The 72,089-nt window shown below is 44.2% G+C and overlaps 1 protein-coding gene across 1 annotated transcript; it reads left to right on the top strand.

Annotated features, from left to right (window-relative positions):
* Nucleotides 1-18,990: 18,990 nt before the first annotated feature.
* Nucleotides 18,991-70,436, top strand: LOC147635113 (uncharacterized). The gene is made up of 7 exons (XM_086804410.1): nt 18,991-19,069; nt 64,096-64,185; nt 64,410-64,517; nt 68,735-68,801; nt 69,178-69,294; nt 69,670-69,812; nt 69,898-70,436. The coding sequence occupies exons 1-7, from the start codon at nt 19,011-19,013 to the stop codon at nt 69,935-69,937; spliced, it is 624 nt and encodes a 207-aa protein (XP_086660536.1). The 5' UTR covers nt 18,991-19,010; the 3' UTR covers nt 69,938-70,436.
* The last annotated feature ends 1,653 nt before the right edge of the window (nt 70,437-72,089 follow it).

Below are 72,089 nucleotides of genomic sequence, written 5' to 3'. Positions count from 1 at the left end.
GGCCAACTGAAACCAGATTCTTTGTTATGTTCGGTACATGAAGTACATCTGCAAGGTACTTCACTTTGCCATCCTGCATAGACAATGGCACATCTCCAACATGGGCAATTGGATGAGCAGTGTCATCCCCTGTTTCCACAAAACCTGGTCTTTCCGGGTTTATCTCCTTGAACCACTCCCCATGACTCATCATGTGGTTCGAAGCGCCTGAATCCACATACCATACATTATCTTTTTGTGCTGCATCAACATTTTTAGACATGGCATTCACGACATGCTGCATAACAAACAACCTTTCATTATCCTCATTATTTCTGCATGAGGATGCATAGTTGTTTTGCTGCACTTTCCCATTTTGCATGTCAGCCTCCTTCTTATAACATTCTGTCTGCACATGTCCAGGCTTACCACAATAATAGCATTCACGTGCATCATTATATTGCCTTTGCCAATTTCCACGGCCTCTTTGACTCCCCCTGCCTCTGAATTTGCCTCTTCCACCTGCGTGTTGTTGTTGTTGTTGATTCTGGGACTGTTGTTGTTGCTGCTACTGCTGGCCATAATTCTGATTACCTATTCGGCCACCTCCTTGACCGCGTCCACGGCCTCCTCTACCTCGTCCTCTTCCTGAACTCGTGTAGAAGGCCTGTTGCTCTGAACTGTTTTTGCTTTGTGAAGACTGTTGGTCTTCACCCAAGCTCTTCTCTTTGATAATCAACATAGACACCAAATCTGTAAAGTTGGGAATGTTTTCCCGAGTCTGAATGGACGTCTTGAACGCCTTGTATTGTGGCCCGAGACCACGTAGACAGACTTCCACCTTATCATCATCATCTACTACTGACACACCAATAGATGCAAGGGATTCCACAATACCCTTTATCTTCAGCGCATAGTCATTCATAGACATGCTCTTTTTCTCCACAGTATGAAGTTCATTCTTCAACTGTATCTTACGTGCCTTGGTATTTGTTTCATAGAGCTTTACCAAGGTGTCCCACGCCTCCTTGGGGGACTTGGCATCCTGAATGTGCCCAATCATGGTGTCTTGTATACTAATGGAGAGCCAATACATAACCTTCCTGGCTCCTTGGTTCCAGTCTTTAAACTCTTTCACATCTGCAGCAGTCGGATTTATATCCGGTATCTCCGGTGCCTCTTCATGCTCACCTTCTATGTAGTCCCAATAGCCTTTTCCCATCAGAAAATTCGTCAACCTGAACCTCCAAGCATGGAAGTTATTCTTATCAAGCTTGTTACATCTCTGAGAAGTGAACGGCCATTCACTTCACAGAGGTACGTTGTACATTCTTTAGCCCATGCCTGTTCACTTCTTGTTGGAGAATCTTTCCAAATCTGTCTCATAAATGAGAGTATGTGCATTAAAGAGAGCATAAATGTGCATTAAAAGGACATAAATGTGGTACAACTGAATTGTCAAGAGAATATTTAAAGGTAGCTCTTAGAAGATACACCATTTTGACGCAGTTAAGACACCTTCTTGTTAGTCTAGGAGTGTATGTCCGTACCTTCACGGAACTGTAGACCTCTTTGCAGCACCCACAGTGTCTGCACAATCAATCTGTCTTCCTGCAGTTCTTAAAAACGGAGTTCTGCAGAGAATCGATGACTTACCCGCAGTGCTCAAAATCGCCTGCTTTCTGAAAAACGGAGGTCCAGACGAGGCCAAAACGCGTTTTCGGCCCAGAAAATGGAGTCCAATAGGACAATATAGTTGCCCTATGTCTTTACTCCCGCGAAGAAAACTCCTCACTCAGAGATCGTTTGCCGGTGCCTCGCGTAGAGCTCCCGACAAGGGTGTAGTCACCAACACAAATAGGGAAAAGTAGTTGAAGCTCTTACCCTCGTACCGCTTCCTGTGGTTCTCTTGCTTGCAGCTCAGCCCTTAGCACGAACCAGGCTCTGATACCATGAAAAGATGCAGGGGGGAAGAGAGCTTGAGCTCTTGCAAGCACACACACACACACTCACAAAACCCTAATAGAGAACACACAAGGTGAGAGGCTGAAATCTTCTTCTTCTCTACTCAACACTCAACACTCCATATACAAGATAAGAGTACACATAATATGAAAGGTACTCTTCTCCTTCATGAGATACACCCACACTTTCCTTGCGTGATCATCAATGATCATCAATGAATGTTACGTAGTACCTGCCATCCATAGAGATACACCCACACTTTCCTTGCGTGATCATCAATGAATGTTACGAATTGGATGAGCAGTGTCATCCCCTGTTTCCACAAAACCTGGTCTTTCCGGGTTTATCTCCTTGAACCACTCCCCATGACTCATCATGTGGTTCGAAGCGCCTGAATCCACATACCATACATTATCTTTTTGTGCTGCATCAACATTTTCAGACATGGCATTCACGACATGCTGCATAACAAACAACCTTTCATTATCCTCATTATTTCTGCATGAGGATGCATAGTTGTTTTGCTGCACTTTCCCATTTTGCATGTCAGCCTCCTTCTTATAACATTCTGCCTGCACATGTCCAGGCTTACCACAATAATAGCATTCACGTGCATCATTATATTGCCTTTGCCAATTTCCACGGCCTCTTTGACTCCCCCTGCCTCTGAATTTGCCTCTTCCACCTGCGTGTTGTTGTTGTTGTTGATTCTGGGACTGTTGTTGTTGCTGCTACTGCTGGCCATAATTCTGATTACCTATTCGGCCACCTCCTTGACCGCGTCCACGGCCTCCTCTACCTCGTCCTCTTCCTGAACTCGTGTAGAAGGCCTGTTGCTCTGAACTGTTTTTGCTTTGTGAAGACTGTTGGTCTTCACCCAAGCTCTTCTCTTTGATAATCAACATAGACACCAAATCTGTAAAGTTGGGAATGTTTTCCCGAGTCTGAATGGACGTCTTGAACGCCTTGTATTGTGGCCCGAGACCACGTAGACAGACTTCCACCTTGTCATCATCATCTACTACTGACACACCAATAGATGCAAGGGATTCCACAATACCCTTTATCTTCAGCGCATAGTCATTCATAGACATGCTCTTTTTCTCCACAGTATGAAGTTCATTCTTCAACTGTATCTTACGTGCCTTGGTATTTGTTTCATAGAGCTTTACCAAGGTGTCCCATGCCTCCTTGGGGGACTTGGCATCCTGAATGTGCCCAATCATGGTGTCTTGTATACTAATGGAGAGCCAATACATAACTTTCCTGGCTCCTTGGTTCCAGTCTTTAAACTCTTTCACATCTGCAGCAGTCGGATTTATATCCGGTATCTCCGGTGCCTCTTCATGCTCACCTTCTATGTAGTCCCAATAGCCTTTTCCCATCAGAAAATTCGTCAACCTGAACCTCCAAGCATGGAAGTTATTCTTATCAAGCTTGTTACATCTCTGAGAAGTGAACGGCCATTCACTTCACAGAGGTACGTTGTACATTCTTTAGCCCATGCCTGTTCACTTCTTGTTGGAGAATCTTTCCAAATCTGTCTCATAAATGAGAGTATGTGCATTAAAGAGAGCATAAATGTGCATTAAAAGGACATAAATGTGGTACAACTGAATTGTCAAGAGAATATTTAAAGGTAGCTCTTAGAAGATACACCATTTTGACGCAGTTAAGACACCTTCTTGTTAGTCTAGGAGTGTATGTCCGTACCTTCACGGAACTGTAGACCTCTTTGCAGCACCCACAGTGTCTGCACAATCAATCTGTCTTCCTGCAATTCTTAAAAACGGAGTTCTGCAGAGAATCGATGACTTACCCACAGTGCTCGAAATCGCCTGCTTTCTGAAAAACGGAGGTCCAGACGCGCCCAAAACGCGTTTTCGGCCCAGAAAATGGAGTCCGATAGGACAATATAGTTGCCCTATGTCTTTACTCCCGCGAAGAAAACTCCTCAATCAGAGATCGTTTGCCGGTGCCTCGCGTAGAGCTCCCGACAAGGGTGTTGTCACCAACACAAATAGGGAAGAGTAGTTGAAGCTCTTACCCTCGTACCGCTTCCTGTGGTTCTCTTGCTTGCAGCTCAGCCCTTAGCACGAACCAGGCTCTGATACCATGAAAAGATGCAGGGGGGAAGAGAGCTTGAGCTCTTGCAAGCACACACACACACTCACAAAACCCTAATAGAGAACACACAAGGTGAGAGGCTGAAATCTTCTTCTTCTCTACTCAACACTCAACACTCCATATACAAGATAAGAGTACACATAATATGAAAGGTACTCTTCTCCTTCATGAGATACACCCACACTTTCCTTGCGTGATCATCAATGATCATCAATGAATGTTACGTAGTACCTGCCATCCATAGAGATACACCCACACTTTCCTTGCGTGATCATCAATGAATGTTACGTAGTACCTGCCATCCATAGACATATTCTTTGCAGGACCCCATACATCTGAATGCACAACATCTAGTACATTCTTGCTCACATTTCTATCATGTGGAAATACATGATTTGTTTGGTTTCCAAATTGATATGCTTCACATACTTTCTGCATACCTTCAACCTTAAACTTTGGTAGCCCTATCACAATTTCTTTAGTCTGCATAGACTTCATTCTTTGCACATTTACATGCCCAATTCTCTTATGCCAAATGTCTGTATCTACAACAACTTCTGAACCATTTGTAAACATTGCAGCACTCACTTCAGGCATATTTACATTCAATGTAAACATTTTGCCTACTCTATTGCCTTTTGCAACTAACCTGCACTTATCTTTAAAGTCTTCTATATAAAAGCCATTAGGGTTAAACCGGACCTACAAACCTTGCTCAATCATCTGGCCGACTGAAACCAAATTCTTTATAATGTTCGAAACATGAAGTACATCTACATACATAGATACATTAGGAAAAAAGGGAGCTCATTTTGGGGCCTTTTACGGTTTGGAAAAATAAGCTCTCAACCAATCAACAGAGGGCCAACGTAACGTTGGAAATTCACAAAAATAAGAGAAAATAGATAAAAGAAACAATACTTTATGTAGGTACAAGCGTGCTACATTAATGTGGAGATTGGTTTTTTATTCTCACAAGATCTTTGGACATGAAGATAGAATCTAGTCTAACATTTTCTCTGACAAGGGCCTTCCCGCTTCCACCTTCCTTTGAACTTTGAAATGTTGTGCTGCCTTTCCTTCGAAAGGTCTACCATTCTACACCACTGCCTCATTGTGCAGCAGCCTCTTCTTTTCCAAAACTGCTTCCTTGATCCTGTTTGGCTTAGAGTAAGATGTTTCTTGTCAACTGTCTGTCTGCCCACTTTCTCTTTCTTGAAACTTCACTTTGTTATCTTGTTTACATTACTTTGCTGTTGTTACAGATTCACAAGGTCTCCATGGTGAATAAAAACTATGGCTGTTCTTGTGGAAGACGCTCTGTGGATGATAATGCTATGAAGGCAGAATTATACCACACATCATTACCCCGTCGACCTGCTTCTTCTATTTCTTCTCGGTAGAGAATTCAAGTACAGTCAAAACGGAAGGAACTTGGGAAAGGTTTAGTGTTTCGAAAGGAGCATGGGTGCTCATGCAACCTAGCAAAAGAAAGAGACCCCAAACAAAAAACATTTTCTTGGCGTCATGGAAGGGAAGAGTACGAGATTTTAAAATCACCAGAGGGAAGATATCGGTGAAAGAAGTTTTGATTAAGCATGTGTACATGCATAAAGAACTTGTCTTGCGAGTCCAAATGATCTTCCGCAACACAGGCCTAATTGTATATTTTTCTATTGTGGTTTTGTTCTTTATGAGGTGTATGGATTTTTAAGATGAAGCTTTCTTTCTTTGCTTATTGACATTCTTGTGTTATTTTATTTCAGATTTATACCCTTCATCGTATGAGACATGGCAAAACATCGACTGTATTCTGGGATTTATAGATGTTTTGCATAGATCGATAGGAGAACAACAATACCAAGGTCGATGTGCAACAGAGCTAGCTCAATCGGGTATATTTTTTACTGATCATTTTTATCAGTTGGCTGGACAATGCTAACACACATGGTGTGTTAAGAAAACAAGATCATCTGACTTATCCTAGTCTCATTAAGCAGCACTGCTATTAGTTTACTTTACCCTATTAATTCATATTGCTTTTTTGCAGGTGCTCAAAAGAAGAGAGAGTTCAATAAAATGCAAAGACATTGAAAATTTGAAAATTGAGATAACACAGACTCCATAAACAAAGGTATTATATTCAATAAAGTAAAATTTTGTACAGAAGTGTTTAATTGTATATGTAGAACATATTCTTGACAACCATTTTCTATTTATCTACAGCCTGATCCAGAGGTTTCTCTACATGGTCCAAGCTCTCCGTATCATCTTTTTTTGGAGAATCTGTTTTCTGCTACTCCATCCTGTCCTGTACAATCTCTTGGTGCTGCTCCATTGTCTCCTCTACTACCCCTGGAGAATCTGTTTGCTGTGCTGCTCCATCTTCTCCTCAATAACATCAGCAGCAGGTCCTTGTTCCTGTGGCTTCTCCTCATCATCACTAGGTCCTTGTTCCTGTGGCACCACATCAGCATCATCTGTGTCATCAAGGTGTATGACACCTTCTCGGACTTTAGAGCTCTCACCCAACTCGACAGTAGCTGGTACAATAGGTTGGGAGAGGCATACTTCAAAAACTTCCAAATTGTATCAGCTCTGAAACTATATATATAGTTCGAGCTGAAGCTATCTTCTCTCATCTGCAATGGCATATGATGATTTAGAACACTTTGTACCAATATCAATTATTTTGAAGCTAAATGAAAATTATTTTTTCTTACAAGGTCTGGCTGTCCTATCTCAAAATAGCTTGAAAGTATATATTTGGCACTGATCAGCACTCTCCAGCAGCCCCGCAACTACTTGAATCATCTTGTTGTGGTGTTTGTACAGTTGGAAAGATATGTTAGAAACTGTTAACATTTGAACAAAACAAAATTATTCAATAGGTTCAAAGGCATAGCATGAAATAGACATCAGTAGGGGAAACGACTTTCTACCTCTAAATTTATTGACTCTATTGAATCCAAAAGATTGACATTAGGAGGACAGTGATCCAATGCATCTAGAAACCTTCTAATACAACTGCAATACATATAATTCAGTTAGTGTGCATTAAAACAAAATAATAAAGTTTAAAGTTAAAAATAGCACACACACCACTTACAATTTCAGCTCTTTGTGTGTGTTTTTAAGAGAGTTGAATATAAAGCATTGCTTCTGTTGGATATCAATAGAAGCAAAGCTCCAGTGGTCACTGTGTAAGGAAAAAAGCATTAAGAAATCAAAGGCTACAAGAGTTCTCAATCTTAAAGAAGAATCCCAAAAGAAGCAGTCACCCACATACCTGTTATGGTATGGAAGTAGCAAAACATCGATAACATCAAAATTGCAGTGTCTGAACCAATTGAAAATATCCATGGGAGTTTCCTTTGCATCTCTTAACCTGGAGGAAATGGCAGGATCAATAATATGAACTGTATGTTGTACAGCGTGGTTAAGCCAGCTTCTCATCATGCTGCATTGGACCAAACAATAATTAGGGTAGGGTGTAAAGGAGGTACAAGAAGGATTGTTTTTGCAAACAAATGTAAAATAAAAGACACTTACTAGAGCATTGCAAGAATGATAGTATCTGAGCAATACTCATTCTTATGAGCCAATGCTGCCAAGCATGGTTTTGTCAAGTCAAAATTATTCACTGAAGTTTCATCCTCAATATGGACAACTATGTTAGGGCCCCAGCTCCTGCAACCTTCTCTGTATCTGCAGCTCCCTCTGTACAGTCTCCACATCTATAACAGATTTGGATTCTTTTATTTGCTGCTTCAGTTGACAGTGACCCTCATAAGTAGCTTTCCCTCTGGTGTTCTTTGAGTGGGTTACTTCAACAACCTTAACCTCATCTACCTTCAACTTTCTTGTAGGTGGAATTAATAATATGTCTCTCATCTTGATGTCCTGCCATACATTGCATCTTCAAAATATTTCTCCAAGTAATCCTCTGCCATTTCCTGTAAGGAAAGAATGGCAGTCTTGTTCCACCTGAAACCAAGGTGTCAACTATCACATATGTCTTTCACTAGTCTCTAAAAAGGTGCCTTGGGGATTGCAAAGCCTATAGCTTTCTATTGCTTCCTGATCTCCTTTAGCACACCTGCACCATGTTTCAATCTCTTGGCCTTTTGCTGGAGCAGGCTCATTGGCTTCCCCTTCCTGCCATGTGCAACTCTTCCCTTTGGAGGCACACTAAATTCCTTGATACCTACCCCAGCTGCTCTGCTGCAAGCCCTGGCCCCTTGCCAGCACTCCTTGCAGTTGACTTGGTTCTAGCCATCACTCTGACAAGCTGCACACAAAGCAATGGAAAGAGATTACAGCCATGGAGAACATGGAATGATACAAAAAGGCAATGACAGGGGTGGATGAAGCAACATTTATAAATTTGCAACAAAACGCGATTTCGACAGTTTGAAATTCCTAATAGCTTACTCTCGCGTTTTCCTGCAAATACTTGAAGTAACATGTTGGTACATTCCTACAGTGATTTCTCTGTCTTTACAACTAAATACAATACATTAGGAAAAAAGGAAGCTCATTTTGGGGCATTTTAGAAGAGAGAGAAAATAGGCTCTCAACCAATCAGGAGTGGGCCAACGTTACGTTGAAAATTCAACAAAAGAAGATGAAAATAAGAAAAATAAATAGTACTGTATGTTCATAGAAACGTGTCACATTAATAAGGTGATCCAATTTGAATCTTTAAAAAATTTATTTTTTGTGCAAAATTTAGTGATTTTGACATTGCAAACGTGTTCGGAACGGCCCAAAACCCCAAAAACGGCACTTGAAACGCTGGAATCGGACATCCGGAGGCCCGGAAACGGCCAAAAAAGGTCCCAAAAGTGAATTTGCAACAAAACGCGATTTCAGCTGTTTGAAATTTATAAACCCTTCTCCTCGCGTTTTCCTGCAAATTTATGAGGCAGCCTGCTGGAACATGCCTTCAGTCATTTCAACCAGCCCCATTCAAAAGTCTTTCTGCTTGTGGTATTTATTCTAATATCTAAGCTACATCACATCCCAAAAGTATGTGTTATACTATTAAACAAGAAGCTAAGGATATAGAGAGTCTTACTGACCTGGAAGCTATCTGTGGGTGTGCTGTGCTGTTGATGAGTATCCTGTGCTGGGGATGAACCTGTGCTGCTGGTCAGGATGCTGATGGTGCAGAGTAGGGAGGTAGGGAGGCAAGAGAGCTGAGAGGGGAGGGCCAAGACAGGAGAGATTAAACAAGAGGGAAAAGATTAGTGCAAAATACAAAAAAGGCAGCTACTAAATGATGGAGCCGTTTTTTCATACGTGTGGATGGGACCCAGATCTCTTGGAGTTTGAAACTTGGCACTGTGAATGGGACACTTTTTGCCTTGGAACTTGTGCCAATCATGATTTCATAATCAGTTCCATAACCACTCTTCCCTCCCCGTCTTTCATCCTTGCCAGCACCCTCCCATCATCCTTTTCCTTCCCTCTCTTATCCCTTCCTACCCAACACACTCCATCCAGACTGCAACCTGCCTGAAGACTACTACCACTGCCAGATCTCCAGGTTACCTAGGCTGTAGCTCAAGTTTGGGAGAGAGCAGAAGATTCACCAGTGCAACTCCAACAGCATGGAAAAGGAAAAGAAAGGTCAGAGTTCTATATCCTTTTCAATGTTTTTTAATATATATTTCTTCCATCCATAGAATTCTTGATGTCCAGATATCTGGGCAATTCCCATCCACCACATCCCATATCCCAAATTTCCACATCCTAGTTTTATATTTGCAACAAAATGCGATTTCGGCTGTTTGAAATTCCTAAAGCTTTCTCCTCGCGTTTTCCTGCAAATTCATGAGGCAGCCTGCTGGAACATGCCTTCAGTCATTTCAACCAGCCTAATTCAAAAAGTCTTCCTGCTTGTGGTATTTATCCTAATATCTAAGCTACATCACATCCCAAAAGTATGTGTGTTATACTATTAAACAAGAAGATAAGGATATAGAGAGTCTTACTGACCTGGAAGCTATCTATTTGATTGGAGATGGATATCAATAGAACCTAGAAGTTTGCAACAAAATGCGAGGAGAGTGCTTAACATTTTCCAAATAGCCCTATATCGCGTTTTCCTGCAAATTCCTATATTTCTTTTGGTCTTCATTTCTTCCTCATTGTTTTGCTTTCTTTGGCCCTGGGGAATTCTTCCTAGTATCATCTACTGTCCAGGAATCTTTGAGGTGATCCTAGCATTTGATTGGAGATGGATAGCAATAGAAATGGAAAATTTGCACAACAAAATGCGAGGAGAGTATTTGACATTTTCCAAATGGCCCTACATCGCGTTTTCTTGCAAATTCCTGTGTCCCTTTTGGTTTTCACTTCTTCCTCATTGTTTTGCTTTCTTTGGCCCTGGGGATTTCTTCCTTGATGATGAGAAAAGTTTTTGCTTTGGAACAGTTGATTCTCAAGCCCCTCCTTTCAAGAGAAAGTTGGACTTTTCTGCTGCTATACTTAGACCACAGCAATCACGAGGTGAGTCATGTGTGCTCATGAAGGGAGTTGTTTGGTGATATCCTATACATTCCCTGATTGCATATGTCAGCATATAGAATTCATGATATATAAATTTTGGTTCAGGCAAAAGGAAGAGACTGGAGCAGAAAGCTGAGTCTTCCCTCTCAAAACAAAAGGAATCAGAAGAGCACAAATCTCCAGATTTGCTCCTATTTGACTTTCTTCACAAATGCAAGGCTCAGAGGAACTTCCACATATACCATAGTATTTTCAAACAGGGAGTTCACTATGAGCTCTGTACTGGAGCATCACAGAGATTTTCTTTCAGATCATTGGGATACCTTCAAACAACTGACAGAGGCAGGAAGAATTGTGGAAGGTGAAAAGGTTTTTGTGCATATAAATCATATTGTCTCCATTGACAGGCTGAGGTACCATGTGAATAGAAGATTTGACAGCCTGCCTGAGAAATATAAATTCAACTGTAGCTTGCACACCAGAAAGTGTAGAGTGCTTGAGGAAACCATGGCATTCCTTATGTACATTGTCTTTAGTCAGTACTCTCTAGAAGAGCAAGGGCAGGAGGCTGAAGAACAAGACACATTTGAAGCAAAGGAAAAAGAGGATGTTCCTGTGGCAACAGAAATGGCAAAGTAAGAATTAGATATCACTCTCCAGGAAAAAGAGTCCAATCAAGATCAAGAAGAGAGTTCCGATTGGTAGGCCCTGGGAGTAATAGGATTTAGTCATCAAATATAGCACAAACATTATGTTGAAGTTGAACTGATTTGTATAAAGTCTTTGATCCTCTACCTTTCCCTTTTGCATTTGTCCCATCACCGTACAACACTTCAATACTCTTCCCACACTCAGTAGCTTCTAAAAGCGTTTGACACTCATCAGTACACACTCAGTACACACTTAGTAGCTTCTAAAAGCGTTTGACATCAGTACACACTCAGTACCTTATTGGTAAGGATCAATAGTGTGTCTAGCATAATTAAGTAGTATTGATTGAATTTTTTGTGTGTAGCTCATGGATGTATTGATGCTTGTTTAATATAGATCACATGTTTCACAAAAGAAATACTTTTGATGGAGTCTCAAAACATATAGGCATAACACCAAGAGTCACTTGTTCCACAAAATAAAAATCTATTGATTGAGTTTGAAAACATGTGGACATAACACCAATAAGTTACAAACTGCTATTCATGTTTACTTGTCCATTTATGGTTTCTAAATATCTTCGAATCCCTCCATTGTCTATGTCTCTCTGCTGCCATTGAATTGTCCAAAGTTTGTCTTCGTCTTTGCTTTTGGGCTAGAATAAAAGCAAGCTTGACTTTGGAGCTAGCAACTTTTCTTTTAGCATGCAGCCTCTGTAGTATGCCTCGGTAAAACCATTGGAAGACTTCCTTCAGACTATTTGCCTTTTGACTCCCTCCGTAGTGTTGTGTGTGTCTGAAAAATGCATTACGTGCCATGTAGTGAGACTTCTCCATGCCTTGGGTAGACCAAATTACTGGGCATCCATACTTTTTGACAAAATAGGGAAGGTGGTTGTAGATGATATGCTGTTTTCACAGAGACATAAGAATGCATAGTAAGTTATAAAAAAAAAGAGGATCACACTTAAGTAAAAGAAGAAGACAGAACTTTACCATGTAGTGAGTTATATTGCAGGCTGTCCATGCGTCTTTCATTGACTTCCCAAAATGTTTAATTGCCTCTTCAAAGTTCTTGTAATCACTTTTTGTCCATGTTACATTGTTACAGAACATGAAGAGTTGATCAAGAGACCTCCACACCTCTGCCTTCACATTTCGTGCTTCTCCATCTGCCTCATGATCTTTCACGGCATTATGGACTTGCTTCCACAATCCATAATTAATCCTTGAAACTGTTCTACATTGCCTTACTTGCTTACTACTGTGTTTGGGTCGAGACAAGAATCTTCTTGCCTTAACACCACCAATAGAGGGCTTGATTGGTACCTCCTTGCCATTGGTAGACTTTTTAAAATCCTTTGTGATATGAATATCACCTCCATGCAGACCTATATCAGATAACACTTTTTCCAATGCTTGAAGAGCATCCTTTCTATTTTTTTTGGGACGAAGTTTCCAAGCAAATCCAATATACAAAAATACCAATTTCTCAATAATTCGACATAGACCATGCAATGAGCATATGTGAACATTACATAGTGGAATGTCAAGAATGGCCTTGAAGTCAGGGTCAACTTTATCTCTATTAGGTGCTCTCTTCCACCATTTGGAATCCATTACTTGAGCTGATTCTTTGCAGTAAAGACAAGGAGACTTTGAGTTACCTCCTTTACTAACGTTATACATGCACTTAAGTGTTTTAAGATCCCCCGCCATGTGCCACTCTACTTGAAAATCACCTTTTCCTGCAACATGGAGATTCTCTCCTCGCACTTGTCTTTTATTTATTCTTGGTATTTCCGTGTGGTGAAACACCCAATCTAGTGTTTCATGGTCTTCTATCTTTACCTGCTGTGATTATAGAAAACAAAAGTCTTACTATAAAAGATTTGAAAACAATGACTAAAATCAAGTACGAAACAAAAAAATGATCATACCTGGAACGAGCCTAACCACCATATGTGTTTCTCTGACTGCACACTAAAATACTTCGAACTCGCTTCAGTCAATGATGTATCAAGTGCTCCATTCATCAATGTAATAGTAATCCTTTCCATTTTCTTTTCCTTTACAACCTCACACTCATCCAGTTTAATAACAAATTTCAAAATGCCTTTGCACTCCTCAAATGTTATTTCATAAAACTCGACCATTCTTCTTTGAAGTTGTTGTAGATCTATAAATATATTGTTCCAAGGGTCATACACAGTGGTTCCTTTACCACCATGAAATATTTCTTCAATATGCTTGTCAATCTCATAGTCTTTTTGTAACATGAATCGTGGAAGTGTGGCAGTATCCATGTAAATATTTTGAAAAAGTGCAATCATCAAGTTCAGTGATGGATTCTTTATGAGAGGCCTACACACGTCGTCAAAAGAGATGCGGAATCTTCGGGAAACAAAAAAAAACTAAGGAGATATTTAATGCAAAATCGTGTTAGTTAGACAAAAGATTATCTTATTCCTTTCTGAACTGACAGTTCTGTAGTCCTTACTGACAGTTCTGAGCCACGTTTCCGTATTTTACTATTTTTGAGGTCTTTAGGAGAGAAATAAATCAAAAAATAGTGAATTTCTTACAGGGCCCCAAAATGAGCTCCCTTTTTCCCTAATGATGGCACATCTCCAACATGGGAAATCGGATGAGCAGTGTCATCCCTTGTTTCAACAAAACCTCGTCTTTCAAGGCTCTTCATTTCCTTGAACCACTCACCACCATGACTTGTCATGTGGTTTGAAGCACTTGAATCAACATACCATACATCATCCTTACATGCTGCTACATCATTTCCAGACATAGCATTAACTACACGTTGAATAACAACAAACAACTTCTCATTATCCTCATTATTTCTGCTAGAGGATGCATAGTTGTTTTGTTGCACTTTTCCATTTCGCATGTCACTCTACTTCTTATAGTAATCTGCCTGCACATGTCCAAGCGTACCACAGTAAAAAGAGCCTCGTGTATCATTATGCTGCCTTTGCCAATTGCCACGACCTCGTTGACTCCTCCTGCCTCTAAACTGGCCTCTTCCACCTGTGTGTTGTTCACGAATCCTGGGACTATTGCTACTCTACTGACCATAATTTTGATTACCTGTTTGACCACCACCTTGGCCACATCCATGACCTCTACCTCATCCTCTACCTCTACTTGTGTAGAAGGCATGCTGCTTTGAACTGTTTTTGTGAAGACTGTTGATCTTCACCCAAATTCTTCTCTTCAATGATCAGCATCATTGACACCAAATCTATGAAGTTGGGTATGTTCTCCCGAGTCTGAATAGATGTCTTGAATACCTTGTATTGTGGCGCCTGAGACCATGTAGACACACTTCCACCTTATCATCATCATCAATAGAAACACCAATTCATGCAAGGGATTCCACAATTCCCTTGATCTTTAAGGCATAATCATTCACAGACATATTTTTCTTCTCCACACTATGAAGCTTATTCTTCAACTGAATCTTTCGTGCCTTGGTGTTAGTTTCATACAGCTTCACCAAGGTGTCCCATGCCCCCTTAGGTGACTTGGCATCCTATATATGCCCAATCATAGTGTCTTGTATGGTGATAGAAAGCCAATACATGACTTTTCTTGCTCCTTGATTCCAATCTTTGAACTATTTTACATATGCAATAGTTGCATTAATCTCCGGTATCTCTGGTACCTCCTCATGTTCACCTTCAATGTAGTCCCAATAACCTTTTCCCATTAGGAAATTTGTCAATCTAAACCTCCAAGCATGGAAGTTGTTCTTGTCAAGCTTCTTTGCAAAAATCTAGTTTATTTCATCATTCGACAGCTTGTCTACAACACAAATTTACCAAAAACAACACTCTTGTTTGACTTGCACAAACTGTTGTATTCTTTGCGGGGCGGTACTATACTGTACCCAAGCTATCACAACCAGTGACCTCAATTTGCATACATAAACCCAATGGAAACTTTAAGACCTCTTTGCAGTACACACAATGTCTACACAACCAATTGCCCTTCTTGTAGTTCCAAAAATAGAGTTCTGCAAAGAATCGAAACTTACCCATAGTGCCCGTCGCGTGAACGCCCATGCAAACTGAAAAACGGAGGTCCAGATACATGCAAAACGCGTTTTTGGCTCGAAAAACTTCGTCCAACAGACAATATAGTTGCCTTGTAGCTTTTGTCCCATAAAGCAATCTCCTCAACTGGAATTTGTTTGCCGGTGCCTCTCGAAGAGCTCCCGACAAGGGTGTAGTAGCCAACACAAAGGGAGAAAAGTAGATGAAGCTCTTAGCTTCGTACCGCTTCTTGTGCTTCTCTTGCTTGTCGCTCAGCCCTTAGTATGAACCAAGCTTTGATACCATGAAAATATGTAGGGGAGAAGAGAGCTTGAGATCTTGCAAGTGTTAAACAATCCTAAAATGGGATTGATCATGGTGAAATACATAGATTAAGCAACATAATTAAGGTGGATTATACCACACTAAAACTCCATGAGAGAGAGAGAGATTGCACACTCAACACTCAATTTTATTACATTCCATAAATGAACCATACAATGATATAGGCTTTCTAGCCTTATCCCACTTTACATGTCATCATCCATGTGGCATTCCTTTTACACATGATGCAGAAGAATCCACTATAGGTACATTATGATGGTGTTGTCCACCCGTGCGCTCTAGTATAGAGCTTAGATGGCGATCTAGACAGACTCTGGATAGAGGGAGTACTGAGAGTATAGGGAATATATGCTCACAAGCATTGGATGCCTTTGCTTGTGCCAACTATGTTCATTTATAGTGCTACAGGTAATGCGGTGGACGTGTCCAAGATGTGGGCGACTACGCTGCATCAATGCGACTCACCGCCTGCGTATTCATAACGTGTCCCCACTGACCACCGCCCACTAATGAGATGAACGTAGTTCCCGAGGGAATATCCCCAGACCCCAGCTAATGCTTGTACCCCTCATCATCTCCTAACCATCAATGGTCACAACTACGACCCCTTCCAGCATCTAAGCTGGGGTTTCCACTAAAGATATGTCACCAATGGCTTCTTCTCATAATGGGGACCGCACAAATGTACACCATGCATCAATGTGAGATACATGTTGAGAGGCGGGCATTAAACATATACTAACACCCTGTTGAGATGTCAAGCTGAACATGAGTTGACACTCATGAGGCGCCTGCATGACCGTTCGACATCTACATCACTGGCGGGTTTGGTAGTTAGCACCGACATATCTTCGCTAGAGATTCTACAACTGGACTACACCGACTAGTCCACAGCCACCCACTCCTCTTAGCGTGTTCACATTATGGACTGCTTGTATATACTCTATTATGTGTGTTAGTCACTTTATCTTCTTTGTAGACCTCTTTTGTTGTGTGAAGAAGAAGAACAATTTCCAGTCTCTCACCTTGTGCGTTCTCTTCTAGGATTTGTGTGAGTGTGTGTGTGCTTGCAAGAGCTCAAGCTCTCTTCTCCCCTGTATCTTTTCATGGTATTAGAGCTTGGTTCATGCTAAGGACTAAGCGACAAGCAAGAGAAGCACAAGAAGCGGTACGAGAGGAAGAGCTTCATCTACTCTTCCTCTTTTGTGTTGGCTACAAACAAACTCCGATTGAGGAGCTTTCTTTGCAGGAGCAAAGCTACACGACAACAATTTTCTGGCCGAAAATGCATTTCGGGCACATCTGGACCTCTGTTTTTCAGTTCGCATGCGTTCAAGGGCATTGCGGGGTAAGTTTTGATTCTCTGCGAAACTCTATTTTTTAGAACTACAAGAAGGGCGATTGGTTGTGCAGACACTATGTGTACTGCAAAGAGGTCTTAAAGTTGCCATTGGGTGTATGTATGCAAAGTGAGGTCTCCATTGCACACCAAATTGCACAAGCCTCTTCTCCCCTTCTTTTGGTCGTTTCTGCCTCTCCAGGTGTCCGATTTAAGTGATTCAAAAGTCGTTTTGGGGATTTTAGGCCGCTCTGGATGTAATGGTGATGTCAAAAACACCAAATTCTACATCAAAATACCATCAAAAGAAATGTATAGACTTAAGTGTCTACAAAGTTTAGCTTCGAAGTGCTTTTTCTTATCCAATGATGACGTAAGCCGTATTTAATAAAGTAACTCTACCTCATTTGAAAAAGATACCCGCATTGAATGTGTACTCAATCATTTTTTAAAAAGATACCCTCATTGAATGTGAATGTGACTATTTTTAAAAAAAATTCAATGAATTAGGCTATTTTTCAACGTTTCGTTTGCTTCTTCCTCATTGGTTGTGCTCTATTTTCTCTCTCCTCTAAAAGGCCCTCCAAATGACCTCTGGAATTTCCTAATGGAACATTCCCAACTTCACAGATTTGGTGTCAATGATGCTGATCATTGAAGAGAAGAATTTGGGTGAAGATCAACAGTCTTCATAAAACAAAAACGGTTCAGAGCAGCAGGCCTTCTACATGAGTTTAGGTACAGGACGAGGTAGAGGAGGTTGTGGACATGGTCAAGGTGGTGGCCGAACAGGTAATCAAAATTATGGTCAGTAGAAGCAGCAACAATCCTAGGATTTGCCAACAACACATAGGTGAAAGAGGCCAGTTTAGAGGCAGGGGGAGTCAAAGAGGTCGTGGTAATTGGCAAAGGCAGCATAATGATACACGAGGCTGTTTTTAATAACTCGGTAGCTTGGCAATGCCCAAGATTATTTGCACCTTCTTTGTCCCCTCATGAGTTTAATTCTATCCTTTTTGCAGAGTCATGGGATATGTGGACTAGAGATTTTCGACCCTTTTATACATAGGCTCAACAAACCCCTTTTTGAAAAATAGTGGGCATGGCCCAAGCATGCCATTCCATTATATATGAGCAAGTTATGTACCTATATCAATTAAATGTGTCATGTATGTTGTGAGTATGGCATCTTGTCAACTGAACATTTGCCTATGTCCATCTCATAAAGTATTATTGTAGGCATAATGAATGCAATGCACTTTCTTGAAAGGTATCTTTTCATGTCTCTCCATTGTGTGTGCATTTGAAGTCCCCTAAAAAAAGTAATATCTTTCCCTTGTGGTTGGGAAAACTCCTTTATCACCTTATAGAAGCCATGAATGGATGTTGTAGATATATCTTTCATGACTTCTTTGGGGGAAAGAAGCATACCATAAGAAGCATGTGTGGTGGCTACCTATACAACTTCACCCAATTCTAATTGACAAGTGCACCACTTGAAAGCATAATACTTAGATGTGATCTATGAAGCCCTTGTGAACTTTTGACCCCTCATGACATACATGAATCATTTGGATGCAACCCTGATCATGAGGTATAAGCTTCCATGAGTCTATGTGTAGAAGGCAATACAAAAACCCTTAAAATTTTTCATGAAATTGCCCGATAAAGGCTAAAGTGTGCCATTACAGCTCCATTGTTTTTTTTGCCCCATATATACATACATACATATATATATATATATATATATATGGCAAAAAAAAACAATATACATAAGACATGTCTAGGGTAGATTAGAACCGGGTGGTAGAGCCCGATGTATTGAGCTATCGCATTACTTCACAAACAACAAAAAAAAAAAACTATTAAAAAATAACTCCCACAAATTTATCTGTTAAATAAAGTCGACTTAAAAATGAAACATAAATGTGACATGCATGTGAAGAATTAGTTTACATGGTTGAAAGGGCTGACTAAAGGCTAAGGACCAAATACATAAGAACACGCGCGGAAGAGAGTCGCAGCAGACTCGTGAGCATGATGATCCTTTCAAGTGTGGCTACCACGTCTCTTCATGCCCAACCCATCTCCGGCAGGTAAAACTGTCCCAATCTTCTTGATTATGCCGCACTTGCTGTGGACGTTTAGTGATGTTTAGAGATTGTTTAGCACGTGCATTAGGAGAAGAATGCTGGGCTCTTGTATGAGGGGATACCCCATAAGCCCAGCACATCTTATACATTTCATCGTGTTTTGGCTGTTTTTAGCTCACATAAAAGCGCTTGCTATGAACTGAGGTCCCTTGACAACATGCATTATTCACACACTGTTGTTTTGGGAAGCTGATGAGGAATGCAAGCATGGGCTCATTATGGCATGTGCCCTTTTTTTTGATGCAAGACCGGCAAATGCATGCACATGCCATGATATGAAATTCCAGACAGGTGTGAAGAAGAAGGCCCAATTATGCGAGCCTTGGAAAGAGGCGAGAGAAAGAGAGGTTAGGATATAACTTGGGATCCACAGTTAAGATATGGACAATGCAATTAACATGGACAACAAGCAGAAATGAGCACAATGCTAATTAACTTGACAGTTCCACAGATTTTGTGTGGCTTTGAATGGCATCAATGATCTTGACATCTTTCCATGCAACATCTTGACCTTTTGTGATATGGACTCATGTAGTCAAACGGTAGATATCTGCATTCCAACTTTTCCAAAGTCACGTGCATCTGTCTGTGTCCCCCTTTGTGCTGAAATTTATTGCTTTTGGAGCAAAGTCATTCGCAACTCAAGAAGAATGTGTAGCAGATTTTGTAAAGCATCCACTTGGCATGTTCCAAATCATTTATGGCATTTGAGGCGAGAATTATAAGCATTCCCACATTTCTCGATTCACATGCATTTCTCATGATTGAGTATATTCACAGCTCATGCATGATTGAGTATGTTCTTAAGGCACACATAGGACCTCCCCAGCTGTGTAGCACAGTGGTTACAGTTTTGAAGCCTTCGGGGGCTGACCTGGGTTCGAGTCGTGCTGCCTACAGCCTGGTGTGGACATTGCGAAAGGGGGTGGGGGAGGGCTTGCTCACAAGTGTGCAAAATTCTCTTTAAAAAATGGCATAGGCAGTTTTTGTAGAACAATCACCTGTTCTACATGGTATAATTCCCACCATAGCTTGTGAGTACATGGAACCATGTAAAACAGCCAAGGACAGAATTTTCCATTTTGCAACTGTTAGATATCATCTCCTGTCTTTATTGAGACACCAGGGCCTTTGTTGTGGGTGTGCCCGCCCTTGTAGGTGTTGTTCTCATTTTTCCTCACTCCCCGTATTTTTCCCATATTTTTCCCTATTTTTCTTGGCTTGGGTGGATGCCCAGTGTTGGCAGGAGGGCCCATGAGCTGGCCGACTGATGCTTCAAGTCCACGACCCCACACATGCACTGGCCGACTGGCTGTCTTGGCTGGTCGTGGAGGATCAGGCCTGTCGGCTGCCCTTCTACAAGCTGACTGCAGCATTGGGGCCATATAAAATGGCCCCACAGCCCCTTGCCATTCTTGTATCATCATTCCAGGATCTTCTTTGTGTATATAGAGCAAAGTTACACGCCTCTATCACTCTCTCTCTTGTGCTGTTGTTTTTTGCATTGCGTTTGCTCTTGTGTTCCCAGATCTGGTCATCATCTCCACTGCACATTCTGACATGGTATCAGAGCCATAGGCTCTTGATAGTTCTTGGGATTTGTGTGAGCAAGAGGGGGACTGTTGTGTTGCTGATTGGTGGACTGTATGGGACTGTTTGGGAAGAGGAGAAGCAAGAGGACGGCGGGCTGATTTGCTGGACAGCCACTCGCAGGTGTAAGTTCTTCTTTGTTCCCACCCACCGACCCACCCTTCGTTAGAGGACATGGCCATAACGTTGCTGTCGCATTTGCCCTCGCAGTACGCAGCATTTTACTCATCTTTGATTACCAGTGGTGGCAGGCTCAGCACCATCACATGGGAGGAGCTTGTGCCGATGGTCTTGGACCAGGAGGAAAGATTCTCGAACCCTCCTCAGGGTGGAGGTTCAGAGGCCTTAAACGGCCAACGGTCGAAAGGCCGTAACTCGGGCAAAGGGGAGGCTTCATTGGAGAAGTCTTCTGAGAAGAAGTCCGACGTTGACCGCGAGAAACTAAAGGCAGAGAGGACCTGTAATGTTTGTTGCGAGAAAGGCCACTATTGGAGGCAGTGTCCCAAGCGGAAGACCGAGAAGGGTGAAGATTCCTCAGCAGCAATCATGAAGACTCCGGCTTTTGTACACTTGGAGGTGATGGATACCGATGTTTCATTTTCTTCAGGCAGGGAGGAGGTTGGAGGACTCTCCGCAACGGATACTTGGGAGTGGATTCTAGATAGTGGTGCTTCCAAGCACATGACTCCTTCCCGTTCAGATTTACAGGATCTCTGCAGGTATTCTGGTTACATTCTTACTAGGGATACATCCACTATCCTAGTTCACAGTGAGGGCAGGTTGGAGATAGTTCCCGATGGCAGAGGAGGGAAGCATTCCTCCCAAGTGTTGTATGTTCCGTCACTTGGTTTTCATCTGTTGTCAGTGCATCAGGTTTGCAAGGCTGGCATATGGGTGGAGTTTGATGAGCATTTTGCTGCTCTCCGGGACAAGGCAACAGGCCAGGTAGTTTGGGAAGGTGGAGTGGAGAATGGAGTTTACAAGCTTTCAGCACTCTCTCTCCCAGGTCCTCAGATTTGTGATGAGTGGCAATCTGGTAATGGCCACTTAAGTGTGGATACGCTGCAGGTGCAGGCTTTCCGGGACCAGATGGAGGCTAGCTTGCCAATTGATGGCAGCAGTTGGCAGCAACTTTCCAGTACAGATATTGGTAGTTCTTGCGTTCGTCAGTCAGAACTGAACAGGTAACTTATGCTTTGATGTCTCGTAGTATTCGGGACAAAGAAACTCATGTAGATGATGATGTTCTTTCCACGGGGACCTCTTGGAAAGCCATGCAGGTGGCAGTTGATTACTTGCAGAAGGAGGTGGATGTTGCGCACTCTCCAGGCTTTGTGGTTCCGGATTCAGAGGGGGTGGTTGACAGGTTTCAGAAGGCCTTGCATGGTCTTCAGCAGGTTTTCAAGATTTGGCTTTCCACCATAACAGGTGTTGATCCTTGTGAGCAGTGTGATGTCTCTTTGACTCGGAAGCAAAATGGTCCATTGATTTGGTTGATGGATACCGGATGGGACGGGAGCTTCCTGATGAGGCAGTTGAGCTCATGGTTGCAAATGACTCTTTGGGAGGCAGGATTGCGTATCTTGTGCATGCGAAGGATCTTGGTCTCTTTTACACAGGAGAGGGATTGATGGATGGAGTCCAACTCCATGGTTGGAGTGACTCAGATTGGGGAGGAGATCTACTTCAGGCCCAGGAGCAGTTTTACGGAGCAGTAAGAGGCAGTCATCTTTTGCCTTGTCATCGACAGAGGCAGAGTACCGAGCTGCTTGTGATGCTGCTTGTGAGGTGGTGAGGTTGCATTGCAGGATTAGGCTTCCACTGGAGGAACCCACGGTCATCCAGAGGCACTTTGTTCGTGAACAGATCGTTGCTGATGACATCTTGCTAGAGTTCTGTTCGACGAAGGACAGTACGGTGGACCTCTTCACGAAGTCGCTATCTGAGGCTTTGCTCAGGCGGCACCCCAGCTCCCTGTGGTTGGTTTCACAGCCAGGAGCTAAGAGGGGGTGTTAGATATCATCTCTTGTCTTTACTGAGACACCAGGGCCTTTGTTGTGGGTGTGCCCGCCCTTGTAGGTGTTGTTCTCATTTTTCCTCACTCCTTATATTTTTCCCTATTTTTCTTGGCTTGGGTGGATGCCCAGTGTTGGCAGGAGGGCCCATGAGCTGGCCGAATGATGCTTCAGGTCCACGACCCCACATATGCACTGGCCGACTGGCTGTCTTGGCTGGTCGTGGAGGATCAGGGCTTGTCGGCTGCCCTTCTACAGGCCGACTGCATCATTGGGGCCATATAAAATGGCCCCACAGCCCCTTGCCATTCTTGTATCATCATTCCGGGAGCTTCTTTGTGTATATAGAGCAGAGTTACACGCCTCTATCACTCTCTCTCTTGTGCTGTTGTTTTCTGCATTGCGTTTGCTCGTGTTCCCAGATCTGGTCATCATCTCCACTGCGCATTCTGACAGCAACTTGCCAAATTCCCTTGCTTGTCCCTCTCTCTTGGAGCAAAGTCAATCACAACTTAGGAAGAATAAATAGGGAGTGTTTGTAGAATAACCACCTGTCGTGTACGGCATAATCCCCGTTGTACTCTATGAATGCATAAAACGATGGCTTTCAAAACCCCATGATATTTGTTTTCTATGCGATCTAAGTTATGCTTTATAGAGATAGATGCCATATCCTTTCTACTGACTGTATTGGCTCCACCACACTGTTCTTGCCGGGCATGAGCTATGAACATACTCAATCATGCCACCAACGTGTTGGAAAGTTTGGCGCCACTGATTCTGGGGTGTGATGGCTGCAGGCTGGATGCTGGTCGCCAAGGAGAACACCTGCTAGACAGCAATCTGCTGGGCGTTTTGTTCTCACACAAGCTAGGGACCTACGTTCTGCAATCTACACTGATTTGGGACTGAACTGTTAGAATTAAGCACACTAAGCAATGTTGAGGACTGCCAACTAGCAGTGTGCTAAGCAATGCTGAGAACTGCTAACTAGCAGTGTCAACTGCTATCCAGCATTGTGCACAGCTAACTAGCAGTGTGTACAGCTAACTAGAAGTGTGAATTGCTAACTATCAGTATGGACAGCTAACTGCAGTGTGAAACCAATTGTTGGAGATGAGAGAGTTGCTTAATGGTGGGCAAATAGATTAAGCACTAAGCTTGGATTAACACTCACATAGAGTAGCACACACAAAGTGTTAATTAGCACTAAGCATAATGAGATTAACCATAATGAATGAGACCTAACACAATGATTAACTCATAAAGACAAGAGAGCAGAGGACCAAAAGAGGTTACACCACATAGTACTCTCTACACACCCACTAGTGAGAGAACTAACTCAATTTATTGGTCTCCATGAGCTAGGCATCTAGATCCACTTTCCTCTCCACCTTTCCTAAATCTATCCACCTCCTCTACACATTACGGAGGTGCCTTGATAAGTGGAGATTCATGCCACCTAGGAGTGCCACCCAGCCCCTTATGTGTCATCATTCTAGCCTAATGCCAGAACCTTAGACTAAGACCTTTATCTAAGAATCCACTAAGGATTAATGTGACCTTACACCGTAAGGCATGAATATAGATCACCTAAACTAGTATGAACTGAACCTATGGTTGCTTGTGTTTATGGCTGAATCAAGCATCAATAGTGTCTTCAACCTTTGGTAGACAAGCATTTGCGAGAGAAGTTGCTAGGATAGAAGCGCATGCATATATAGTGACTGCACCATATGAGGCAGGCACACATTGCCCAGCCCTTAGATCCATGCGCTTCAGTGCCCAGCATTGAATGGAAAACATGTGCAGCATTTATTGTTAAATATGCTGTATTTTATCAATCGTGGGGCAGATTTGAGACAGCCGACTGCTGTTAACCAGCCGACTGGCTGTCTAGAGGGGTATAAATACCCATGCCTCAATTCAGTTCCTTCATCTCATCATTTGCCAAGTGCTTGTCACGTGCATCCCGCACCTGGATGCCACGTACACATTTCTGTACAGAAGGTGCAAGACCTGGGATGGTGAACTGGTCCCATGTGAGCCCAGTCCGGGACGAGTCAGCCAGGGATCCATCTCAGTCGTCCGAGGTCAGGTGTGCATTGTCCTGCACATGAGTCCAAGGTCAGGTGTGCACTGTCTTGCACATGAAACAGTGCCAGTCCGTGCTGTGAGTCTCCCTTTGGAATGATGTCAGTGACTATGTGTAATTGGTTTGGTACTGGATGCCAGATCACTGAGTAGTTAGTGTTTAGGACAAGGGGCCAGCCCATAGGGCTATTCCAAGTCAATAGTGTGGGCATGGGGATGGTGTGAAACCACCCCCATGAGGGCCAGGAAGGCCCTGGCTGTACCCACCAGCCATGGGTAGGCCATGGGGGGGCTGTAGGACAGCCCTAGGGGCAAGCCAGGGGTAGCCGACTGGTTATCCAGCCTTGGGAGAGGTATAAAGAAAGTATGGGGCAGCCCATACAGGCTGCCCAGCCTCCAGAAAAGGGGGGTATTCAGTACCCAGCCTCCCAGGCAGCAGGCGCCTAAGTGCCCAGCCCTGTTTCCCATGCGCATGAGTGCCCAGCCATGCATTAAAGTGATGCGCAGCAGTTTGTGTATTTTTTCCAGCATTTAATGCTGTGATCTCAGTCGTGGGCAGAAATGGAACTGGCCGACTGCTGTAGTACTGGCCAACTGCTCATGATTGGGTAGTATAAAAGGAGATGTCCACAATCCCATTCATTTATCTAATTCTCCACCAAGAGCTCAAGCATAAGAGGCTAGACAAAGCCAAGAGGGTGCTAAGCAAAGGGGTGAAGGATTCAGGTCTAGGGCAGGGTATTGTTAGAAGTCATCTCCTGTCTAGTTTTATACACCAGGGCCTTTGTTGTGGGTGTGTCCGCCCTTATGAGGTGTTTTATCATTTTTCCCCACTCCCCGCATTTTTCCCTTATTTTTCATTCATATCTATTAGTCACATTCATTCATATCCATCACATTCACTTTCATTCATATCCATCACATTCACATCCACATATATTTATGACACATCACATCTCTTTCCATCACATCACATTCTTTCACATACACATCACCAAGCCCCGAGTCATCAAGGCTGAAAAGAGAAGCATCGGACCAAGAGACGTCAAGGAAAGGAAACTTTATAGTTGACTAGCCCTTGTGGTTAAATTTAGGTGAAAAGATTGGAAAATAGAGGATTCGACTTGGGAGTCGGTTAAGAATGTTCAGCGCATATTTCTTTCTTTTCATTGCAAGAGTGCAATGTTTTGAGAGAGGGGAAGTATGTTATATGCACATATGTGTGCATATACTAAGAGGCTAACCCACATTAGACTTGTGAGCATAGGAGCATGGGTTAGGACTAACCTTAAGGGTTAAGGTTAGGGTCAGGCATCCAAGGGTCACACATGGAAAATGGAGAGTCAAGAGTCACTTGAGGGCCCTCCTTTATAATAGGGGCATGGGGCACACTCAAGGGAGGCTGGGCTAGGTTATGATATGATGTTCTCTTGTATAGATGATTATATATACTCACCTACCATTTCACTCTATAGCTACTCTATAGCTACATGCTGCTGGATTGGAGTTATACTTCATATCGGGTGTGTATATGGTATGCCTACTTTAAATTTTGCTTGAAAGCCAGCGAGGAGGTCTAGGAACTCTTTTCCTCGGTACCCTGGCAAAACATAACCAAATCTTTATAAAGGAATCCCACCAATAGAGTGGTCGGGTAACCCATGGGCCGGTTGGGATCCGGGGATTCTTGCGAAACAATTAAGATACGATTAGTTATGTTAGTTGGATTAAGTCCTGAGAAGACCCTTGTTCTGTGGGAGGGAATCAGCGCGGCTGTGCTGCCATGTGCATCATAGATGCCATGGACATTCTTAGGGCCAGATCCAGAAAAGGCAACCAGATAAAGAGTATGAACCCAGTAGAAGAACCAGAATGTAGGAGCTTCAGGTGTAGCATCTGAGGTGGACATGGAGCAGGACTTGGAGCAAAGCTTGATCCAGATAAGTGCAGTCGGCTGGCTGCAGAAGTGAGTCGGCTGCCCATAGCCATGGTCGGCTGAACCAGCACATAGAGACAGCAGCAGGCGCCTCAAGAACATGATCAGATCCAGTCGGGTTGCATTAAAAAGACTTGAATGAACTTGTAACTGGCCGACCAGCAGTCGGCCAGTTCCCCATGTAGTCCAAGGGCTATAAATAGCCCCCCTTGCTCTATGTTGTAGTCATTTAGCCCACTAGGGGTTTGAGTCAGTAGGAGTCCTAGTTTGGGACTGAATTTTGGTGTGTTATCACCTTTTCAAGAAGGTAGCCAAGGGCTGCAGACATGTACCTTTTTGTACCATAGTATATACTGAATTTCCAGCACTTCTCTCTCTCTCTCTCTCTCTCTCTCTACTCTCTCTCTACTTGCGTTTTTGCATCAGATGGTGCATTTTTGCATCAGAAGGTTTCCAAGAGTGTTTAGGGCTGAAAGAAGACTACCCAGAGCTTCCGCATGTTACATTGGTATCAGAGCATCAGGCTCAGCAAAGCTAAACGCTGAATCAGTCCCAGATGATGGTGTACAGTTCCAAGGTACAGGAAAGTACACGGATTCGAAGCCCAAGGCGAGGAGCACAGAAGCGGGAAGAGCTCCCAAGAGGTTTGTTGGTGGTGTTCCACAGTGCCAGATGGGGATGGCAGTTCCGTGAGCCAGATAGGTTCTCAGGTAACGGTCCCAAGGGAGGTTTATCCTCCAAGGGTGATGTGAGAGTGCCAGACTCAGTTCCAGGAATGAAGACCAAGACGGTGTTCAGAGTCAGGGCAGGAATGGATTGTGGACTAGAGGAAGACCAGATGCATAGATCCTTCATCAGAGAGAGAGTGGTTTGGAGAACAGGCCGGGTTTTCAGAGAAAAAGGTTTGCCAGGGATGGATGATGACAGAGGGACTTCGGGACAGGATTGGGATGATGACAGTCATCCAAGAGCAGGTTGGATTCCCGTCATCAAGTTTAGCAGAGGGGGATGTCATGTGCATCATAGATGCCATGGACATTCTCAGGGCCAGATCCAGAAAAGGCAACCAGATAAAGAGTATGAACCCAGTAGAAGAACCAGAATGTAGGAGCTTCAGGTGTAGCATCTGAGGTGGACATGGAGCAGGACTTGGAGCAAAGCTTGATCCAGATAAGTGCAGTCGGCTGGCTGCAGAAGTGAGTCGGCTGGCTGTAGGAGGTGTCGGCTGCCCATAGCCATGGTCGGCTGAACCAGCACATAGGGACAGCAGCAGGCGCCTCAAGAACATGATCAGATCCAGTTGGGTTGCATTAAAAAGACTTGAATGAACTTGTAACTGGCCGACCAGCAGTCGGCCAGTTCCCCATGTAGTCCAAGGGCTATAAATAGCCCCCCTTGCTCTATGTTGTAGTCATTCAGCCCACTAGGGGTTTGAGTCAGTAGGAGTCCTAGTTTGGGACTGAATTTTGGTGTGTTATCACCTTTTCAAGAAGGTAGCCAAGGGCTGCAGACATGTACCTTTTTGTACCATAGTATATACTGAATTTCCAGCACTTCTCTCTCTCTCTCTACTCTCTCTCTACCTGCGTTTTTGCATTAGATGGTGCGTTTTTGCATCAGAAGGTTTCCAAGAGTGTTTAGGGCTGAAAGAAGACTACCCAGAGCTTTCGCATGTTACATGTGCCTCATTAAAGCAGGAAAAAAGTGGTGATTCTATGGACCAAGTGCAAGTCTCTTCTTTGATCTGACCATGTGACTTCAGGTTCGGTCGGATCAGTGTAACTAGTTAAGACTTTGACTCGTTAGATTGATTCCCCCGTTCGAAGATTTTTCCTCGAGGAATCGCCCGTGCCTTCCGGGGGAGGGAAGTTTTCCGGGTTCGGTGTTTTGGAGGAACCGCCGGACTAGTCTCTTGTCCGGACATCCGTGGGCGAGGCCCCGCTGCTGGCCTGACTGCTCAATCTTTGGTCGAAAGAAGTCTGTAATCTGCCTCTGTAGGTGTCTCTCCCTCTCTGATTCCCTCCCTCTCAAGAGTCCCTCTCTATGTCTACGAAGCTCCAGCAAGTATAATCCGAGGCATCTCTGATCCTGGTATCTTATGACTCTAGAAAGTGGTCCGAAACCCTCTCTAAACAAGCAGTGAAAACGGCCTCGTATCTCATAATATACTGGACAGTGACATACGTAATGTAACTCTGTCTCTGGCTCCATCTGGCATAGCTGACAAATCCTGGCCTCAGCTGATACTCCTCTGAATCTGCCAGTCTCAATCTCTAGCTGGTGTGAGGATGTGCGCATCTGACCAATAGCACACCGTACCCCATGAGAAAGATGAGTATCCACGTAGCTGGGTCTAATCACAAACCCATCCTCCGTGAGCTGGAGAAGATGATCTCTATAGGAAGCCATCTTCGTACCAAGCTCGTGTGTCGGCTGTATCCATGTCCTCCTAGTGTCCAGCTGAATCAAGTCCTGCCTGATAAGTCTGGTAATCTCTGCCCGTGTGAGAGAGAGGGAGGGTGCATCCAGGGAGTACTGAAATGGAGGTAGCCTGTCCATACTAAAGCCATGCAGTTGGAACCAAGCTGTCATCTGTGCATACCAACATGATCCGTCTCCCTGTGATGCCAATTGTCGTGAAGACTCCAGGGCTAAGCGAGCATATCTATCTCTAGGGAGAGCCCAAGTGCTATGTATAAAGGAGACTGATCGAGTGAGTGCCTCTACTACCAATGGGGGGTCAGCCATCTCTGCACGGATAATATCATGTGGTACAGAGGCCTTGGCCCTAATCATCCGGGAAATCATAGAAACCAAGGACCTCTCCATACGTCTCCATCCATCAGTGCTACCAGCTCGGCTGTGGTGATCCACTGAGGGTCCCCATATCTCCACTCCACAGCATGGCTGAAGTGACCAAAGTGTCAAAGAGCCAGAGCTTTGTTTGAGGTTCCTGAAACTGAACCTGCGAACACATCCTCTCTAGTCTCCCCAATGCTGCATAAGCTCTGGTCAATCTGGTCTCCGCTGCTCTCCTCAAGGAAAATAGTGGGCTACTAAAAACCACACCAAGGTAAGTATATGCATCTGTATACTCCACTGTCTCCTGACCATATGTAAAGGTGGGTATTGACCTCCTAACCCACTGTGCTGTGGTGTTAAACACCATCACCTTGGTTTTACCAAGGTTAATAGACAATCCACTGTTCTGTGCAAACGTGTGCAATGCATCCAAATGACGCTGCATCCCCTCTGGAGAATCTGAGATCAGCACAATATCATCAACATACAATAACAGCGGAATCCATGTCCCTGCTAGCTGTGCTCCTCTGTCACCCTCCTGCTCTACATAGTCCGAAACCTCATCCACATACATCCCAAATAAGGTGGGAGAAAGGGGGCAGCCCTGTTTCACCCCAATAGTGGAGTGAACCATCTCAGATATACCCTGAGTAGTACGTACCTGCCCCACAACTCTCCTGTATAAATCCATGATTCCCCAAATCAGCTCTGTGGGCACTCCCATCTCCTGTAGTCTGCGCATCAGTCTGGCTCTTGGTACTGTGTCAAAAGCTTTTCGGAAATCCACAAAGCAACAATAAATCCTCCTGCCATATAATCTGCCCTCCTCAATAGTAGCTCTGAGTGTCAAGATATGATCAAGAGTGGAGAAACCTCTCCTGAACCCTGCCTGCCCTGATGCACGTATGCCCTCTCTCTCTCTGCCCATCTACTCAACTCCTGCTCAAGAATAGATGCATATAATCTAGCCAATGTGTGACCAATCATGATGGTACGATAATTCCCAGGAAGCATGTGATCCCCTGACTTGAAGATAGGCACAATCGTGGACATATTCCAAGTCTCAGGAAAACCCTCACACATGGCTCGGTTAAACATCATAGCAATAAGCTCTGCAAGCATATCTTTGGCATGAATAAAGTGCTCTGCTACCAAACCATCATGATCATATGCTCTCCCAGTCCTCATCATATCAATAGCTTTCCTTACCATCTCAGCAGTAAAGAAAGCACATGTCTCTGGGCATGGCTCCGATGGGTCTGGCAGGGGCGGCTGTCCTGGTGCTGTGTACAGGGATGCTGCATACTCACCCCAAATCTCTGTGGAGGTAATGGCTGGTGATGGTGAATGCACATGGAATAGTCTCCATGCCATGCCCGAGTCCTGACTCATAAATAACTGATACAAATCCCTCTCTAACTGAGCAAGATAAGCCCTCTTCTTCCGTCGCACTAGGTGCCGAAAGGTAATCCGTGACTGTCTGTGAGTGGTAACACCCATGAGCACCTCCCTCTGTAATCTGATCCTCATCTCTCTGCACTCCTCATCATACCAACTGTTCTGGGGCATGTTCCCAAATCGTCTCCGTGTAGGCTGACTATGGGGATATGCCTCTGATGCTGCAGCATGAAGCGTCTCTATCAATATCTGAGTGAGCTCATCTAATGGCCGTCCCGGCTCCTCGGCACATAAGCGTCTGTATATCTCATCCGTGCACACGGTGTCAGTCTCCCTCGTAAAGGTATAACGAGTGTGTGTGGAGACCTGTCCCAATGGAGCGGTGCTGAACTGAAATGTGAGAGTGAAGGACAAGATAGCATGATCCACTGTGCTACTGGCCTAGTGCCTACCATAAAATCCTGAAAAGAGGGAATGAGACTAGGCTGAGCCATAACATAGTCCACTGTACTAGCACCATGCCGATGTGGAAAGCTAGTGAAACCACCCGATGTCGGGAATCTCTGTAGGCCATTCAGGATGGCCAATCCATGTGCAGTCCCCATGTCTATCAAATACCGCCCATACACTGTATGTTCCTCATCCTGTGAGAGTCTAGATAGGCCCATATCCCCGACATCAAGCTCCCTCAACATCTCCTCTGAGGTATCATAAAATACTGTCTGGTTATGGGCGGTCGTGGCATTGAAGTCCCCCAGGAGAATGATGTCACCATCCCTGGAGAACTCCCAAATGTCATCATCCAAAATAGAAAAGAGAGACTGCCTGCTAGGTGATGCACACACTGATGTACTAGGAGCAAAATAGCATATAGCAATGTAGAGATATCTGCCCGTCTCTGCCCTCAGTCTAACCCACATGTACCTAGCCTGCTCATCTCTGCGGACTATATGTATCAATGGCTGTAGCTCCTCTCTAAACAATACTGCCACTCCTCCTGAGCCCCGTCCTCTATGCTCTGAACGAGTCTCCTGTCTACAAGCTGTCTCCCATCGGTATCCACTAACATGTGGCATGGACTGTCCAGGAGCCTGATGCGTCTCACAGTAGAAGATGATGTCCCTCCCAGTGAAACTATCCTCAAACGCCCCTACATCAAGGCGTAGAGAGAGAGAGAGAGAGAGAAATGAGAGAGAGAGATGTTATTAACGTAGAAAAAATAATGTCTGGTAGCTGATCGCCTGTGCCTACGAACTGTTGGGGTAAAGGCGTTATGCCCACCCTTATAGTGTGTACAAGCCCATAAGTTATAGTACATAGTACACTTAGTACTTTTAATGTACTAAGTGCACTATGTGTACTAGTGCAATATACATGTGTGATAGGGGAGTCACACACTCATGCCTCATGAGTTGACTTATCCCCACAACTCTCTCTCTCTCTCTCTCCCTTGTTCTTCTCTGTGTATGTCTCCCACATGACCTAACCCTAATTCTCCCATCAACTGGTATCAGAGCTTAGTGATCCCTCCCTCTTCCCTCTTCTCCTTGATAGCAGGCACCGGCTCGCAGCAAAGTGTTGGTGGCTACAAGGCGTAACCCCACACAACTGCTCTCAGCTAGCAAGGAGTCAGGCGCAGCTAATCAAGCGAAGGCGTGCAAAAACGCTGGCCATTGGTGAGCGAGTACGTGTAGCGCAAGCCACTGAAGGAGGCGGCGGAAACACAAGCGAAGAGAGCTGTCGACTACAAGTGTGTAGCGCTGGGCGTCGGTTGGCGCTAGGCGAAATATAGGCGAAGGCGTGTTAATCATCGGCGAAGCACACGTTGGGCGGAACCTGTATATCACCATAGTCTTCATCTCGGCTGAGCAGGACAACAAGGGCAGCAGGCACTCTGGTCCGATGCTTCCGTAGCCAGTCGATCTTGAGGATACCAACAGGTGGAGGTAATCTGGCGTCAACCGGTTTGCGCTCCTTGCCTCCGATGGCGGCCACTTTGGAGAAGTCGGGGAGGGCCAGGGTGTTGATGGGCAGAACCTCCATGCGTAGGTAAGAGGAGATGGTGGAATGGAGCCCGGAAACGCCTACCAAGGCCACTAAGGGCACAGGAGGGGTGCGCAGCTCCTCTGGATATATCTCCTCCATTGATTTACCCTGCAGATCAACACAGATCAAGCTCGTAAAAGATCCGGTTTAGCCCAATTCAACCTCACAGAAGCTTGGATTTTGATCAATTTTGCATCCGCCACTTGGGCGATGGAAGCTCCCTGTTCTGGTGAGTACAATCAAAGAAAAAATCAGAAAATTACAAGGTATTTTTCTCAATTTTTTTTTGGGATTTGCAATTGAGCAAGTACAATCAACAATTGAGCAGATACAGGTGTTGAATTGCTCAATTTTGAGCAAAATTGGCAAAATTGGGTGACATTGGTCACAATCAGGATCAATTTGCAAGAAATTGGTCACAATCAGGATCAATTTGCAGGAAATTGGATGTCGAAATTTGGGGCTTTTGATGTAATTGTGCAATTAAGCACTCATACATGTTGTATGATGTGAAAAATCGCACATTTTGGGCAAAATTGCAGCAAATTGCAGTGCAAATCAAGGGGCTTTTGTGTCGATTTGGTTGATTTGCATGCAGGCAATCGCATTTGATGCTGTGGATAATGTGTTGATGCCTTACAAGCACTCAATGTGCCTGTAATTCAAGGGGCTTTCATGTATTTGATGTATATGTGGCCAGGGGGAAGCATCGTGAACACTCTGGATGCCTTCATGTGCATTAATGTACCATGTATGATCAGAAATTGATCTTAAATCAAGGGGTTTTTCAAGTTTGTATGCTTGTTGAGCTTGGCAAAGCAGCAGGCAAGACATTTATGCCTTGAATCCTCAGAAATCAGCTTGCAGTCAAGGGGCTTTTGCCCAATTTCTGTTCGGGACTGTTGTATGCAGTGTACAGGACTGTAAAAGTCTGATTTTCACTCATTTGGACAGCCAGGAGAGCATTTATTGCTATTGTACCTGCTGGTACAGATTTGGCACAGCTTTGTGCAAGTTTTAACATGGCTGTACGTTGTTTTGAGTGACCAAAAGGTTCAATTTCAGCTGCTGTACTTGCCGGTACAAGTTTGGTACATCATTGGTGAGCACTTGGTACTGCTGTACAGTACTTTGGAAGGGCAAAAGAGCACATTTAAGGTGCTGTCCAAAATCTGCAGCAACCAGATTTTGGTGTTTTCATCACATAAAGTGGGAGAATAGTTGCATTCTTGCTTCCGCAGTGGGAGATAAAGCTTGGGAGAACAACTGTGAGCACTTTGTGTGCTTTTGGTGCAGTGTTTGCACATTTTTGCAGGGAGTCAGGCATTTACAGGTTGCATTTTGCTATGGCAACCACAGGTGAGAGCTCTTCATTGCTTCACATCAAGAAGCTTGAAGGCTCGCATAATTATGATATTTGGCAAACCCAGTGCTACAATGTGTTGCTCCAGAAAAAGCAGCACAAGCCTATCAAAGAAAGGGGTGTAATGCCCGCTTCTCTTACTGCTGAAGAGTGGGAAGATATGGATGAGCTGGCAAGATCTACTATCATGTTGTCTGTGTCAGACTCATTACTTTTCAGCATTCGTGAAGAGAAGACAGCTTGGGGAATGTGGCAGAGATTGGAGGACTTGTATGCCCAACAAAGTGCCTCAAGCAAAGTGTATTGGTTGAAGAAACTCATAGGTCTTCAGATGAAGGAAGGGGCATCTATGACAGCCCATCTAAATGAGTTTAATGGTATTGTCAGCCAGGTCATTAATCAAAAGTTGGCAATGGACGATGAGTTCAAAGCCACTTTTTTGTTATGCACTTTGCCAGAGAGTTGGGACACATTCAGGACAGCCACTAGCAACTCGCATGCTATGCTGTCATATGCAGATGTTGAGGGTGCTCTTCTTCAAGAAGAGATGAACAGGAAAAACAACTCTGTTGGAAAGTCCAATGCAATGAATGCACGTGGGAGATCCCAGCAAAGGGGAAAAAGCCAAGAATGGGGAAGGAGCAAGTCTCGCTCCAAAAAGGATTTGGAATGCCATTATTGTGGCAAGAAGGGACACATTAAAAAGCAATGCTACAAATGGAAAAATGATCAAAAAGAAAAGGGAAAAGGCAAAGACAAAGAGAAAGATGAAGCCAAAGATGTAAAGCCAAAGGGCAAAAGTGGAGTCAAGGTTGAAGAAATCAATGTGTCACATGCAGGTGGCAGTGAGGATGAGGTCCTATTTACTTCTTCACTTGATGCCCATTCACTTCTTACAGGTGGTCATGGTATGCACTCATGGATCATTGATTCAGGTGCCTCCTTTCATGTCACAGGTTGCAGAGACTTGTTTGTCAGGTATACTGCTGGCAATGAAGGAGTGGTTTATTTGGGTGATAACCATGCATGCAAGATTCTTGGCAGAGGTGATGTGAGGCTTGTGTTTTCAGATGGCTCACAGCTTATGCTCCATGATGTCAGGCATGTGCCTGAGATCAAGAAGAACCTGCTTTCTACTGGACAGCTTGATGATGCTGATTATGTTACCACATTTGGTAGTGGAAAGTGGAAAATTAGTAAGGGCTCACTGGTTGTTGCCAGAGGCTCTAAGGTGGACACTCTTTATTTCATGCATGCAGGTGTTTGTCACCATGCTAATGTAAATGCAACCGAGCTGCCGGAAATTTCTATGTGGCATAGCCGGTTGGGACACATGAGTGTCAAGGGAATGGAGCAATTGTCTCGTTTGGGTTACTTGCCTTCTCTAAAGTTTTCAAGTTTTCAGTTTTGTGAGCATTGTATATATGGTAGGCAACTACAGTGCCCCCACAAGAAAGCTCTTGGACAGAAAGATGCTCAGTTAGAGCTTGTGCATACAGATGTATGTGAGATGCCTCAGCTCTCTTTGGGAGGGGCAAAATACTTTGTGTCTTTCATTGATGATGCCACACGCAAGGTGTGGGTCTATCCTCTTCGTTTGAAGAGTGATACATTCTCAGTGTTTCAGAAGTTTGTTGCTCATGTTGAGAATCAAACTAGCAAAACACTGAAGGCTTTGCGTTCCGACAATGGTGGAGAGTATATGTCCAAACAGTTTCAGGACTTTTGTGATGCTAAAGGCATCAAGAGGGAGCTCTCTACTCCTTATGATCCTCCACAAAACGGGACAGCAGAGAGGATGAACAGGACCATACAGGAGAAGGTCCGTTCTATGTTGTCACATGCTGCATTACCTCATGGTTTTTGGGCTGAAGCTGTTATGACAGCCGTTCACCTTATAAACAGGTCACCTAACACGAGGCTTGGTGGGAAAGTGCTAGAAGAAGTATGGACAGGGAAGCCTCGGTCATACAAGCACTTGAGAGTGTTTGGTTGCGTTGCGTACGTGCACATACGCAGGGAAATGCGCACCAAACTTGATCCTAAGTCTCACAAATGCATATTCCTAGGATATGGTGACAGAGGTGAAATGGGGTATAGACTTTGGGATCCCGTGAATAGAAAGATCATACGGAGCAATGATGTCATTTTTGATGAAACATGCATGTATAAGGAGCCTGCAAGGCAACAGGAGCCTGGCAGAGTCATCTTTGATGATGATGGACATCATGGACAACAACCAAGGGCTGTAAATCAGCCATTACAGCAGGAAAACCAGCCCTTAAATGGTGCTGAAAATGGTCCAAATGGACAGCCAGAGATGGCAGAAGATATCCCTATGGATATACCACAGTTAGAGGAGATACCGGGCATGATATTTCAGCCTTATGGCATGGAACAGGAGCCACCAATGGGTGATATGCAGGCTGGACAGCAACCTGCAAATGATGGTCATTGGGTACGGAGGTCCACTAGACCCTCCAGAGCCCCTGACAGGTTTGTTCCAGGGGTTGACTACTTGATGCTTACTGACTGTGGGGAGCCCTCATGTTATAAAGAGGCTTTACAGAGGGCAGACAAGGCTCTTTGGGAGCGTGCCATGAAGTCAGAGATGGATTCTCTGCATAAAAATGAAACATGGAAGTTGGTGCATTTGCCTGCAGGCAAGAAGGTTTTGCCATGCAAGTGGGTATACAGGCTCAAAGTTGCATCAGATGCAAAGCCAAGATACAAAGCCAGGTTAGTGGCTAAGGGCTTCAAGCAAGAATATGGTGTGGACTTTGATGAGATCTTCTCTCCAGTGGTCAAAATGACCACACTTAGAGCTGTGTTAGCTTTGGTTGCACATGATGATCTGGACTTGATTCAGATGGATGTGAAGACTGCTTTTCTTCACGGTGATCTCCATGAGGAGATATATATGCAGCAGCCAGAGGGTTATGCAGTAAGTGGAAAGGAGAAGCTTGTATGCAAGCTGAAAAAGAGTCTTTATGGACTCAAACAGGCACCAAGAGAATGGTATCATAAATTTGATACATTCATGAAATCACAGAAATTCAGGAGAAGTGACATAGATCACTGCTTGTACACCAAGAAAGCTTTGGATGGCAGTCTATTGATCCTCATCTTGTATGTTGATGATATGTTGATTGCCGGGAAATCTCGTAAAGAGATGGATGCCTTGAAGCAGAGGCTGCATCAAACCTTTGATATGAAGGATTTGGGTGATGCAAATCACATCTTGGGTATGCGGATAATTCGGGACAGAAATCAGCATGTGTTGTATTTGTCTCAGAAGGAATACATTGGCAAAGTCTTGCAGAGGTTCAATATGGACGGGGGGAAGAAGACTAGTACTCCTTTGCCTCCATATGTGAAACTCAGTGCTATGGACAGCCCACAGTCAGATAGAGACAGGGCTGATATGGCCAAGATTCCGTATGCTTCAGCTTGTGGCAGTCTCATGTATGCCATGGTTGCTACTAGGCCGGACATTGCATTTGCAGTGGGAGTGGTTTCTAGATACATGGCCAACCCTGGCAAGAAGCATTGGGAAGCAGTGAAAGGTGTCATGAGATACCTGAAGGGCACACAGGATATGTGCATTTGCTTTGGCAAACAGGATGCATTAGTGCATGGTTACACGGATTCGGATTATGCCGGTCATCCAGATAACCGGAAGTCTACTACCGGTTATGTGTTTACATTCACAGGAGGTGCTGTGTCATGGATATCCAGGATGCAGAAGTGCACAGCCTTATCTACTACAGAGGCCGAGTATATTGCAGCCACAGAGGCTTGCAAGGAGGCATTATGGCTATCTCGGTTAGTGGTTGATTTGGGCTATACAGGGGATATTCCATTGTTGCATTGTGATAGTCAGAGTGCCATCCAGTTGGCAAAGAACCCTGTCTTTCATGCAAAGACGAAGCATGTGGATGTGAAGTATCACTTCATCAGAGAGGTGATAGAGAACAAGCAAATTCAGCTTGTTAAGATTCACACGGATGACAACCCGGCTGATCTGTTGACAAAGAGTTTGCCTCCGGAGCGGTTTGCTCATTGCAGACACTTGATGGGCATTGGATGAGGCCATTTTCATCCTTGATATGGCCTTGTATATTATCATGTACATGCTGATTTTTTCTTTTCCTTTACTTAAGGGCACTTTGCCTTTAAGTGGGAGGTTGTTGGGGTAAAGGCGTTATGCCCACCCTTATAGTGTGTACAAGCCCATAAGTTATAGTACATAGTACACTTAGTACTTTTAATGTACTAAGTGCACTATGTGTACTAGTGCAATATACATGTGTGATAGGGGAGTCACACACTCATGCCTCATGAGTTGACTTATCCCCACAACTCTCTCTCTCTCTCTCTCTCTCCCTTGTTCTTCTCTGTGTATGTCTCCCACATGACCTAACCCTAATTCTCCCATCACGAACTGTGTGATAGCTGCTTGCTTGCGACTTGTGTGAAGACTAAGCGTGCTGCTCGCCTGTGTATTGCTACTTCTGAACTCTCTGCAGAATCTGCCGCCTACTTTGTATATTGCTTCCTCTCTGCGTTTTCTCCTGTCCACTGCTCTTGTGTGTGTGTGTGTGTTGTACAGCAGCGTTTCTATGTATGGGTTTTTCAAGTCATGGAAATTCAGCAATATAAGAGAGGATGGGTTTGCAGCTGCTGAATTAGGGTTTGCAGGTGCTGAATTAGGGTTTGAGAGAACGGGTTTTCTTTGCTTTTGTACATGGATTTGGATGGCCCGGCTGCTGCTGTTGGCTGCTGTCCCAAGCGCTTCTTGCTTGAATTTCTGCTCAGATCTCGGATAAATTTGTGTATTGGAAAGCTCAAGGGTGGCCTATGCACGTGAGGGTTAAGGTAGCTCAGGTTATTATGCTTAGCATGATTTCCTATTTTTTGCCTTTGCTACCTTGGACGCACAAATCTCTTCTCCGTTTGGTTGCTCCCATTTTATGCTGTGGAAGAGGCAAGGAAATATTATGGATCAAACATGGATAGCTTGGAATCACATTACGACGCCCAAAAGAATGGGTGGGACTGCTTTACTGGATGTCCGCTTGCATATGTTGGCGCGTAGGTGGGTGCTTTTTCAGGATATGTGTTTGCAGGAGCAGCCTTGGGTATTCATGGCTTGTGACTTGATTGAGTTGGAGGGATTGTCACATGGACGGACACGTGTGCAGGCTTCATGGTGGGACATTGTGAATGCGGCTCATCCTATCCGTATTCGCTCATCTCACATTTTATCGCATATTCTCCTTTCTTGGCATGAAGTTCTACTATTGGCTCGGTGGGATCCTGGTCATGAAAGACTACTTTTGAACTCTTTGCAGTTCGAAACATTTGTGGATTCGCGTGTCATTGTTTGGTCAGACAGAGATGCTTCACGCATACGACTCAACCGCATGGTCAAGTTAGGCTTGGTTAGAATCCGAGATGCTGTGATACCTGGTCATGACAGGCCATATTCGTTTCGTGTGTCGTATTCGGCAGCACTTTAGGGTTCCCCGGACATTTCAGCCACTATGGGTTGACATCATGCATGCAGTTGAGCCTCTTACTCCATTGCCTTGGCCATCTGCAGATCAGCCTTGGCTTGATTGGGCACTATGTAAATCTGGTGACTTGATATCACTTTTAGCTAACCAGGTCTATCATAAGCTCGTATCAGAGAAAGATTGGGTTTCAACCAAGGCCAATAAGGTGTGGCGATTGCACAAGTCTAAATCATGGTGGCAGAAAACTCTTATGCGTGGTTGGCAGTCTAAACTCCCTTACCAAGGTAAGGTTTTCATTTCGAGGATGTTGGTGGGAGGGTTACCTACACGGGATCAGTTCAGCCGTAGTAAAATTACATTGGCCTCTTGCTTCTTCTGCACGACATGCACTAAAACAGTTATGCATCTGTTCATGAGTTGTCCAGTGGCCCGTCAGATTTGGTCTTTTGTCTCTCGCGTTTGGGAGGCATTAGAGAGGTCTAGTGTTTCGGCTCATCAGTGGATATTTGGGATTTGTCCTCAAGTCATTACTTCGGACAGTCACCTTGTGATATTCCATTTCCTTAGATGGACAGGACTTTGGCATATTTGGACTACACGGAATGGGTTCATCTTTGATTCCTTGTCTGGAATACATGGGCACATTCTACGTATCCGCGGTTTGCTGCTTTGGCAGTTTTCTTCTCTTCTCTCAGCTCAGCTATTGGATGCAGATGTTATTTCGTTATGGTCTACGGCGGCTCGGTTGGCTCATCTTTGATGCTTTTATTTGGGATGCTTATTTGGCTAGGAGGCTTTCTTATTAGTGTACAGGGTTGCATGGTCATGATCCTTTAGAGGATCTCTTGTGGGGGGTTTTTTTTTTGGGGCCATAAGTTCTGTGTGAGCCATGTGGCTGATGTACATTTTTACATATAATATAAAACACCATTTCATGAAAAAAAAAAGAGAGAGAGAAATGAAATGAAATGTTATATTAACGTCTTCAAAAGGCCATAATGGCCTATGAGACCAAAAAGTTACATCATGGTGGATCTGATACAATGTCTCGATAAAAAACCAGAAAATGAAAAATAAAGATGATACTACTGGCACCTAGAAAATGAAACTGGAACTAGAAGGTAAACAGAAACCCTTATAGGGTGTGAAGAGAGAGAGAGCAAAGGAGGTAGAGAGAGCTTGTGGACAAGATCACCTTCTATAATAGCAAGAAGCTTTACAATGGCAATAGCCAGCAAGTAGTGTTGAACAAAGTGCAGGGATTGGATACTACATGTGAATATGAGGAACTGCCTTATATAGTGAATATATGAACTGGCCGATTGTCTCTATAAACAGGCCGACAGCCTCATGACTTACTACACAAGGAGAAAATGGATAAAATATCCAATAAATAGGGTAAGCCTCATAACACTGAGATGCACTATTTCTAACACCCCCTCTGTTGAAAATATGAAAGCAAGAGCAAAACTAGAAATGAAACAAGAACAAATGAAAGACAAAGAGTTACCTTGAGATGAGTGTAGACAAGACACATGACCTTGATGCTTTCATTGATGTGACACCTACAATATATAGGTGAGAAGTACAAGATTGAGTAGACTGACTTATGGGATAAATGTAGAGGTGCCACATGGCACTAGACTCAAGACACAAAGACTCAACTGAAACTAGACTAGAGAAATAGTACACCTAGTGTGCACTTATTTCCAACACCCTCCTTAAGTGGACACTAGGAGGAAGACAAAAAGACAAGACTATGACATGACAAAAGATAAGACCAAGACAGAGAGACTAGACAAGGATTGAGAGACAAGCTAGAAGACAAGATGGACAATACTAGAAGACAGATATAAAGACTGATAGACTGAGAGACAAGACATGAGAGACAAAAGATCCTGAGACACCCCTCCTCAAGTGATATCCTCATATGGGTCCACAAGGATAGGGACAAGATGGATCTTAAAACAAGACACAGTCAGACAGATAGACAGACAACAGATAGACAGACAGACAAGACTAGATAGACAGAAGACTGACTGTAGACAAACAGATGGACCTTGAAGACATCCCCTCCTCAAGGGCAATCTCTGCCTCTTGGGTAGGGACAAGAGAGAGGTCAAAAAGCATAATGAGTAAGACACTAGAACCCCTTGACCTACATCATCGGTGGTCAAAGTGGTAGACAAGAAAGGTGAAGTAATCAGAAAGCCCATTCCTCATCATGTGAGGAATGAACAGCAAGATCTGCTGATGTAGATGCTGCAGCAACATGGGCTGAGGTAGATGCAAGGGCTGATGTAGAGGTTTTAGAGTAGCAGTCCTTCTCCCGGTGATTATCACGGACACAAATGGTGCATGGATGAGCCTTGAAGCAGTCCTTCTCCGTATGATTAGTTTTTCCACAATGGGTGCAAGGCTTTCTTACCTTAGAACCTCCTTTCTTTGCTAAAAATGCAGTGTCAGTTACCTTTTGTTGTTTTGTTCTTTCCTCTTCTTGGAGAGCATTGATGATACCTTCAAGAGTAGGATTATTGTGATACTTGAAGGTAGTGACAAGAGTAGCATAGGTGTCAGGTAAGCTTTTGAGAAGCACAGCAATAGCAATATCTTCGGAGATGGGGGACTTCACTGATGCAAGCTGAACCATAAGACTGCGAAAATAATTGACATGAGAGGCTATAGTAGCTCCCTCCTGCATATATAGATCAAAGAATGAGATCATAAGTGCAATCTTAGAATTTTTAGAGCGGGGTCCAAAAAGGGTATCCAAAGTGATCCATGCTCGAGAAGCAGACTGTATGTCGGAGATGTGATGAATGTAATCATCTCCAAGACCGAGCAAGATGATAGCATAGGCTTTGTCATTCTTGGCAGTGGGAGCATAAGTGATAACTTGCTCAATGTCGGAATCTTCGGGAGCAGCAGGATGAACAACGTCCCAAAGACTTTCTTTCATAAGATGGCACTTGATTTTGATTTGCCAAGTATGAAAGTTGGACCCATTGAATTTGTCGATAGACATGAGAGAATGAGTAGAAGAGGCCATGTGGGAAGGTCTTACCTCTTGCTAAAATGCAAGGGCAGTGTCTATTCCCTTACAAGATTGCAGAAATGAATGAAAGAAGAGATCCAAACTGTTTTTAGAAGCCGGCTCTCTCACCACTTGTCAAGGCCATAGCATTTGACAGCCCATCGAAGCATGAGGAACTAGCAGTTTGCAGATATGAGGATAAGAAAAGGACTAACCAGCAAACTGATGGAGACAATGCACAGTACCTTGTAGACTCTTCAAGAGGAAGCAATGGCAGAATCGAATGCAGCAAAATAGCTCGTTTAGGAGGACAGTCGATCTGCAGCTTCCTTGAGATGATACGCACCCTTGAGTTAATGAAGAAGGCAGCCAAAGAAGAGCTGCAACAGTACGGCGGGCAGCAGCAGCTACTGAAATCAGGCCGGCGCAGGGCGGACAGCAAAAAAAACTGGCGGACAGAAGATTCAGGTCGGCACAGCCTGTGCAGAATGTGAATAGGCTGGTCCTACAGGCTGAGTGCAGCTAGGGAGATGGTGGCCTGAAGCTATGGCAGGCAATACAGGGCAGAAGCAGCCTGCTCTGATACCATGTTGAAAATATGAAAGCAAGAGCAAAACTAGAAATGAAACAAGAACAAATGAAAGACAAAGAGTTACCTTGAGATGAGTGTAGACAAGACACAAGATTGATGCTTTCATTGATGTGACACCTACAATATATAGGTGAGAAGTACAAGATTGAGTAGACTGACTTATGGGATAAATGTAGAGGTGCCACATGGCACTAGACTCAAGACACAAAGACTCAACTGAAACTAGACTAGAGAAATAGTACACCTGGTGTGCACTTATTTCCAACACCCTCTGCAGCTCATAGTGTGCAAAATAGGGTAAGCCTCATAACATTGAGATGCACTATTTCTAACACCCCTTCTGCAGCTCAGTGTGTGCAAGAGTCTGAAGAAGATAAGTTGATGAATATGCAACCATGGACCCTCCAGTACTACCGCAGATATCGGAATCATCTCGGAGAGAGCACCCGCCAACCTGTTTCCTCGAAACAAAATGCCACCACGAACAGTAAGGAACTTTGCTTGGCTCTGAATTCCCATAGAAGTGTGCAATGAACTCCAAGAATAAGATGATGAGTTGCTGGACACACCGCGCCCATAATCCCCAATAGTGGACTGGGAACACATCACATCACATCACATCTGAAAAACCTCGATCAATGAACTTGGAACAAATCTTGTCCATAATCTCTGCTTCACCAAAGATGACCATGTCCTGCCAGATTTGTAATGCTTGGAACTCCAACTCACGGTTCCCATGCACTAGCAAATGGAGCTGCTACCAGCCCCCTCTCCTGCCCACAAGACTCCTCTGGCTGGAAGCACAGGGGGGAAATTGCATGTATACTAGAGAAGTACACCATCTTGGTCCTCCTGAGCCAGAAGCGCCTTGGGAGCCCTAGATGTGTTACTCGAAGTATCTGAGTCACTATCGTGTATCTTGTCTTTGCCCTTCTTCTGAGATGAAGACTTTCCCTTGGTGTTGTCCTTCTTCTTGGACAAATAATCCTTGGATAGATATCCTCTCTTCCCACATGAGAAGCAACGACTCCAACCTTTCTTCTGAACTGAAGTAAGTGCCTGATTAGAACTGTTAAGAGACACCTTTATCTTACCCTAAGAAATGAGGATGGGTAGGGAGCTAAGGTCATCAAAATCCAGTTGAGTGGTTGTGACCTCGGACCGCAAAGCTCGAGAAACCACATCATACTCTGGGGGAAGCTTGGTGAGGATAAGTGCAGCCAACTGAGCAGAGGACAAAGCAGCACCCATTGCCAGTAAATTGGTCATGGATAACTTTAGCCTTCATGAGAAACGATTGCATAGAAAATCTAGCAGGAAATAAGAGACCGTAGAGTTGCCCTTGCAAAGTAACTGCCCTCATCGACAAATCTTGAGCAAAGAGATCCTCCAATTTGGACCATACTTGGTGAGCACTGGTAAGAGTTTGCACGGCTGATGAGACCTCCTTTGTGATGCTCCGCACTAAAAGAATGTGCACAAGCGGAAGCAAATAAACATGAGAGAGAGAAAGATTGCGAACAAGAACTAGAGCTTTATTAATGAATAAAAGAGAGCAACTCTTATATACTTGTGCATGAAGCAGTCGGCTGTAGGAAACAGGCCGACAGGACTCCACGACAACATAAATAGAGATGCAATATTTTAACACCCCCTCTGCATCTTGAAGTGTGCAAAAAAGTCAGAAGAAAACTGATGACGAAGGTGCGACCATGGACACCTCAGCATGGCCAGTACTGAGTACACCTCGGAAAATGCACATGTCAGCTTGTTGTCTTCAGAAAACATAATGCCACTATAAAGAGCAAAAGAAAACCTGCTTGGCTCCAAACTCAAAGTAGAACTGTGAACACATCACATCCAGTAACCTCGAACAAATGAACATGGAACACATCCTGTCCATTGTCTCTGCTGACCAATAGTTCTGGAACTCATCCGAACCATGAAGGAAACTTGGTTGATCCTGGAACTCATCCGGACCATCAAGTGAACTTGCCTGTCTTTATACTTGGAACTCCGACACACAGGTCCCATGCTCCAGATTTAATATAAGAGAGCTTTTGAAAGCCCCCTCTCCCGCCCACAAGCCGTTTCTGGAAGACAGCACGCGGGGAGAAGCCCTTAGGATCAGAGCAGGACACCAGTCAACGGGGGTTATCACTAGACGAGTCTGTGTCAGTGTCATGTGACTTGTCTTTGCCCTTCTTTGAAGACTTGCCCTTGTCCTTGGCTTTGCCTTTGTCCTTTGACTGACAATCCTTTGGCAGGTGGCCTTTCTTCCCACACTTGTAACACCGACTCCGAACTTTCTTCTGCACCATCGAGAGTGCCTAATCAGGTCCAATAGATGATGAAACTTTCAATTTCCCCTGTGAAACTAGGATGGATTCCTCTTCCAAGAGGAGAGTACACAAATCATCAAACTCGAGGGAACGTGTTGTGATCTGAACTCGCAAAGCTCGGGAAACCATGTCATAATCTACAGGAAGCCTGATGAGGAGGAGAGCAGCTAACTGAGAAGAGGTCAAGGCAGTACCCATTGCCACTAATTGGTCATGAATTACCTTAACCTTCATCGCAAATGACTGCACGGAAGTCCGTGCTGTAAACTCCAGGGAAAAGAGCTGACCCAATAGGTTGACAGATTGCATTGTAGAGTCCCGTGCATATAGATCTGTCAGCTTTCTTCAAACAGAGGCAGCACAATCCAATGTTTGCACGGCGGGGGAGACCTCTGGTGAGATGGCTCGTACAAGTGCAGAGTGAGCTTTTGAGTCTTGATTCTCCCAAGCTGAAAGTTCTGCGAGAAAGGCATCCTCTTGGTCCTGGAGCTGGTAGGGCGTTTGGGCTTTCGTTCGTGGCCCTGAACAATCTCCCAGAGTCCCTTGTGTGTGAACCAGACCTTCATCTGTAGCTTCCAGTGATCATAGTTTGAACCAGTGAGCTTGTCCTCCTTGTTCGTGCAGGGGGGACCCATATCTACCTCAAAGAAGCTATGTCTCAAACAACCTCTGTACCTAAGCAATCCACGTGCTCTCTCAAGCACCTTTCCACAGGATCCAACTAAGGACTAATAGCCCCCTCTGAAGATGCAGGCTGGACAGCAGCAAAAGAAACCCAAAAAACACACCACTGGGAACCTCCTACCGGAAGAGGGAGGTGATCTTGGAGGGAGAAGAGCTGATGTGCCACTTGTCTGATGCCCTTACTGAATCTGCAGCTAGAACTCCTCCACTTGCCTCTGTAGAAGAAAACGCAGCCTAGGGGCTGGCCGACAGCAGTTGGAGAGCTTGTAGAGCAAAAACCGCAGCTAAGAGAGAAGAAACGCAGCCACTGTTTGAAGGATCTACAGCCTGGAGAATCTAGGGAAGCAGAAAACGGAGAGAAGCAAATTGTGCAGTAGTCTGAGCCTAGGCGTATGATACCATGAAAGAATGTGCACAAGTGGAAGCAAATAAACATGAGAGAGAGAAAGATTGCAAGCAAGAACTAGAGCTTTATTAGCTTGAGGTTACAGAGTACAAGAGCCAGCAAATAGGGCAGTGAATGATGATTGAATGAATAAAAGAGAGCAACTCTTATATACTTGTGCATGAAGCTGTCGGCTGCAGGAAACAGGCCGACAGGACTCCTGTTGGAATTAGGGTTGCAGGAATGCACACACAACTTCAAGAAGATGAGGAAGCTTGAGCACAACACAGTAGTGTATTATGAGTGCCAAAAATGAAAGATAACAAGCCCTAGAAGATAATGGGCGTATATACAATGCACGGGGGAAAAAACCTCCTAGTGAGGGAAAAAGTGCCCCGGCGGTCCTAAGTGTGTTCACACACATCACTACTATAATATGGTAACAAATCCCCCCTGGAGTGATGCGGTGAACAAGAGCTAGCACTCATGTATAGGGAAGTGTCTAGCTATGTGGACGAATCCACAAAAGGGAGTAAGCCCAAAGCTTTGCGAAAAGCTTCGAACTTCTCACGAGGTAGAGCCTTTGTGAAAAGGTCTGCAAGGTTATCCTGCGTTGGCACATAAGCCAAACTGATCTCTCCTGCAGAGAGTCTCTCCCTGACATAATGGTAGTGCACCTCAATGTGCTTCGTACGAGCATGGAACACTGGGTTCCGCGCAACTGCCAATGCGCTCTGACTGTCAGTGAAGATGGTGGTGGCAGATGGCTGCCCAACACCCAAATCAGCCATAAGGCGTCTGAGCCACACACACTCAACCGTAGCTGTGAAAGCTGCCCTGTACTCAGCTTCACAACTAGAAGTGGCCACAGTAGGCTGCTTCTTGCTCAACCATGATATGCATGAGCTTCCAAGCATGAAGCAAAAACCACTCGTGGACACGCGTGTGTCATAACAACCAGCCCAGTCAGAATCTGAAAAAACATGTAAATCTGGCGGCAATGATCCCCCCTTGGGATAAAACAACCCAAGATGCCGAGTACCACTCAAATAGCGAAAGATACGCTTCACTGCCTGCCAATGCTTAATGCCTGGGCTATGCATAAATCTGCTCACCTGTGAGACTGCAAACTGAATGTCTGGCCTCGTAATGCATACATAAATGAGGCAACCAACAGCTGTCTGATAGAGTGTGACATCAAAGTGATCTCCAGCATCATGAAGACTCAACTTCAAACCTGTCTCCATTGGAGTAGCAATAGGCTTGCAGTCTTCAAGGCCAAATCTCCGCAACAATGTTTCAATATACTTTGTCTGACACAAAGCAATTCCTCCATCACACTGCTTAAATTGTATCCCCAAATAATGATGCAAATGCCCCAAATCTGACATCTCAAAAGAGGCATTCAAATCAGCCTTAAAATCAGCAATATGACTCTCATTTGGTCCTGTGAGCAGCATGTCATCGACATAGAGAGCAATGATTAGATGTACACCATCCACACGTTTAACATACAAAGTGCTTTCTGTTGGACTATTCTGAAACCCATGTGCAGTCAAATATGCATGTATTTTTTCATACCAAGCTCGTGGAGCTTGCTTTAAACCATATAAAGCCTTTTTTAACCTGCACACTTTGTTTTCCTGCCCTCTTTGAACAAAACCACGAGGCTGCGATACATACACCTCCTCATGCAAATCTCCATTTAAGAACGCAGTCTTTATGTCCAGCTGATGTACATTCCAACCATTATGAGCTGCTAATGCACAGATGCTACGAACAGTGGTCATACGACATGTGGGAGCAAAAGTCTCATCAAAATCAATGCCCTTCTCTTGAGCATAACCTTTTGCAACAAGCCTAGCCTTATGGCGATCCACTGTGCCATCAGGCTTACGCTTCAATTTGTATACCCACTTAGTGCCAATGGCCTTCTTGCCAGGGGGCAAGTCACATAAAGACCATGTACTATTCTTCATAATAGCATCGTATTCTGCTTGCATAGCAGCCATCCAATTTTCTGAACTTTGTGCCTCATCAAATGAAACAGGCTCACTTTCATCGCACATACTAGAAACAGCCAATGCATAACAATCTGACGCATAAGAGGCACCATGAGAGCCAGAACGAGTGCGACTAGACAAAGGGGCATCCAACTTGCTGTCACGCAAAGTCTGCACCAGCCATCTAGGCATATTCCTAGAGCCCTCAATCTCTTGTCTCTCATCCTCAAGTGCATCATGCACATCTGCATCAGATATAGGCTGATCTGTGCCATCATTTAAAACCTGCATAGGCTGAAAAACTGCCTCATGAGGTATTGCACTTGACTGTGCACCACTGAAAAGAGGCAACAATGTATCATAGACATCACGTGAGCTGATATCTGTCTCCTTAGTACATGAAACCAAGGGCTGAACTGCATCTTCCACAAATACAACATCACGGCTAACCAAAATGCGCTTTGTCTGTGGATGATACAAACGATAGCCTTTGCTCTCAGCACTATATCCAACGAAAATACATTTGACAGCTTTGTCATCCAATTTTCTGCGATGTTGCACAGGCACTAATGCATATGCCAGGCAACCAAAAACACGTAAATGGCCAACAGATGGCTTGCGGCCATGCCAAGCCTCATATGGAGTGACAACCTGTAATGCTTTGGTGGGACACCTGTTTAGTACATAAGTGGCACACATGACAGCCTCAAGCCAAAAACCATGTGGTAGACTTTGACTCTTAACCATACATCTTGCCATTTCCATGAGAGACCTGTTTTTTCTCTCAGCCACACCATTTTGCTGTGGTGTATACGGCACTGTACATTGGTGTTTTATCCCACGCTCAGCCAGAAATGCATTAAATTCTGAAGACATATACTCCCCCCCTCGATCTGAACGGAGGGTGCCCATCTTACTTTCTGACACATTTTCAGCCATAACCAAAAACTGTTTGAAGCACAAAAACACTTCGGACTTTGCCTTCAAAGGATATACCCATGCATGCCTGGTAAAATCATCAATGAAAGTCACGAAGTAAAGGTAGTTTCCAAATGATGGAGTTTGCATGGGTCCACAAACATCACTGTGAACAAGCTGCAATCTGCGTTCAGCTCTCACTGATCCATCTTTGGGAAAGGAAGCACGCTGCATTTTACCCAATATGCAGCCCTCACAAACATGCTTGACAGGTGCCTCAAGCTTAGGCAAAGAAGACACCATTTCAGATTTCTGCAGGCGCAGCAAACTTGCAAAATTCAGATGACCAAAACGTGCATGCCACAGTTTTGCATTTGAAATAGCCTGCGTATCCATAATAGCACATGCTGAATCCTCTACACATTTGCCATCCATATTGAGCTTATACAGCCCTCGACATAGTGAACCAGATGCTACAATGATGTCACCACAAGAGAGATCATGAACAGTACATCTGTCATCCACAAATTTTACAACCAAACCTGTTTTGGCAAATGCGGAGACTGACAGCAGATTCTTTTTGATCCCTGGCACATACAATGCATCAAAAAGTGTAAAGGTGTTGCCATTTGCAACATTCAGCACAATCTGTCCAACTCCTTTAACGGGATAAGAGGAGTTATTGGCACAAGTGACAGTATTCCCTGTGGGAGCAGACTCAAGGAAAGTGAATAAACTGCGCTGCGAGGTGATATGCTTAGTGGCACCACTGTCAAAGTACCATACATCTGAATCTACTGCAGACATACATGTGTCATGCAAAGATGGGTCATAACTGCACTGCGCATTGAATGCCCATTCTGTATCTAGCACAACATTAGCAGATTCATTGTTAGAAGGAGAGGCATCTGCAACAGCCATACCAGCCTCTTTCTTCTTAGCCTCTTTCGCAGCCAGCTTAGGACACGCTTTGATGACATGATCATTTCCCTTACAGTACTTGCAAAATGTCTTCTGTTTGTCACCCTTCTTCTCATCTTTGTCTTCCTTCTTTGGTTGCGCAGCATTTGCAGATTTCTGCTTACTAGAAGAAAAGCCAGCTTTACCTTTCCCGCTTCTCTGACTAGCACCGAAAGCTTGATCTGCGACACGCATAATATTCCTGTTTTGCCTAGACTGGTCTTCTTGCAGCAAAACAGAAACTAACTCCTCAAATGATAAGGCATTGGGATTGCCTTTCATCATCAAGCGAAGAGTGGAAGCAAAACCCTGATAAGAATCTGGTAGACCATTCAAAACAGTCTGCACAAGTGAACTGTCTGACAGGATTTCATCTGCAGAAATGAGCTGCTCTTTGAAATCCTTGATCTTTGTCAAAAAGCTATCCATAGAATCACCTTCGTTCATATGCTCATTCTCCAACTGTTTTCGGAGGTAAGCAACACGAGCCTCATTTCTTGCCTGATACAATGTGGCAAGTACATCCCAAGCATCCTTAGAAGTCCTGCAGGAGCGAATATGTGGGATAATGGTACGTTTGACAGACAGCGCAATCAAGGCATGAGCCTGCGCATCTCTACCATCCCAACGAATCTGCTCTGCTGAAAGTGGTGGTTCTCGAACAGCTGCTACAGCACTTGTGCCTGCACCATCATCAACAGTACCTGTTTCTGATGTGTTTGCAGCATTTCCAGCCACAATAGGACGTGCATCAATACCCTGCACAATATTCCATAACCCCTTTGCTACCAATACATGTCGCATCATATATGCCCACAATGGATAGTTGGTGCCATCCAACTTATCCTCAGCAGCCAACATGCGGAATACATCATTGTTGTCAGCCATGGCCAATGACTGTACTACTAGATGTAAATGCTGTCTGCAAGAGGTAAACCTGTATAAAATCGACCTGTGCTATATAGCACAGCCCAAAACAGACGAATGGGCACCTGTCCTGCAGATTTTAATCTTGACAGAAAATCTGCACAGTAGGACGATTTTGCCTGCGCAGTACTTGGAATGCAAAAACGGAGGGCGAAATGACTTCAGATCAAAATTCTGAAACGACCAAGCCCTACGGGCTTTCCCACGGCATATACTAACCTGCAGACGCTCGTGAAACCTCGTTGCAATCGGAGGAGATGAAGCGGCAGGTGCCGGTGATGCTGCCCGGGAGAAGGAAGCCTGCTCTGATACCAATTGTTGGAATTAGGGTTGCAGGAATGCACACACAACTTCAAGAAGATGAGGAAGCTTGAGCACAACACAGTAGTGTATTATGAGTGCCAAAAATGAAAGATAACAAGCCCTAGAAGATAATGGGCGTATATACAATGCACGGGGGAAAAAACCTCCTAGTGAGGGAAAAAGTGCCCCGGCGGTCCTAAGTGTGTTCACACACATCACTACTATAATATGGTAACAACTCCACGACAGCATAAATAGAGATGCAATATTTTAACACGCACAATCATTGAATGCGCCTTCGAATCACGATTCTCCCAGTCTTGTAATTCCGCAAGGAATTTGTCCTCTTGATCTCCTGGAGTTCTGAGGATGCTCGGATTTCCTCTCAGTGCCCTAAACAATCTCCTATAAACCCTTGTGGATGAACGAGATCCGCATATTCAGCTTCCAATGGGCATAGTTGGTTTCGTCCAACTTGTCATCCTTGTTCGTACAGGGAGGAGCCATATCAGCACTCCAAGACTCCTCTTGAGCACTCTCCAACAAAGCGAGGCACCAGGACCAATCAGCCCCCTCTCAAATCTGACAGAGAAAGAGGTCGAACAGCAGCAAAACAGTCCACCAAAACTCACCGGAAACACCCAACCGGAGGGAGGGGAAGCCAAGGAAGAAGCAAAGATGTTGGGGCCGCTTGTCGGGATGCACCACACACAAAGAAACACCTTCAACTACAGTCCACGCTGGAAAAACAGCCTTAAGATCTCACACAACTATTGTAAATGCATGTAGAAGCAAAAAACGCAGCCAACAGAAGCTTGCAATTGATGCTTGGTAACCAAGCATAGGAGGAGGGCAGCCTGAAGAGGAAAACGCAGAAGTGAGAAGCCTCTGGGAGAAAGAAAACGCAGCTATGATGAGAGAACACGGCCACTGTTTGATCTCCAGAAAACACAGTCACTGTTGTGAACTCCAGAAAACGCAGCCACTGTTGTGAACTCCAGAAAACACAGCCACTGTCCAGAAAACGCAGCTACTGTTGTGAACTCCAGAAAACGCAGATAGAAGGAAGGATCAAACTCGCAATGTAGAAGGTAGCTAGGTACCTAAGCGATTGATACCATGTTGGAGTATGCACAAGCGAAAGCGTAGACAAAACAAGAGAGAGAGAGAGAGAGCAAAGGAGATAGAGAGAGCTTGTGGACAAGATCACCTTTTATAATAGCAAGAAGCTTTACAATGGCAATAGCCAGCAAGTAGTGTTGAACAAAGTGCAGGGATGGATACTACAAGTGAATATGAGGAGCTGCCTTATATATTGAATGTTGGAAATTATTTCATCCCCAGTAAAATCCTTCTTCACAGACTCGCTTGCATCTTGAAGGTGAGACATCATCATGGATAAAACTAATTCTTGTTGCCAAGCCATAAAGGAGATTAAGGAAGAAAGGGAATTGATGGGAGTAAGATTACTGCGAGTGACAAGTAAGAGTTACGACTTATATAAAAGAAGGAACTAGCTAACCTAGAAGCCAACGGGTATCTTGCCATTGAAGTTTTACCGTCTTTTCATGATTTGGGTTTGGCACATATTTCTATAGAAGGTTTAGATGAGATACAATATGAACTTTGAGATGATGAGGTAGAAAAAGTTCGTAGGCTAAGTCACCTACTTTCATTGAATCCCGATATGGTCCACAATATCTGGGGGATAACTTCTTATACTTCCCAAGAGAAAGAACTTCTTTTGGGCCGTACTCGAATGAAGACCAAAACCTTGGTATCCAAAACACCGGTTCTCACTTCTGAACTCATCGTTCTGAATCCTTAAAACAGGTGGGCTCCTAAGAAATATTCTGGGGAAAGGGTCTTCCTTTTTAAACAGAATCTTTCTTTTATTTTAGAGAGGGCTCCATATGAAGCCCGGCATTGGCATATCTTAGCAGAGATTACCATTTTTTGGTATTTTTTAGGCATTTTATAGCATTTTTTTGCTACAGCCATGCTGTCGGTCTGCTACAGCTGGCTGACCAGCATACTGAGGTAGTATAAAAGGGCTGACTTCCTTTTCCCTCAGATTCTCTCTTTTCAGCTTCTGCAGTGATAGGCAGCATCTACAGGACATCCCTCATGTTGCTCCACATGATGTACTACCTTTTCTGGTGATGTTCAGCAGTGATCTTCTTTTCTCCTTTATGCTTGCTGTCCATATACAGTGTTGTTCAGTTCTTGCAGCATTTCTTTGTGGGTATCAAAGCATAGTACCCATTCTTTCATGGAATCAGAGCGAGAAACATCTACAGGGACTTGCGTTTTCTATTCCCATGCTGTTGTTTACTGTTTACAGCATAAAGGAGTTGTTCACTTGCTGTGTTTTCTTCATCAGTAACCTGCGTTTTCATGTGGAGGTGCGTTTTCTCTCGGGACTGCCTCAAGTGCTGCAATTTCTTTCTATAGAGTGGTTGCGTTTTACTACTGTAGGCTGTGTTTTTTGCATAGCTTTTGCAATTTTACTATTATTAGCTGAAACCCTCTTCATAGGTGTTGAGGATAGGAACCTTGAGATAGTCTGCTTCTTCTATTTTCAGATTCCCACCCTACCTTCCCTTTCTTTCTTCTTTCTCTTGTTGTGCACAGCTTGAGAGGAGGGACTTTGTTCAGCAGACATGGCTTCAGGAGACCACTTCTCTACAGCCATTCCTTCTCCTATCTCTTCTCCCGCTCCATCACAGCCTGGATCCCCTGCTCGTGCCGCTCCACAGGTGGTTCCTATTCCCAATCTTTCCTTTTTGAGTTTCTCTCATCCAAGTCTTGCTCCCTCCCCTACCCACATACCATCCTGCAATCCTCCCCAAGTCAGTGACTCCATGAAGCTTACAGCAACCAACTATCATACTTGGTCTTTCTACACTCGGTTGTTGCTGGAAGGAGCCGGTGTGTGGATGACTATCTCCACACCTCACTCGGTGGACCTTGCTGTGCAAAGCATATTGGATGCTCGGGCTCGTCTTATCATCATCCATTGCATGACTTCATCCATACAGGCACAGTTTGTCTCCTCTCGGAGTAATGCTCATCAGATGTGGACAGAGATCCAGAGGAGGTATGGGAGAGTTTCGACAGTGAAGATTGCCAAATTGGAGTCAGATCTGGAGAAGCTTACCATCACTGAGTCAAATAACTTGATTGAGAAGATTGGAGAGTTCTCCCATATCAAGCTGCAACTTGAGTACGGGAGCACCATCAACAATCCCATCCATAAACTTCTTGGTAAGTTGCTTGCTTCCTTTGATTCTTTCAGGGATAATATTTATTTCCGTGATCCTCTCCCCCCTTTTGAGGAAGTCGTGAGTTATCTCCATGACAAGTGCATGCTTCGCAAAAAAGGCAAGTTGGAGTCTGCTTTTGTTGCCTCTAACAAGGGCAAGGGCAAAGGCAAAGGCGGAAAAGGGAACTCCAACAACAAACAGAAAGTCACCACAAAGTCATCTTCTGACGATGACAATTTCGACAATTCTAACAGCATCAAGGGTTCCAAGATGAAGGAATCTTGTGAGTTTTGTGGCCGACTTCGTCATTCAGAGGCCAAATGTTTTGCCTGACAGGCTGCTTTCTGCTGTTTCGTGTTGGTGCTATTATTGCAGATTTTCTCTCCTCTTTCAGAGGAGGATAGTGGTTCTTCTACAGAGCAAGTGGATGATTTTGTTGAGATATCCTCACATATTCTAGAGCTTCCTACTTTGGATTCTACTTCGGTCCCGATACTTGTTGCAGATGCAGAGGAGGTACCACATTTTTGGGAGCCATCTATGGTTCCATCTCCTGAGGGCTTCTCTCTCCAGATTGATCCTGGTGTTTCGTCTTCGATATCTTCTCGATCTTCTCGTGGCTTCTTCCAGAGACCTTCTCGGTATTCAGATGTACCATATCTTCGCAAGCTTTGTGCCTTTTATGAGGAGGTTGTTCCTTTAGACTCTTTGGAGGATTTTTTGCAGCGTGCCGGAGTTGGTCCACCCATCTGGCACTGAAGAGGAGGTGTTTGAAATTATTTCATCCCCAGATGAACTTGCCCATGCATATTCATGCTTGTATCTAGCTCCATATGAAGCCCTGGATTGGCATATCTTAGCAGAGCTTATCCAACATTTTTTCTACCATTTTTTGGTATTTTTTAGGCATTTTGTATGCTACAGCCATGGTGTCAGCCTACTACAGCTGGCCGACCATCATACTGAGGTAGTATAAAAGGGCTGGCTCCCTTTTCCCTCAAATTCTCTCTCTTTTCAGCTTCTGCAGTGATAGGCAGCATCTACGCGACCTCCCTCATGCTGCTCCACGTGATGTACTACCTGTTTTGGTGATATTCAGCAGTGATCTTCTTTTCTCCTTTATGCTTGTTGTCCATATACAGTGTTGTTCAGTTCTTGCAGCATTTCTTTGTGGGTATCACAGCATAGTACCCATTCTTTCATTGAATATGTGAATTGGCAGACTGCCTCTATAAACAGGCCGACAGCCACACGACTTACTACACAAGGAGAAAATGGATAAAATATCCAATAAATAGGGTAAGCCTCATAATAGTGAGATGCACTATTTCTAACACTTTCTGCATCAAATTGGAACTACCTTATCAACAAAGATGTGGAATTTTTCCTTTGTTGCTCTCAATTTAACCCGTTTTGGGTTCTTTGCCTTGGCCCTTGGGCCCACAATGATGGCATAGGTGTCAAGTGCCTTGCAACGCCAACGTAAAATGGCAAATCATCATTGACATTCTACCTTGGGGAGTTGTTAAAACTTCCAAAATTTATCCTTTCCAATTTTCAATCGAGGGTTCTCTGCCCGGCTTGTCTCTCGAAATTTGAATTAAATAATCCTTGTGTGTGTTTTCTCTCTTATACGTTTGTAACGCTTTATTTTATGAAAGGCTCCCTTCCTATATTATTCCTATTTTGAGGGGGGATACTTCTGGAAGTTGAACAATCTTATGTATGGTCAAGCTCCATTTGAATTTTGCAGGCTTGACTGTTATGTGCAAAACACGTGCAGGGCTAAGCTCAGACCTAGTCCTAAAGGGCAACAAATAAAAGAACAAGATAAGAACCTGATTTTGGAGCATGTGGTGCTTGAGTGGGCAGGGGAAAGTCTTGTGGAGGACACTAGAGGATTGTTGGCCAGCGCTGGATATAGACACGTGTCGTTTGTAGTATATTTGGGGAATTTGTGTCCAAGACCTGGCCGACAAGCAGTCGGCCAATCCACTCGGACTTCCCAAAGCCTATAAAAGGCACTAGTTGCTCATCGTTTAGACTATTCGGTCCAGCATTGGGCTAGATCACTAGACTAGGATTTAGATTAGGTCACACACCTTTTCATGAAGGCAACCTATGGCTCCAAGGTTTGTATGTACCTTTTTGTACTATAGGTTATACTGAATACTCAGCTATCTCTCTCTCTCTCTCTCTTCTCTCTCTTCTCTATGTTTTTTGCATCAACATGTTTCAAGATGGTGTTTAAGGCTGAAAGAAGACTCCTAGAGCTTCTACATGTAACATTGGTATCAGAGCATCAGGCTCAGTAAGGCTAAACATTGATTCAGTCCCAGATGAAGGTGCATAGGTCCAAGGCACAAGAAAATGCACAGGTACGAGGCCCAAGGCAAGGAACACGACTGGAAGAATTCCCAGGAGGTTGGTTGGTAGTGTTCCACAAAACCCAAGGGAGTGGAAGTCCTGTGAGTCGGGTGCCACTTGGGGCACACTAGGAAAGGCTTTCAGGCAACGGTTCCAGGGGAGGTTTATCAAATCCCCACGGATCCCCTCGTGATCGATCTTGGTTCGAACTCGAATCCTGCAAACAAACGAACAAACAAACAAGCAAGGGGGTGCAGGCCTGACTCACCTCCCAACCATGACAGCCGTGGGCGAGCCCACAGTCTTGGCTGTCCCCACCGAGCCACGAACTGAGCTAACTAGGTTGACGTACCGACCAATCTCCTCCTCATGACGTCCCATACCGCCACGAAGCTGCCCTCGCGGGCCTCGAGATTGCTGCCGGCCTCGGCTGCATAAAGCAGGTACACGTCTGCACTAGATCCAGGCTCCAAGACCATAGAGCTCTCACAAACTCGCGAGACTCTCTATATTACACTAACTAACCTTGGCCACCCTTTTATAGGCTCTTGGCCGGTCATCGGGCGTCCACACTTGGGTGCCCGCCCGTTAGTATTTCCCTAACTCAGTTCGTCAAACAGTCCCTTCCGTAGCCAGCAACCCTTCGCGTTCCATGAGGGGCTCCAACTTTGATTCTTGGGTCGACATCGTGAAGAGGGTACGTGGAGAGAAAATTCGATCTTTGCACAATGAAAGTGCGAGCGAACTCGAGAGCTTGAGAGCTTGAAAACTTGAGAACTTGAGAACTTGAGAACTCGAGAGATGTGTGGCAAGAAGCCCACGTGAGGGGGTTTATAAAGGTTTCCCAAAAGCCAAAAAAAAATCTCGAAAAGCTATGCTTAGCTTTTGCTTTAGCTTTTGTGTGTTTTTTTTTCTTGAATAAATATAAATATAAATATATATATATATATATATTTTAATATATATATATATATATATATATATATATATATATATATATATATTCGCATTTTTAAAAAAAAATAAACACCTTTGGAAACCTTAGAGAGGAGAGAACTTTTAAACCTTTTTAAAAAAAAATTTAAACTCCCCCAAAAAAAACAAAAAACGAAAGCACTAAAAAACGTATGCTTTCCTTGCGTTTTTTTTTCTCAACCTCCTGGATTAGCCGGCGCTTGCTGCTGACGTGGAGTGCTGGCCATCGCTGCTGTCATCACTGCTGCCGGTGCCAGAATCTGCACACCAGCCTGCGTGTGCGCCTGCGCCAGCCGCCGGCGTGGACTTGGGCAGCACGGCCACTGGCAGCATAGGCCTGGGCGCTGCCTGCGTTGGCTGCGTAGGCCTGGCCTAGGCGCTGCCTGGCTGGCTGCGCTAGCCTGGCCGCCTGGCTTGGCAGGCCTGGCCACGCAAGTCTAGGCGCCTGCCAGCCTACGGTCCTGGCCGCCCATACCGTTGCGCCCACTATGGCCCGCAGCATCAAACAAGACCCGGCCAACGCACGTATCCAGCCAGGACAGCATACGCTTCGCACGCTCTCTCTCTCTCTCTCTCTCTCTCTCTCTCGCTCGTTCGTTCAACGAAAAGAAACGAAAAGCATCATGCTTTTTTTTCTTGTTTTTTTGTTTTCTCTCATGCGACTGCACAACATCTTTCCTCTTCTTTGCAAGAGCAATCAACCCTATTAAGACTACCATCTCCCATCAACATGGGGTTCTTTGATGAAGAAAAAACACATACCAAATCTGAAAACTGCAGTATGCACAGAAAAACAGCAAGTTTTTTAACACATATCGTTCTTCGACCTCTTCTTCTCTACCTACCGACTTGCTCGTCACGAGGTATGCTCTGATACCACTATCAAATCCCCACGGATCCCCTCGTGATCGATCTTGGTTCGAACTCGAATCCTGCAAACAAACGAACAAACAAACAAGCAAGGGGGTGCAGGCCTGACTCACCTCCCAATCATGACAGCCGTGGGCGAGCCCACAGTCTTGGCTGTCCCCACCGAGCCACGAACTGAGCTAACTAGGTTGACGTACCGACCAATCTCCTCCTCATGACGTCCCATACCGCCACGAAGCTGCCCTCGCGGGCCTCGAGATTGCTGCCGGCCTCGGCTACATAAAGCAGGTGCACGTCTGCACTAGATCCAGGCTCCAAGACCATAGAGCTTCTCACAAACTCACGAGACTCTCTATATTACAATAACTAACCTTGGCCACCCTTTTATAGGCTCTTGGCCGGTCATCGGGCGTCCACACTTGGCCGCCCGCCCGTCCATACTTGGGTGCCCGCCCGTTAGTATTTCCCTAACTCAGCTCGTCAAACAGCCTGCCTAGTTCCAAGCTTCCCCAAGCCTCGAAACTAGTCTTGCATGCGTATAGCACACGGTAGATACCCACTGTGCACATGACAAGGTTGATCCTCCAAGGGGTGGAGTGAGAGTGCCAGAATCAGTACTTAGGAAAGACGACTAGAGACAATGTTTCGGGACAGGCAGGAAGGAAAAGGGGATAGGATGGAATAGATGCATAGATCTTCATCAGAGTTAGTGGATTTGGAGACCGGGCCGGGTTTTCAGTGAAAAGGTTGCTAGAGAGGAAAGGATGACAGGGGGACTCCATGAATAGGCAATGGGATGATGACAGTCATCCAAGAATAGAAGCTGGAATCCCGTCATTAAGTTTAGCAGAGGGGGATGTCGTGTGCAAGACATGTGCATGGCTGCTAGTCCTAAATGGCAAAACAGATAAAAGAACCTGATTTTGGAGCATGTGGTGCTTGAGTGGGCAGGGGAAGGACTTGTGGAGGACACGAGAGGACTGTTAGCCAGCGCTGGAAAGAGACACGTGTCGACTGTAGAATATTTGGGAAATTTGTGTCCAGGACCTGGCCGACCAGCAATCGGCCAGTCCACTAGGACTTCCCAAAGCCTATAAAAGGCTCTAGTTGCTCATCGTTTAGACTATTCGGTCGAGCATTGGGCTGGATCACTAGACTAGGATTTAGATTAGGTCACACACCTTTTCATGAAGGCAGCAAGATTTGTATGTATCTTTTGTACTATAGATTATATTGAATACTTAGCTCTCTCTCTCTCTCTCTCTCTCTCTCTCTCTTTTGTCTCTTCTGTATGCGTTTTGCATCAGCATGTTCCAGGATGGTGTTTAGGGTTGAAAGAAGACTCCCAAAGTTTCCGCATGTAACAATGGTATCAGATTTAGCTTGTCCACACACATCGCATCCTAGCGTGAGATTCATCCTAGGATGCATTGTGTGGACAAGCTGAATCTGATACCAATGTTACATGCGGAAACTCAGGGAGTCAGTTCTCTTTCAGCCCTAAACACCATCCTGGAGCATGCTGTTGCAAAATGCATACAGAAGAGAGAGAATTGAGAGAGAGAGATAGCTGAGTATTCAATATAATCTATAGTACAAAAAGGTACATACAAATCTTGCAGCCATAGGCTACCTTCATAAAAAGGTGTGTGACCTAATCTAAATCCTAGTCTAGTGATCCAGCCCAATACTGGACTGAATAGTCTAAACGATGAGCAACTAGTGCCTTCCATAGGCTTTGGGAAGTCCTAGTGGACTGGCCGACTGCTAGTCGGCCAGGTCCTGTTCCCCAAATATATTGCAGCCGACAGGTGTCTCTTTCCAGTGCTGGCCGACAGTTCTCTGGTGTCCTCCACAAGTCCTTCCCCTGCCCACTCAAGCACCACATGCTCCAAAATCAGGTTCTTATCAAGTTCTTTTATTTGTTGCCCTTCAGGACTAGGTCTGAGCTCAGCCCTGCACACGACATTGATTGTGATCTTTTGTATCACGTCAGGTATGGCCACTGTGATCTTTTGCATCACGTGTGCCAGTGAGCCCAAATCACCTTAAGTATGAAGGTTATTCCTCATAACACCACCCTAACTTTGAAGGGGTGATTGTTGGGAAAATTGGAGTTCATGTGTGTGAACACTCCCCATGAGTGTGTGTGTGTGTGTGAACTCACTCTTAGAGTGATTTAGATAATATCTAGATATTATACCTACTTGACATAAGCAGTGATATCATCCAGGAGAGCCTCTTAGGCTATACAAGCATTGTACTTCTTGAATTTTTTACACATCAATACAAGCATTATATTGTATGTGCAATCCAATCTCTCTTTTGAACTTTGTTCTCTTTCTCTTTCTACCCCTCTCTCTCTATCTACACCACAGCCGTGGACATGTTTCATCCTCCTTAGCTTAGGCATGAGTAACCCTAGCCCTAAAGTTTACAACCTAAACTCTGATTTGGCTATCCAGACATCTGACCCTAGGTCTACTAAGTGTTTGGGATGTCATCCATCATTACATCATACAAAAGGGTTACATTTGGTGCGGGACAGGTACAACATTGTCTTGTGCGGGGCTTGCATGAGACTGACTACACTTGATGGTACACCAGCGACTCGCCCCACAAGGGCTCACAATGAAAATTTATGGTGGCAAACGTTAGGTTCTTGCACTTGTCTAAGGTCACAAGGATTCGAGCGACACGCATGGGACATTCTAGATGCTGCAGGCCAAGGTCAACCAAGAAATAGTCATCAGATTCTGCAGTGAACACAAGATCTGGAATCAATTTCCAAGATTGAGCAGATCCTGCAGTTGGTGGCAACACTCAAATCGGCTATAATTCGCTTGGTCTCCAGCTATCATCTTGGCCTTAGATCTTCTGGTCACGCCCTACCAAAGTTATGCAAAAAACAAAGGCCTAAGCTTTGTTTATCTGGCCTTACATCTTTTGGTTGGAATTTTTCAAAGTTACGCTTGTCCCAGTGGACGTGGCATTGATGTTTTGCCATTCACCCTACCGTTTGTCAAAAGTCACCCGGTTTTATTCTGTAAGTTTAGGCAATGGAGGATGAGATGAGTCTCAATTCAGAGAAGTTGTCCATGTCACCAGTTTCACTGGAGTCACCATTGGAAGAAGAGAAGGAAGAGAACAAGTTGTGCATACAATTGGACGGGAGTGAAAGTGGAGCAAAGGTGCACCATATGTCCTAGTGCTCCAAGCGTGTTATAAGGACAAGATCAGCAGAGTAAGGGTAAGATTAGAAGCCAAATAGGCACCATTCAGAAGGCCTAAGCCCAATTAGAGAGCCAGTCAGCCAGTTGGCTGGTTGGAAAGTACCTTTATGGGGCTATGTGCTGGTCGACCAGTAGGACAACCAACTGACCAGCCCTACATATAAATAGGGGTCTAATGGGCAGATGAAGACATCCAAAGGATTTAATGCTAGATTTGCCAAGTCAAAGCCAAAAGCAAGAGTGAAAGTGCCTTGATCAGTAGTTTGCAGCCATAGCACAGCAGATTCCAGCCCCGTACAGCTTTGGAGCATTAGAAATCTTTATTCATGCATGCAGCATTAACGCTAGCTTGATATCTTTGTCTGGATCCTAGTTCATTTATTTTAAATTTTCTTTTTTTTTTGCAAAATATCCAGTAGATTAGGTTATCTTGCCTTTGCTGTGTGTACTTGCAATTTAAGTGATTAGTGTTAATCAGCAGCTTAATCCATGTCCTATTAGCGTTAATCTAGCACGCTTCTGCAATCATGCAACAGTGTGACAGCTAGAAGATTCTCCAAAAGCCAAGGGGGTATCCTCCAATGTATCAGCAACTGGAAACTGATTTGAAACTGACTTGAAGCTTCTCGGACAGCTAGTAGGTAGGTGCAAGTGTCTTGAAGGCCCTTTAGGAAATTTCCCAACATTACCAAGGCCTTGGGAGGAGTAATTCTCCCAATCATATGTATTGTTTCGTCACTAGGTTGCTATGCAGTATCAGGATGATTGTGCAACAAGTGATTTATAGTTGGATGTTAGGGATTTGGCACTAAGGGGGGGGTTTGTTAGAGTTAAGGCTCAAATAACATCCATGTGTCAGTATTTTCTTGGCACATGAGGATAATGGCATGTTTCAGGAGACATGGATGGATATTTTGGGAGGTTTGTACATGTGTTTTTCAAGACATGCATGGACATAAGGATAGATTAGATTAGATTAGGTACTATCGTCCACTGGGGGCCATATATGACCCGAAAGTTGGTTGAGAAATGTGCCTAGCATGCTGGGAGAAAAGAAACTTGCCCGCAAAAGCTGTTGTATATCTTCACATCCATCTAGAAGCTGCTTGAAGTTCTCTCTAATGTGTGAATAAGCTGGACACTTCAACGTGAAATGTTCCTCCGTCGCATAGAACATTGTCTACATAGCCGACTTTCTGTTGAGTGACCTGCCCATGCACCCACCTCAATGCCAAGGGGGTGGCATCTAGTGCGTAATAAAGTAATGGATACTGTTGAAATAAGGAGAGTGTCACGAGTCATTCCTTGGTTCTCCAAATGCAATACTTGCTGTGGGTTTTGATACAGGCATGGGATCTACAATTCGATGGATCTAAGCTATTCTTTTGGAATGTTCCCGAAGTTTACCAAATTAAGCACTTCCATTGCTGTAAAAAGGTACAAGAGTTCTCCTATTGAACGTTTTACTTTTGTAGGGTCTTGAAGTCTGATTTCTCAAGAAGTATGTTCTCCTAGGTTTTTCTATCACGTCCGCCCTCTGCAGCGAGGCTCTCTTGGGTTTTCAAAACAAACCAAATTTTGTGCTTTACTCCCTACTCATGGTGTTCCAGTTTCAGTTTTGCACCTGAAACATCACGCTGTGTTCCTATGCGTGTGTTTAGACAAGGATTGCAAATACGGATGCTGAAGGGTGCAGGCGTGGGGCAGCCTCCTGAAGTAGCAGGGTTTGGCTTGCAGCGTGCAGGAGGCAAAGCAAAGCATAAACTCTTGTGAGTGATCCTTTTAAGATTCTCAGTTTTTCTTTCAGAATTAATCTTGTTGACATGTTCTTCCATTGTTTAAGGCTGTGTACAGTTGATTTTCAACCAAGGATGTCACCAGACTCCCACCCAATAATACAGTCGTTGTGATGCTTTTTAACCTTGCATTGAGATTTTATGGTTATAGTAGTGTGGACAAAGACTGACAATCTGGTTCCTATATGTGTGTGTGTGTGTGTGTGTGTGTGTGTGTCGAATCGAACAGCCAACTGCTCCATGTTCTCGTTTCCCCTTTGAAACCCTAACCCTAGCGCTTGTCTGTGTCTTGTGGGAGGAGCCTTTGTGCTGGGCAAGTGACCTTTCCCTGTAAACCGTGTTTCCTGTCAGTTCTTCTTGCTAACTGTTGTTGCCAATTCTTGTGGATGTTTTTCTGCAGCTGATCCCCTTTCTGCCTGCTGGTCGCCTTTTCTTGTTCACAGCCGCCTCTGCTTCTTCTCAGCATCAAGACTTGTGTGTGTGTGTCTGAGATTTTGTGCCGTGTGTGTGTGTGTGTGTGTGTACTCCAATTGGTTTTTTCAGGTGCAGACAGTGTTCTGCAAGCTCTGCTTTCTCTGGCCATCCCTTTCCTTTCACCCTCTCTTTTCCATATTTTCTCTCTGATCTGTCTTTTAGGGTTTTGCTTTCAAGATTAGTTAGCGAGCACCGCTTCTCAATTCTGCAGCTATGGATATGCCTAGTTTTACTCTTGACACCATGAGACTGCAGGAACATGTAATCCACTACAAAAGAAGACATGCGCATGGTTTTACTCTTGACACCATGAGACCACAGGAACAAGTAATCCACTACAAAAGAAGACATTAGAAACTACAGATCTGAAGAAGCCAAGGCATGAGGATCCTGTTGCACAGTTTCTTTATGATGTGCTACATCAGGATTTTCAGGGTGCGAAGTGGGAGAAGCCCAAACCCACACAAAAGTGCACTATCCTGAAGAATGTAATTCTTCCCAAAGTAAAGAAGTTCTCTGAACATGCTGTGATTCTCTTCTTTTCGGGATGGGTGCCTTCTGCAGAGGATGTTGGGCAGTGGTTAAACACAGTGCTTGCAAGTTTACATGTGGAAGGTGTCTACTATGCAGCCTGTGGTTTTTATGAAGTGGTGCTCAAGCAGCCTGATTTCAAGCAACAGTTGTTTCAAAAGTCTCCTTTGTTTTATGGTCAGCAACAGCAGGTGGTCCATGTGCTACCATTGATCCCTTCTACTGACTATCAAACGTTTGTGCGGCATCGTTGTCTAGTTTGGGTGGAAGTTGGCTTCCCTATTATATGTATGCTCTTCTGTAATAAACTGTGTTTTGTGGGACACGGATAAACCAACCCCTAAATCGATTAGTATGGAAGTAGATGATGTGCTTATGGGAGAAAAATGTTTGGAGCTTAAATGGAACGCATTTGCAGGAGCTTGTTTTCGCTGTGCCACAAATTTGGACACTTACGATTGTCCTACCCTCGACTTACACCCGCCTGTTGTTGCTGATTCCCTGCCGCCAGCGGCAGCTTTGGTCCTCTGTATAAAAATTGTCCCCTCTTGGTTGGGACAAAAAAATTTATATGACTTTGGGGCGATAATGACGTGAGTAGGGATGTCGTAGCACCTAGTCCATGCTATGCATGATGAAGTTGATGATCTTATACTCCATGATTGGACAATCTTTGAGGTAAAATTCGCACTTTTTGTATTCTTGTCTTTACTTGTTTTGTTTTAGTGAATTAGTCATTGAAAGTTTGTTTTTGCTAATTAGTTATTAAAATTTTATTTAGCTTGTTTGTTAGAAATTCTTTTGTTGTGGTTCAATAAAGAATTTGTTTGTGTATGTGGGCGTGTGTGATTTAGTTATGTATTTGTCTATTTTTGCAAGTTATTATTACTATTATTATTTTTTCTCTCGGGTGTCTCTATTAAGCTTTTTTTATTTTATCTTATTTTTAAATTTTGTTTGTTTTTGGTGATTCTCTTCTTTCTTTTAAAATTAGTCGTAAGTTCAGATTCATCTGGCCTTATGATGGTATATAAATGATAATGCCCCCCTATCTAAGATTGGTCAAATAGGTCCTATCATTGGTATACAAATTAGAGGAAAAGGGCTTGTGCAACCCCAATTAGCACCCCAACAAGCTCAACAAGTAACAGTGCAAAAAAACATGGCTTCTAAGGACAAAGTTGCTATAGATGTGCGCATAAAATGTGTATCATACAATGTATAGGGTTTGTGTTCCTCTGATAAATGGAGACTTGTTTGGGATTATCTACATAAGATGCATCTTGATATCATGTTTGTTCAATAGCATAACCAGCATGAATTTGGTGGGAAGACAGGTTTCTTTGATGGTTACTGTATATACTAGACGGGAAAACCTGATGCGTGTGTGAGTGGGTTTGACTTAGGCGAGAATCCATGGTGCCAGCATGCTATGCATCCCGTATTGAAATGGGCTCCGATCAAGGACGCTCAGGGTGAGGGTCGAGGAGTCGAACTCTATCCTCAAGAAGGCCTTGCCCATGAACTGCATGTCGGTGATCTGGTCTTGTTTGCCAACCAAGGCTGCTTGAAGCAGGTCTCTAACTTGCCCGTGTGCCGAGCAGCTGCCCACACGCTTTACAACTAGAGTGTTCTTCTCCACGGTGGAGATAGAGGAGGCTGAAAGCTGAAAGCTGAAATTCCTCGATAGAAAAAGTACATCTGCGAGCTGTGTCAGTCGGGGTAGACAGAGCCGCTGCCATAGAGTCCTCCAAGGGGAAAGCCAAGCATAGGGTGGCAGATGAAGCAGGAGAACTGGGGAACTTGTGGTGTGTGTGTGTGTGGGGGGGGGGGGGGGGGGTGTTCACACACCTCGAGCAAAGGCGGGAGAAGGAGATAGCGGAGGAGGGGCAGGGAGGCAGCTGGGAGGGCTGACAAGGTGCCAATGGAAGGAGACGGCTGAAGGTAAGAAGTGTGCAGGAGGCAGGGCGGGCAGGAGGGTGCTAGAAGGAGGGCGGGCTGCTTGGGGAAGGGGGGGGTTGGGAGGGCGTGCATGTTGAACAGCTGCTCGCAGGGGAAGAAGGCACAAGGGAGGAGGGGGCTGGGCAGCAGGTGCAAGGTGGACTAACGCATGCAGATGAAAGAAGTGGTGGCAGATGTGTGGAGAATGCTGGTGAGCTGTGATGTGAGGGCGGGTGGGGGAACATAAGGATCCACATCCTAGAGGTGGCAGTAGATGTGGTCGGAGTAAACAGGGTCAAGCTCGTGATCAAAATGGACCTGGGTGTAATGTGAGATGGGGGGTGATGGCGGGGGACGGGTGGTGTGCAGGTAAGAGTGAAAGCTCTTGAGTAAAGGAAGGAGGTGAGGGTGTTGGAGGAGGGACCTGGCGACTCCCTGTCCTGGCATTGAAGTCCCCGAGCAAGAGGACTTCCCCCAGCTGTGAGAACTCCATAATATCCCCCATATGATGGTAAGTACGGTGACTGGCCATGCCGTGTGGCATAAGGGGAGTGGCTTGGTGCAAAATAAGATACAACAATGTGGATGACTCTATCCCCGGTAAGCTGTAGCCGCACCCCAAGATACTGTGCGTCCTTGCCCTTTTGGATGATGCTGAGAATCTGTTGGAGGCGGGGTTTTAAAAGGACGACTACCCCTCCCGAGCCACGTACTCCTCCTGATGTCTGGGTCTCGCCTCAGAAAGCTGAATCCCACTTGAACCCGGCTATCTATGGTAAAACCCTCTTGGGGCTCTTAACGTATAGAAAATGGCATCCTGTGCGTCCTTGTCCTTCTGGATGATGCTGAGAATCTGTTGGAGGTGGAGTTTTAAAAGGACAACTACCCCTCCTGAGCCACGTACTCCTCCTGATGTGTGGGTCTTGCCTCAGAAAGCTGAATCCCACTTGAACCCAGCTATCTATGGTAAACCCCTCTTGGGGCTACGTATAGAAAATGGCATCCTCTGTGTGAGAGTCTCGCTCAAATCTCCTGGATCTGACCACAAGGTGCCATTGCAGTTCCATACTGCTAACCTCAGGTGTTTGGTCACATAGACGCCATTCCCCTAGAGAGAGAGAGAGAGAGAGAGAGAGAGAGAGAGAGAGAGAGAGAGCATTCATGAATTAACTCGATTTGCAAGTTTTGTCTTGAAAAGTAATCTTCTTTATCTCAATGACAGCAGTTGTTTCTTGTTTCTATAGAACTCTGGATCCGGCAAAAGTCAAAGAAGTACAAAAGTATGAATTGTTTGCTCAAAAATTTGTGAAGGTAAGCTCTTTTGTCGTTAATGTCTGCTACAAAAGTAAATGCCAATAATTGATTTATACTTGGAAGTAAAAGGGGTTATGAATTCTGGTAAATTATGTCTGTACCGTCCTAATAACTTTGTATGTCAAATCAGTTCTTGCCATTATTGAGTGTTTCATGTATACAAGGTTGCATAGTCACATGTCTTCTTGTCATGTTATCTTAGTCGAGTAGGGTGCCATGAAAGAGATAGCTTCCTTTGTTTTTCTGCTTCCTTTGTTTTTCTTGGTGAGGTTGAGTCAAGACTTTCATTTGCACATAGTTCATGTGTCTTAAAGTACTATTTGTTAGCTTTAGAATGTATACAGATTTCTAAGGGTAATAAGAATCTACACAGGGTGAACCTGCTTCAAAGTGGGAATCCATTGGAGATATCTTGTTGGAGAAAGGGTCGGACTTGGAGATGGCCCTGAAGGAAAGGAGAAAGAAACTTTTTGCAGCAGCTCAATATCAGGTAATTTTCTGCCATCAAATGGAGAACTAGCTGAAGTTTTCAACACTAAAAGGATGAGTTTAAAACCCAGTTTTGAAGAGTTTGTTTTAAGAGTTACCTTGAGGTGTAGTAGGACTCTTGAGTCTTAGACCTTTATCCTAAATTCTAGACCTTGGATCAATCAAGTGGGTCTTGCCAAGCTTTGATTAGGTGATAGGAGAAATATTGATGGAGACATTATATGATGCTGATGTGTTGAAGCTTTGTAAATGAGTCATTGCACAGACATACATAGATGGCAGAGTAGATCAAACACGTTTGATTGTAACAGCTTATGGATTCTTGAAGTGGATTTTCGGCATGGTTTCTCACGAGTATTGTTGTTGATGTTGTTAGCATCCTTTGTTTCTGATGCTGAATGCTGGAGAAGAACTGCGATATGGATTCCGTAAGGCAGATGAAGAAAATGATGATAATGACATTGAGTTGGTGGATGTGAAAGGGAAAGATCCCGACAGTTCCATTCCCGCACTTTTGAGGTATACTTTCAAGCTATCTTGGACAATCCAATACTTTTTTTAAATTTCACGTTTTCAAGTGTTTTTAAGTATATTTCCCTCCCAGAGCTGATGATGGAGTTAAGCCTCCCCCAAAGCGATACTAGATGCAATGAAGCCTCATGGTTCTTGGGGTAGGAGAAAGCACAAGTTTGAACACCACATCCATCGATTGAAAAAGCTTGTTTGGGCATGGCATGCTGGATGTCATCAACCTCAGGATAATGTCATCCAGCCATCAGGTTTTGAGAGAGGATTTGGAATGGGAAGCGTCAAGAGAGACTACCTCGTATTGGATCAAGTGCACAATTTTGCCTCATATGCTTGGAGGTTTCTTGGACTCCTGAGCCCAAAACAGGCTGCAGCACAAACTTGAGACCTTTGGACGTGCTTTTGTAATGCATCTGGCAATAAAAAAAGGAGTATATTCTTAGTTTGTGTACCTACAATTCTGTAGTTATTGAGTCGCTGCATCAGAAGTGGAATCGTATCCAACCTTCAGTCTTTTGTATTTGTGGTTGTAGCTTTGAACAGGTCTATCTTCCATATATTTTTATATCAATATCAGTGACTTTGCCTGTTAAATTTATGGAAAGCTTTACATAATGATGTCATTGTGAATTCCCCTAGAAGCTTAACGTGCTTTATCTGTCTCAAAAACTATGATCTTTAAAGATTTTGAAACAGTGTAAAAGAACACACTAAACACTAAAGTTATGGACACTTCAAGGAGCTCAAATTTGTCCCCAAAGGAAAAGCGATTAGAACCCACACTTCGAGAATCAAAACCCACGGAGGGCATCTATCCCCTTGCAAGGGGGATTCACATGCTGATGTGTATAAGTTGGCGCAATGGTCGCTACACTGGTGCAAGGACATTGGCTGCCATGGACATCAAAGTTTGTGACTCTCCTCCAACACACGATTCTCACAACTGTGCAGGGCAAGCAGCTCACTTGTGGAGCTTGCCTTGTAGCTTGTTTGCTGCCGTGCGTGGATACATTTGGAAATGTGGCACCTCCTTTTTGGGGGGTTGTGATTAAAGGAGTTCATGTTAGATCATTTTAAGAGTTGCATGTTCAAAGGAGTTCATGTTGGATCATTTTAGGAGTTGCATGTTTAAAGTTTGTGTTGGATCATTCTAAGAGTTGCATCAAAAGGGCTTGGTTGCCCTTTCCATCAGGGATCAACACTTTGATTGTTGATATAGATGGGTTGAGGTGTCCAAAAGATTTAGTGACCAAGGTAGTGTACTTTATGAACTTGAACTCTAGACGTCTTTTTTTTGGTACCTTCAAATTAGTTCTTTTCATGGCATCTTGCATTCTTCTTTGCATAGAGCATGCATTCCTACATCACTTCGCGCATCCTCTTGTGTCTTGTATCCTTCTACTTCATATGTAACATGTTTAACTATTGTTGTTGATGAACACATCGAGAATGCTTATGTACAAGCTTTACACTGAAACTTCTTTTTCAATTACACCAATTCAAATGCATGAGGGTGTATGGAGGATGCTTCGGAGCCTACAGATCTTATGCAGTGCCACCATCATACGTGGAGCAACTCTATGCAACATCCCTATATATATAGAGCCACAAAATTTGGGTGAGACATTGCAACCTTTCCACTAAATCCTGAAATATCTTTGTAGAATCACTTAGACCCAAAATGGAAAAATGAGTGGTTTTTTTCTTCACTTCAGCTTCCACTATGGTTTGTCCTTTATTTCATATGTAACATGTCTAAAATATACCCCCAAAGGCCGATGAGGCGATAGAGAAGGTGTTTGACTAGGACCAAGAGGTCCTCCCTTAGGTGCTTCCTTGACGGTGTAACCTACAGGGCGGATGAAAATTAGCAAATGCCAACGTATTCACCATGCTTGTACCAACCTTACGTTGAAGCTCATTTTTTTCTTTTTTGCTTTTCGAATTACAATCATATAAATACATTTAAGTGAGGAAGCTCAAGCTCCCATAAGCATGCTTTAATATAGTCTATATATGAAATCTTATGCAATGCTATGCACAAATTTTGGGTGAAAAAATTACAACCTTCACTTAATACTAAAATCCATCTTTACAATATATAGAACTTGAACCACTCTTTCAAAATGTAACTACGTATTTTATTAGCTCTGGATCACATTATATTACTTTTGTTTTAACAGATTCTCCTTTCCTTGTTAGGCCAGTTTATCATAAACCTTCCTTATTTCCAGAAGAAAAAAGACTTTACAGTGTTTACGCTTTAAC

Source organism: Cibotium barometz, chromosome 10 (genome assembly GCF_041138505.1).
Source record: "Cibotium barometz isolate CiBa-2024 chromosome 10, ASM4113850v1, whole genome shotgun sequence".
NCBI lineage: Eukaryota > Viridiplantae > Streptophyta > Polypodiopsida > Cyatheales > Cibotiaceae > Cibotium > Cibotium barometz.
Note: the sequence above shows the minus strand (reverse complement) of the source record. Positions and strands in the feature narration are given on the sequence as shown.

Bases quoted from the DNA above. Each gene is read 5' to 3' on its own strand.
- LOC147635113 (XM_086804410.1), top strand. From the start codon at position 19,011: ATGATGATCCTTTCAAGTGTGGCTACCACGTCTCTTCATGCCCAACCC. The intron at 68,802-69,177 runs GTAAGCTCTTTT...GAATCTACACAG, and splicing joins TTGCTCAAAAATTTGTGAAG to GGTGAACCTGCTTCAAAGTG. The intron at 69,295-69,669 runs GTAATTTTCTGC...TGATGTTGTTAG, and splicing joins TTGCAGCAGCTCAATATCAG to CATCCTTTGTTTCTGATGCT.